This window comes from Eptesicus fuscus, chromosome 3, assembly GCF_027574615.1.
Source record: "Eptesicus fuscus isolate TK198812 chromosome 3, DD_ASM_mEF_20220401, whole genome shotgun sequence".
In the NCBI taxonomy this organism is placed as follows: domain Eukaryota; kingdom Metazoa; phylum Chordata; class Mammalia; order Chiroptera; family Vespertilionidae; genus Eptesicus; species Eptesicus fuscus.
The window spans coordinates 109,232,362-109,304,450 of record NC_072475.1 but is presented as its reverse complement, the minus strand read 5'-3'; the positions used below and the strand labels follow the sequence as shown (position 1 = coordinate 109,304,450).

The 72,089-nt window shown below is 39.9% G+C and overlaps 2 pseudogenes; both read left to right on the top strand.

Annotated features, from left to right (window-relative positions):
• The first annotated feature begins 12,018 nt into the window (after positions 1 to 12,018).
• Positions 12,019 to 18,147, top strand: LOC103303298 (nuclear prelamin A recognition factor-like; annotated as a pseudogene).
• A 5,928-nt stretch (positions 18,148 to 24,075) lies between these two features.
• Positions 24,076 to 25,615, top strand: LOC103303294 (methylmalonic aciduria and homocystinuria type D homolog, mitochondrial-like; annotated as a pseudogene).
• The last annotated feature ends 46,474 nt before the right edge of the window (positions 25,616 to 72,089 follow it).

Genomic DNA, 72,089 nt, shown 5'->3' with positions numbered 1-72,089 from the left:
TCTCTCTACTGAGCCAAACCGGCTAGGGCGCACACTCTCAATTTTCTGAAGGTGAGCTGCCTCTGTGCACTCTCCCAGATTCCCTGAAGGGGGGGGTGGAGTCCATCCTGTGCGCCAAAGTCCCCAAAGGGAAGCCCCTCTGTGCACGCTCTAAAACTCACCGAAGGGGAGCTGTGACCCGCAAGCCAAATTCCCCCAAATTTCCCGAAGGGGAGCCCTCTGTGCGCACTGACAGATTTCCCGGAATGGGAGCTGCTTCTGTCCCATGCGCCAAATTCCCTAAGGGGGAGCCCGTCCCTGCGCAAAGCTCTGCAGCTTGGGCGAGGGGTGGGTCTATCAGTTACTTTGGCGCCATTGCGAGGCTGAGGGCGCTCTGCAGCTTGGGCGAGGGGCGGGTCTATCAGTTACTATGGTGCTATCCGCGCACCTGCGGGAGGGGGATAGGCTCTTTGACTCACAGAAATCTGTAGTGAAGTCTGGATTCTTGTTGTTTGTTGGTCTGAAGCTGTGATAGCAGTTCTCTGTCCCCAGTGGCTGCAGGGTCCTGGTTTGTGTCAGAAGCCAGGATTCGAGTCTCAGGCAGCTCTGTTTCTCAAGATGGCATAGTCTCCGTGTCCGCACCAGCCCCAAGAAGTGTCTGCTTTGTGCGCGGGGCTCCGCCGTCTAGGACTGCCCAGTTAGGCAGCCCCTTGGAAGACCTGCAGAATCTAACTGACCCTAGCTCATACACACACACACACCACACCAATATTCACTTATTTCAATTACCCAATTTAAATTAATCTAAAATAAAGCTTATTTTTTATCTTTACTTGTCCTAGGTTATGGATAGTAAATTATATTAAATAAACTTCTGTAATTAGTCTTTGAGTAACTTAATATAAACTTTGTCAGGTGGGCAAAAACACAAATTATGTACTTTAGTTTATGAGGCCAAATATATTGACTTTCAATTACCGTTCTTCAGATATTTAAAGGAAACCTCTGTTTATTTCCTTCCAAAATAATTTTCAGGCTAAAGAGAGTTTCATTTAAAAATCTTTGTCTTTCTTTACACCAAACAACCTACAGGGCTGCTGCTTAATGATGGCTAGTACAGCCAAATAACTAGCTATATTACAAGTAACTTTACATTAAGGTTGACTATTGTTTTACTGGTAGAATTAATACTTTAACAACAATATTAGTTTACACTATAAATACCAATGAAATAGATTTAAAAATTTTTAAATTTCTCCTTTTTATTAAATTTAGAATTATATTTTTAAAGAATATCCACTTTGGCTAATTTGCATATACAGAGGGATCATGGGAAGTCTTAGTAACTTTCTTAGAAGACTTAATCAAATTGCTTACAAAGACATTGGCTTATTCAAAGAGAGGGGTTGGCCTTTGCTGTTTCAAGATGGCTGTCCCCAGGGGAGCAGCAAGCCATGTGGCCGACATGGTGGCTGCCAAGTCAGGCAGTCTAAAATAGTGGCTGTCTAAACTGTTCTTTGACAGAAAAGATGGTTTGTTTATTCTCACAATAAATAAGGGAAGAGCAAATCAAAATCCTTAAAAGACAGACAGTCTTTTCATATAACTTAATTTATATGAAACCTTGATTATAATTTAAAAAGCTAATTTATTAAGTAATTAAAGTAGGTATCTTTATTAAAAAAGCTAAGAAAAGCAAATTTAGTAAATGTTTACATCTGATTCACAAGGCACAAAAGTGACCCCACCTCTGGCCTATTTAAAAATGCAGGCGGCTAGAGGCTTTTTGTAATTTTAAATTTCCTCTATTGGATTTAAAGAAATATTGTTGTTATTTATTTTGCCCTTCTTAGAGGCCAAAACCTTCATAACATTTAAAAGTAAAATATAGTTATTAATTTTTATTTGATAAAGCCTTTTATGCGATTTCAAGTATATTAGATTGCCTAAATTCAAAATATTTCCTTTAAGAAGAAAGAACAAGTTCTTTGAATCACTCTGGGCCCTTGGAGTTTTCCAAGAATCATCTCTTGGTTAAAGCCTAGAAATTTTAACTTGGAAAAAACCATCAAATACATATATATATATATATATATATATATATATATATATATATATGATTTAAAAATTATAATACTTTTTATAATTATCTTAAGATATCAATTAAATTTAAACTGGTCTTTGTATTAAAAATTTTGGTTGGGATCACAGAATTAATCCTTCTTATTAAATTAGACCCATAAGTAACATATTTTGAATTCCTAATTATTTCAGAAGAAAACACAAAATTTTATTTTCTCAAAAATAAATTTCTATACTTTAGGCATTTAGTTACCACAATTATATTTTCTCCCAATTTGATTTGAACCTTGAACTTTTAGATCTGGCAAGTCAAATATTTAGCATTTCTTTGATTAATAACACTTTTAAGAGTAAATTTCAAAAATACAAGCCATAATCAATTAATAGATTCAATTCTGTCCTCTAGATTTTTTTCATAAGGCAAATTTAAACTTTACTTTTTATTTGCTACTGGCTCTGGAAAACCAGATTTGGTCTATCATGTAAATTACCACATTCCTTAAAGATGGCAGAAATTGGCCTACCTGCTGCTGGGGGAAGTGCGACTAGCCTTCTTCCTCCATTAACAAAGGGTGTAGCCAGCCTTTACCTGGGCTACTTAGATCTTTATAATTAATACATTATTTATCTATATTTCAACATTTTTTTTGAGATTCTAGAGTCAATTATAATTATTTTAAAGCATTTTCTTTGGAAAATTTTTGTAACAGACAATTTACTGATTTTCTTGAAGGCCTTAAATTTAACGTTTGACCAAGGTTCATTAGCATTTTAAAAACCACTCTTTATTATGGAAATGCCAATCTCTATGCTGGAACTAACCTTTGTCTTTTCCTGGGTCAAATTTGCCATTTTTCTTAGAGAAAACAAAAAACAGTTCTGGGTTTTATCATTTCTGTAGCTTTTGCAGAGAGTCAAGTTCAGCTTAAAACTTATCTAATATGTCCCAAAATTGGACAGTTGCGTGCATTTTGTTTCAAGCCAGCTTCTCTCATGAGGACAGAAATCCCAGACACATTTCTAAATTTTTATGGCGAGAAAGGAGACTTTAAATTAGCATAGTGGGAGAGTGGGTGTCTCCCTTCTCCCACATCCTGCTTGCTTTGGGGGAAAAAGTCAGTATCAGATCTGGCTGTGTATCTTTTCATGCTTAATAGATAAAGACAGATCTTAATTTTTTTTTCCTTTTTCGCTTTCCAAAGTAATTACTAGCACCCAAGCTTATCTTAGCCAAAATTTGGTTATCATAAGATCTTCTTTTATAATTTTTAAACAAAACTTTAAGTAATCTCATTGCAGAAGAGCCAATAGCTCTGCCTTCTCCTGACACCTTTGAATTTCTCCATACCAGAGGCAGTTTTGGCAGTGGGGTTTCATTTCTTATTACAGATTTTAGATTCCAAATACAAATTAAGATTTTAATTTAAACAAGAAACCACATTAAAGATGACCACGGCACTCTTTTTTCAGCTTGATTTAAAGAAGTACCTTATGATTTGCCAATTTCTTTATAATTTTGCCTTTTGATCAAATTTTTCCCAAACATTCAAGATCTAATGTACCTTTTCCAGGAAACCTGTAAGAGAATACCTTCTGAAACTTTAATTCCTTAAGCATGCAAACCACAAGTCTATAAAAAAGTTTACTTTATAACCTAATTCTGCCCCATTAGCCTGGCTGAAAAAGACGTTACCACCTTACTTACAGATCTCGACTTCTGCAGCTGATCGTGGGCTTTGCGTGCAGTGAATTTCCCTCACCTATACAGAGAATTCTTTCCCACCTTTTCGGTGAAATCTTCCTTTCTTCTCTCTAGGCGAAATCATCCCCTCCAGAGGTCCCACGTCGAAGGCGCCAGTTTAAAGTGTCCCCCCCCACACACACATCCTGTGTGGTTCAGGGTTCAAGTTCAGGGTTTGGGCTCTGGAGGAGGCCGCACACAAATTAAAGAGACAAGACAAGAAAATACTAATTTGGGAATTAGAGGCCAAGCGAAAGCCCAAGAGAGGACTCCACTTTGCTCTGGCCTTGCTATCCCTTTTATTCAGGTTTGGGACACACCCATAGCCCTTAGGCAGGCAATTTCCAGTAACAGGCAAACTATCTTATCAGTAAGGATTTACATGAGACTAAAAGGTGGAAGTTGCTTCAGCTCCCTTTGTCTCCATCAGACAGTGGGTATATGGCTCTGACCCCTGCCAGAGCCTCAAGGTTGACCAGCCTTCCGGACTCCTTGTCTACCTCTTTCTGCTAGTGAAGGCAATGGGCAGCTTCCAACACCTCTTCATGTGTATTCATCTGAAATTTATGTGCCCAGTTAACATAATTCCTTCCTGGGTGGGGGTAAATTAAGACTGGTTTTCAGTTATTACTATCAATGGATTTTCTACCATGAAGAAATACTTAGAAAGATACCCATTGAATGTTATTTACAGACAAAAACACCATTCATCCAATCAGCACATGTTCTTTGAACATCTACTGTCTGCTAGACACTGTTCTGAGCATTGGGAAAACAACAGTGAATAAGGCAGACCCAAATTTCCATCTTCATGGAAAGAAAGAAAAAAAAGAAGGAAAGAAAGAAATAAGAAAATAAATGTTTTATTTAAAGAGAAAAAGCAGTTTATTTTTTCACAGATCTTAGACTAAGTTTTCTTTCTTGCAAACTTTTCTGCTCCCCTCCCTACTTTCTCACTTTAAAACATTTTACACACATAACAGGAGAGGCAAAATTAAAATGTTTTCAAAAGGCTGGATTACAGGTCATGGCAAATGTTCTGAACAGAGTTTCCATTCATACTTTGTAGAAAGAGTGAGAAGAGGCAGACATTTTGTTAAGGGTAGTTGGGATACCAAGCACAGAAGATCAAGTATGTTCTACTATAAACATACATCTACCAACCTGTGTTTTGATCCAAGTAAGTTTTTTTTTTTTAATGTGTTTTGCCAAATTATTGTATCCTTGTCTCCTCAGTCAGAATGAACATATGTCAAAACTGATGTTGGTCTGATATTTATACTAAATGAGTGTGTGCTTCAGTAATTTTTCAGTTGAATGGACAGTAGGTAATATTCAGCCATCCCAGGGCAGTAGTGACTTATACTCTCACATATTTTATTATTCTTTCAAAGCCCTTTGATGAATATGTATGTCATCTGACTATAAGAACTATGTCTCCCCATTTTCCATCTTTTCAATTGGACATAGTTTAGTTGCTTAATACTAAAGAGTTTAGAGTGCATAACCATAATGGAGAATGGAAACAGAATTTTATTGGATGTTAAATGAGAAAATCAGTGTACACTTAGAGGAAAGAGCTCTACACTACCCTGGAGTAATAATAGTACCATTTCCATGAGTGTAAACCAACTCCTCCTTGACTGGAGGCAGTTTTTAATAGTGTATGTCAGGGACACAAAACTAGGTTTCCCATGTGCATTCACAGAGGAGTCTTACATTCCTGAAATAATGATTAATGAAGTTTACACAGAAGAATTTTAGTCATATGGATTTGATTTTCTCCTTCATTTAGTCATAGCTTTTCTTATTTCTCTTCATGGCTAGCTCTTGATTTTGGAAATTACCCATACACACTTAGGCAAAAGCACAAGAACAATAGTTCTGGAAAATATAAGACAGTGCTGCTGAGAGCCTTTGCCAGAAACTTTTAATTAAAGAAATCTGACTATGTTAAAGCTATTCACTTTTCACCCTTCCTACCAACCCTGAAGCACTACAGATGAAAGCAACTTATGGAGTTTGGAATTTAAGAGAGTTCTTTAAACTTTCTTTAATCATTTCACACCAAACCCAAAAGTTATGCTAGGTCAAGGGTTGGTGACCTTTGGCATGCACACAAAAGTGGACTGATATGAGGGGCAACATCTTGGGTACATTCCTTCTTTCTGACAAACACCCCTTTCCTTCCTCCACATACCCTTATCTCCAGGAGGGCTGCATATCCACTAAAACCCTTAACCAGTTTATCTTTCTGTTTTAGTTAAATTTCTAAGGTATTGACTGAAGATAAAATTAGTCAATTAAGGGCAACCCCTCCCTAAATGATTTGCATTTAAGAGGGGGAGTAAGAGAGAGGAGCTGAAGGTAATGTTAGTTCTGGAAGGAGAAACAAGGAGTGCTACTTTTAGACCTGGCAGCTGAGTACACTGTTCCCTGCACTTACAGCAATGATTATAAGTAGATGCTTCCAAATAGCTACTTTATGTCTAAACACTATTTTTAAAACAAATTTTTTTTCTGTTCATAGTTTCAAAAAAAATCTTAGGTATATTTAAAAGCCTTACTATGTCATTCCTCAGGCATCCTGTTTTATATTTTGAACAATTTTAATTTCAGGGTTTGTTTCTACAGTCACATAATTCTAATTCTTTGACCAGGGTCACTGCTGTCTTCCAAATTGTCTCCAAGTTATTTTTTTCTATTAATTACGCACTCAATAACCAAATATATTTCTACAGTAATATCTAACATGCAGAGAAATTTGAAATCAAAATTCCTACAGGGAATACTGCTGTTTTTTTATTTTTTTTCCAGTTTTAAATTTATTTTATTAATTTAAAGGGTGAAATTGTGTATAAATTTGAAACTATTCTTTGTATATGTCTAAGTTAGCCAGATTTAATGACTCTTTTAAGAGAAAAAGCTAGGTTGAAATATAATTGTCTCTTGTTCAATTTGCAGCCCCAGTCTGAACAACAGACCCTTAAAATTTGTTCACAAACACACAATACATTTTTGACGTTTAAATAATTTCATTTACTTTAAAATTGTATCATCCAATGTATATCTCTTGAGATTACTCAACATTTTCCTGGTTGCTTTTCCAAATTACTTAGGGATCCTTGAATTTTTATCAAATTTTCCAAAAGATAGGCAGTACCTCTTTCCAGGATGTTCTGCTTGAAATGAATAAATAGGATCCATTTTCATCATCCAAGTCATGGATAAAATGTGTAAAAGCCTTTACCTCAGTACTGCTTAGTGTGGAACACATCCAAGCAGTTATTTTTACTTAGTGTCTCAAAATGTATAAATAAGAAATAATATTTCTCTAATGCATGACCACAGTCACCACAGTCTGGGAAATGAACATAATTTCCAACCTGTTTATCCAACCTGAACATTTTAAACTACTGAGGCAGAGTTTGGTAAGCTGAGCACAAATGAATGCCCTTGGCAATGCTATAATGAAACATTAGGAAGAGTTTTTGGGTGGCAAGGTGGCCCAAGCACGGAATTGTGGAGGACACATCCCTGAAGGGCAAGAGCTCTGCTCAGTATAAAATTAATTTAGAATAGCAGTGCATTAGTGCATGGTGTATTTGAAGAATTATTCCACGTTAAATAGTAGATACTGTGTACCCTCTAGATATGAGGAGTGAGAGAGAACTTAAGATTCAGTCAGATGATTGATTGACACTTGGCTCAACTGATGTCTTTTGTTTTGTTTGTTTTAAACCTGTGAGGAAACACAAATAGCCCAGTGTCACAATTGGTTAAAGGTGATCTGGGGCTGGAACCCACATTCATCAAATCCTAGTCCAGTGTTCTTTCCAACACATCATTGCTCACATTATAAATTTCCTAATGACTAGCTATCAGTCTAGCAATTTCTTTCAGTATAATTGATTTTACAATACTTGAAATTTATCTTTCTCAATTGTATCTCTTCTTAATAAATTACCACTTTTGCTATGATCTGATAAAAGTTTTATTAAAATTAGCAGTTGCCCTAACTGGTTTGGCTCAGTGGATAGAGCTTCGGCCTGCAGACTGAAGGGTCCCAGGTTCCATTCCAGTCAAGGGCATGTATCTCGGTTGCGGGTACATCCCCAGTAGGGGGTGTGCAGGAGGCAGTTGATCGATGTTTCTCTCTCCTCGATGTTTCTAACTCTCTATCCTTCTCCCTTCCTCTCTGTAAAAATCAATAAAATATATTTAAAAAATAAAATAAAATTAGCAATCAACTTCTATTGATTTTGTTAAAACTTTATTACCTAACTTTAATATTTTACTTTTATCTGACTTTTCTGTTTTCTTACAAAATAAATTTAAAGAAGGTCACCCTCATATATACCTAAATGAGATAATTACTATTTTTAGTTGTTTTATTGAAATGTTTTAAAACATTTTCAAATTGCAGTTAAATATTGAACTCTAGCTTTATCAGAAATGCCATTTCCATCAAGAAAGGAAAGGAAAGTAGGCTGAAGAGGTCTTCCTATACAGCACCTCCCACCTCATTTAAACCGTTATTTTCTAAATTAAATACCTATTCTTTTAAAAAGTATGAAGTGTTATTTTAACCTTGAAAAATATTTGACCTGAACATAAATATCTTGACAATGAAAAAAATAAATAAAATAAAGTATGAAGTGTTTATAATTGTAAACTCTCAAATATCATGTATGTTCTTGACTGGAAAGAATCCTACATTTTACTAGGTGTCAAGGATATCCTAATTCTATGCTAATAATATCCATGGCTTGTAACTGGAGAAATTTTCCACAGACTAACTTCTGGCTCTTGTTTCATGACTGCAACCCAAGTACTCTCTGTGCCTGGCACTATGGGGTATGTTCAGATCACAATATAATATCTGGCCTGCACTTTTATGTCATTGTATTAAGTCAGCACGTGGAAAATTTAAATGTTTATAGAAGCCTCTCCTTCATGTGTATGGCTGACAATAACCTAGCTATACATGTAAGTAACTGAAACTTCATGAATACATCTCCCTGAGTCAAAGTAAATGTATTTCCAACCAGTTTCCCCTGTGCTGGATCTCAAAGATGTCCGTATGTCCTCAGTGTGTGCCAAATATTTAACTACTAGTTTTCTGGGACAAAATGTATGAATACACACACACACACACACACACACACACACACACACACATACATTTATTGCATATTTTACTAATATAGAGCATGTGTATCACCCAATTTACAAATAATAATAAAATATACACTAATCTATTGTAAATTCCTTATATAACCAATTGATTCTGACAGAAATGTCTCTTAATTTTTGCTGAATTCTGTTACTGATGACCAACATGTGGTTTCAACTCAACTATAATGTGACAAATGCAATTGCATCTTTTATTGTAAAGGATTAGAAGAAAATAAAAATGAAAACCAAAGCAAAAATAAAAAATATTTTAGTAGAAAAGAGTGATAGTCATGAAAGTGTTTATATTCTCCTTTCCCATTTCTAGTACCAGAAGTAGTCCCTGTCATCAGTTTCCTTCCAGGAATTAAACATTTATTTTACAATTTTACTTCTCAATTATGTGTTAATTAAAAAGTAAAATAAAATTGTTACCTCTTCCACTCCCTTTCTGCTTTCTTTTCTTTTTCATTTTTTAAATTAAATTTATTGGGGTGACAATGGTTAACAAGATTATATAGGTTTCAAGTGTACATTCTTGATATATAATCTGTACTTATGACATATTATTGTCTGCCCACCACTTAAAGTCAAATCATCTTCTGTCACCATACATTTGACACCCTTTACCCTTTACTACCATCATACTGTTGTCTGTGTCTATGAGTTCTTGTTTGTTTTTCTTTCTTGTTCATTTGTTGCTTTCAGTTTTATATCCCACATATGAGTAAAATCATATGGTTCTTGACTTTTTCTGTCTGACTTATTTGACTTAGCATGATATTCTCAAGATTCATCTGTGTTGCAAATTATATTATTTCATCTTTTCTTATGGCTGACTAGTATTCCATAGTATATATGTACCACATCTTCTTTATCCAATCATCTAGTGAAGGACACTTTGGTTGTTTCGATGTATTGGCCAACATGAATAATGCTGCAATGAACACAGGGTTGCATATATCTTTGTGAATAAATGTCTTCAATTTTCCTGGGGAGATACCCAGAAAAGTGGTTTCTGGGTCATATGGTAATTCTATTCTTAATTTTTGAGGAGCATCATACTATTTTCCATAGTGGCTGTACCAGTTTATATTCCTACCAGCAGTGAATGAGGCTTCCTCTTTCTCCACAATCTTTCCAACATTTGTTATTACTGGAACTTATATATATATTCATGATATTTATTATATAGCCATTTGACAATAGCCATTCTAACAGGTGTGAGGTGATATCTCACTGTAATTTTAATTTGCATTTCCCTAATAGCTAGTGAGGTTGAACATCCTTTCATATATCTGTTGGCCATTTGTATGTCTTCTTGGAAGAAGTGTCTGTTCAGGTCCTATGCCCATTTTTTACCCCATCACCCTTTATTCCCTCTATGCCCTCTTTCACCTGCACCTACCCACTTTCCCCACCCTCTACCCCCCGCAATCACCACACAGTTGTCCATGAGTTCTCTTTATTTTATTTCTCAATACTCCTCAATACCCCTTCCCTACCAGAGCTGTATGCATGCTCTCTATGAATCTGTCTCTATTTTACTTGGTAGTTCAGTTTGGTTCTCTACCCCTTTTTAAATTGATTGTTTGTTTGGTGTTGAGTTGTATGAGTTCTTTATATATTATGGATATTATCCTCTTATCAGAGCTGTTGTTTTTAATAGAATCAGCATGATATGGTGAAGAGGCCATTGCCTATGTCCAATTCTGATTCTGTCACCTATTCTCTGTGTGACTATAGGCAAGTTTCTTTAACTCTCGGTTTCTTCACTTGAAATCAGGGGTAATAATAGCCTCTGCATCATAAGCTTTGTGTGATGATTAAGTTAGTTATTATGTAGAATTTATGGCACTTAACAGTTCATTAAGATTAAAATAATTAATCAATACATGTTAATACTTAGTACATGGAAGAAAGAGAGGGAGGGATACAAAGAAAAACAGACATAAGTTGTGTATATAAATAAATTTAAGAATTAAAAAAGAAAAGAGTACAACTAATTTGGACTTTGGAAATATACTTCTAGTATTATGCTGGCTGTTATTTGAGGTCCATCCCCTCCCTCAGCTTACATTCATTGACATTTAGCAAGTATTTATTTAGCAGATAATTGTGAGATATAATAAATATCATGTATATATATAAGAATTAATAATTGTACTCTTTTCTCAAGAAGCTTGGTTTAGTAGTGAAAAGTGCAAATATACACACACATACAAAAAATTAAAGAAATAAGACATCTGTTAAAAGTATGAAGTGTGTCTATGACTTCTGAGATGGGAGAGACAACTTCTAACCAGTATGGTTTAAATAAAAGATAACTGTGGATTTGGCCTAATCCATTGAAGCAGAAGGGACAAACTGATAATTCAAAGGTTGAATTTGCCACCAGGCTAAAAAAAACATGCACATTATTGCAAAGGATTTTTTTGATTATCCTAATATATAAAAACCCAGGGTCCATAACGACTGAACAGATGACCAGCACATCCCCTGGCCCTCAGGCTTCATTGATTAGGGAATGGCTAATGGGGGAACCGGGGTCCCTCAGGCTCCAATGAATCTGTGGCAGCAGCGACTGGTGAGCGGGCAGAAGGCAGGCCGCTTGGTCCTCCCCCAGCCCGCAGGCTCCCATTGATCAGGGGATGGTTAACAGGAAAGTGCAGTGAGTGGTGCAGGGACTGGTGAGCAGCTGGAAGGCAGGCCTCTTGGTCCCTCATCCTGGCCCTGAGACTCCAATCAATCAGTGGCAGAGGTGGGGTGGAACTGGGGACTAGCTTCCTTAGTAGTCCTGTAGGTTCAATCTCCAGAGGACAGGCCAGACACCAAAAGACCAGCACCTCTGGCATGATCACGACAGTGCTGTCAGCCTGCTGGAACTCGGCCTTGGGCACTGTAGTTGTTTCCCCTCCCTAGATGCTCCACAAAGAAGAAAGGGTACAGCCAGCAGCACCAGGGGTGACCAGCGGTAACTGACTGCTCTCCCCATGCTTCCTCCAGGTCACTTGAGCTGGCCCTTGCCCACCTCACTCCAGATGAAGTATGATCACTGCACATGGAAGGAATGTAGTAAAAAAATAAAAAACGATGACCAAGAGAATGCCGCAATCAACATCCGGAGTCTGGCTCAGGAGAATGGAGAGAAGGGAGAATTCCATAAGTTGGCCGATGCCAAGATATTTCTGAGTGACTGTCTGGCATGTGACAGTTGTGTGACCACAAAGGAAGGAGTCCAGATTTCTCAACAGAACACCAAGGACTTCTTCCGTGTTCTGAACCTTAATAAGAAATGTGATACTTTACAGCACAAGGTGCTGGCAGTGTCCACGTGTCCTCAGTCTCTGCCTTATTTTGCTGCTAAATTCAGCCTCAGTGTCACTTATGCATCCAGAAGACTCCGCGGCTTTCTCAAAAGCCTTGGGGTGCATTGTCTTTGACATGAAGATAGCTGCGGACTTCAGCATCCTGGAGAGTCAGAAGGAATTTGTGCTCATTGGTACCACCAGCACCATGAGGAAGAGCCCTGGCTACACATGCTGACCTCCGCCTGCCCCTGCTGGGACTGATATGCAGAACGTGTGCTGGGTCACCCCATCACCCCCCACCTCTGCACGGCCAAGTCTCCCTAGCAGATTATGGGCTCTCTGGTGAAGGATTACTTCGCCAGATGGCAGAACCTGTCCCCAGACAAGATTTTCCATGTCATTGTGGCCCTGTGTTATGACAAGAAACTGGAGGCCCTTTGATAAGATGTTCCCACAGCTTTACTTAGTTCCCGGGATGCTGACTACATGTTAACCTCAGGTGAAATTGTCCAGATAATGGAGCAAAGTGACTTCTCCTCGAATGAAGCCACCGTGGACACTCTGTTTGGAGACATGAAGGAGGAGGAGGTGAGGCTCCACGAGGGTGCCAGCTCCGACGGGTACCTGGCGCACATCTTCAGGCACATAGCCAAGGAGCTGTTCAATGAGGACGTGGGGGTTCTCACCTACCGCACCCTGAGGAACAAAGACTTCCAGGAAGTCACCCTTGAAAGGGACGGAGAGGTTCTGCTATGCTTTGAGGCTGCTTACAGCTTTCAGAACATCCAGAAGTGGTCCTGAAGCTGTAGAGGGGCAAGTTCCCCTGCCACTTCGTGGAGGTCCTGGCCTACGCAGGGCATGCCTAAGCAGCAGGGGCCAGGCCCAGGCGGACAATGGGTGTGCAGACAGGGCACTGCTGCAACAGATGGAAGACATCTATGCTGCCATCTTGGTGTGGCCCCCGGAGACCAGTGCCCATGTGCAGGAGCTGTACCAGGAGTGGCTGGAGTGGGGGGGGGCGACTCCCCCCAGGCCCTGGTGGCCAGTCACACCACCTAGCAGGGCCCAGGGCAGCCTGCCAGGACATCAAGTGGTAAAGGTCCAGCAGACGCCCGGCCTGCAGGCTGCCTGAGGAAGGGTGTCAGATGCATGAAGGAAAGGCTTAGCATCTGTGTCGTCACTTTGGTTTTCAGAATTCCCTGCTCCCCATCTGTTGGCTCCCTCCCTCTGAGGAGCACTGTTGTCATCACATGGGTGCGATTGGAATATTGTATCTCGAGACGATTGCCCCAATGTACATATCCTTTTATCCGATGATGAAAAATATTCCAAAGAACAAGAATGGAGACAGACTACTGTCCTTTAGGCTTAAAAAAAAACAAAACCCAGGAAGTGTCCTGCGAAGAGTTGAGACTTGGTTCTGTCCATGTGCCTCAGAGAGATTGGATGAGGAAATGGCCCAGTTTGGCCCTGACTTTAACCACTTATGTTACTCTTGAAAGTGTCTTTGCCACAATGTGAATAAACTGCCACCTTTTGGAATAGGGGCTCATACGAAAGTCTGCATTCCCAACGTGTCTCAAAACAGATCTATGTTCTGCAGCTGTGGCCACCGTCCTGAGACCAGGTTCTGTCGATCAGGTCCTGGTGCTGGGAATCAGGGGGCACTGGAGTGGAGGCCCACTCCTTCCCCGTGCCCTTTTACATTCATGGATTGAGCTGAATTCACTTTGGTGGAGGCCTGGCAAGGGTGACAGGTGTCACAGATGGAAGGATGGAGAATGAAGAGGCGGACACCCTGCTCAGTCCCTCCCTGGGTGGGGTCAGGCAGATGAAGGCCAGCCAGTCTGTCCCACAATTGGGTGAGATAGTGTCCTCTGTGTCCACCTCTCACCCCGTGTGCCTGGCTACTCCCCTCAGCTCTGGGCAGCTCTCTGCATTCCACTACAGTGTACTCTGCCCTCACATGCTGCTTTCCCTAAGTGAGAAAGAAGAGAGCAGTTTGCCCACAGACAACTACACAGAAAGATAGGGCTCACGGTTAGTGAGCCCAGTGGCAGTGGCAGGAGCCTCTCTTGCCTCCATGGCAGTGCTAAGGTACAATGCGCTGAGTGGTAAGGAGCAGTGAGCAGGCAGGCAGTAAAGAGCGAGGGATCCTGGACTATGAGAGGGATTTCCAAAAGCCAGCAGGCAGATATCCCCTGAGGGGTCCTGGACTGCGAGAGGGTGCAGGCCAGGCTGAAGTAACCCCTCCTCCCCAGTGCATGAATTTCATACACCGGGCCTCTAGTCTTATAATATTTAGACATTAAAACTGTATTTTTGGGTTTTTATTAAAAAAATTAGAAGATCTGACGACAACACAACCTTTATTTCACAGTGCTAAATCATTTGGAGGAGAGTTGTCTTGATGCATTCATACTGCTGTAACAAAATACTGTAGATTGGATGGCTTATAAACAACAGACTTTGTTTCTCTGTACCAGAGGCTGGGAAGTCCAAGATCAAGGCATGAACAGATCATGTCTGGTGTGAGCTCACTTCCTGGCTCATAGTGACTGTCTTCTTACCCTGCCCTCACATGGCCAAAGCTAACTCTCTTATGACTTCCTTAAGGAGTTCCAATCATGAGGGCTCCATCTTTTTGACCTCATGTAATTCTAATTACCTCATAAACGTCCCACCTCTTAATACCATCACACTAGGTATAAGATTTCAAAATATTGATGAATTTTGGGAAGACACTAACATTTCAGTCCAGAGTACAAGTAATGATTGCCCCTCTAGAGGGACATTCACTCATTCCCTTGCTGTGGTAGCAGTAAATATTTGTAAACTGGAGTTCAAACCTGCAGCCACTGGAACACAGTGATACACATAAATATTAATGATGATATTTAAGATTCTTCTACTCTAGCATTTTTAGAACCCTTACATTGTGCAAGTATTGTTTCAGCTTCCGTTATAGTTGTTATATGTATTGTTCTACTACAACTGGACTATGATGGCTCAGTGACTTATCTCTGTGTTGTTTCTATTTATTTACTCCAGTTAAATCTTTTCATATCCTATCAGGTTTTTGTTCAATATGAGGTTTTAATACAAGTTCATTTTCATAAAACATGATCAATTTAGTACTGCTTTATTTCACCACTTTCATTTGTCTGTTGTACTCTCTTTTTAGTAAGTATTATCCATCTAGTTTATTATAAAAGTTGAAAGTACCCTTGCTCAAAAGTGACAATTAATTTAGTGAGCCTTCATAATACCTATTATTTAACCAGAGAATGTAACATTTGGAACAAAATGTATTTTCCTCTTCAATCAGCAATTCTATGTAGTGTTTCCACTCCATAAATGCACTGTGTTTAAAAGCAGACTAGAATTGACAACAATGAGTCACATGTCTGAATTTTTGACATGAAAATAAAAATGAGTTCCTGTGCATAGAAAGTCCAAAATTCATCTCTCTTTCGCCTAAGGTTTTGTTTTCTCAATATAAGTTACCAGTTTAATATAATATTGTTGACTTAACCATGATGAATTTCAAGCTAAAGGCAGAAATGAATTTTGCATTAATAAATTGTTTTGAGATGAATTCAGAGTATTTCATTATATAAGAAGGGCAGCTATAAAGCATGATGGTGGTCTTTCATCATTACTACCTGTGGCCCATTTGTGAATCTGACATTTATCAGTGTGACAGAGAATATTAAGCAAGTGATGGACAGTTATTAGCTGAAGTCCTGATATATTTACATCATGGGAAAATGCATTTGGTATTTTCTTGCTGGCAACCAGTCTGCTGTTCATAATTTGATGGAAAATTGATTAATCACACATTTAACTCAATGCAAGATCTTCTGCACTATAATAAATTATGGCCATTAATCAATAAGTACAAAGTAATTCCAAGAGTCTGGAGACATGCTGGTTTCTAATAGAAAAACTTGCACTTAGGCCTTTTTGCCAGTGACCACTTCATCTGAGGTATTTTGCACCTGCCTCAATCCAATTAGATGACATAATTAATGAACCTCAATGCTCTTGATAATTTGTTATACGAAAAAAAAAAAAAAAAGAATGTTTTGGCACATCCATTAAAACCTAATGTACAACACTTTGCAGAAAAAGGGAAAAATGGTGAATCAAAGCAACAGCAAGCTTATGCTGGGAATCTTGCCATTCAAGTATAAGTGTGGGAAGCCACATTCTTATTTCATGTTGGGTGAAGATTCAGCTGCATTTATTTTTAAAAATCTAATGGATTTCTTTTTTCCTTTAGAAAAGTGAACTTGGCCTTTGCAAAGTTTCATGCCATCTTGTTTCTTTTATGACAAATTAAATGTCATAAAAGAAAACATTAGAATAAGTATTCAGGAAGTATTGTTTCAGAGTCAATCTAATAAATATTTCCTTGGTTAAGTATCAGTTACAGTTTTACATATCACAGTCACTTTGCACCTGTTTTATGCAGCTAACAATAGGCCTCTCAATAGATTTTAGTGAGAGAAAGCCTGGGAAGATAAAAAGAAAATCAGTTTGTAGCTAATTCTGTCACTAAGAAATGCCAGGAGTTGAATGTGCTTAGAGACTTTGAAAAACAATTAGTTGTGGATTACAGGTCTAAAAGGCCTTACCTAACAGTACCTGGAAAATACTTTGCCCATTTAATGCCTTCTAAGCTGTCACTGAGCTTGAACTTTAGTCCCAGTGATTAATGAAAAGCTGCAGGGCACAGCTAGAAGCTAAAGTCTCAATTATGAAAAAGCAGTAACTAGTTTAATGTGCTGCTGCTTTTATACTTAAAGTGACAGCTATGAGAAATGACAATATTTCCAATCATGCTTTAATAATTTATCACTCATTTATTGGCATGTCCAATGTACTTTACTACTACTATTCTTTTTCTGGGCTCCTGGGGTTGTCACACTGAAGAACACAATATGGTCTGTTCCTTAAAAAGCAGACCTTTCTTTTTGGAAGCTGGGGTCTGTTACCATAAAGTTTCATATCTGTCTGTATCTATCATCTATCTATATATCATCATCTATCTATCTTCTGATTAGTGTCATATTATAGCAATAGAGTTTTTGAAAAGAGCATAACCCAGTGCCCTCTATCTACTTAAAGTTTACAAACTGCCATCTTAAATCCTGGTAGACACCTTGAATTATATGCTTTTGATCATAAGAAACTAGACAAGGGTGAGTGGAGAAATCAGTGTAACTCTACCTGTGCCAAGAGGAATCAATCTAGATGTGCAGACAGCAGACAAGTATAAGCAAACTAGAGGCTCAGTGCACGAAATTCATGCACTGGAGTGGGGGGTCCCTTAGCCTGGCCTGCGAGACCCCTTAGGGGATGTCCACCTGCTGGCTTAGGCCCAATCCCCCTGTTAGTCAGACATCCCTCTCGCAGTCTGGAACCCCTTGCTCCTTAACTACCTGCCTCCTCTCTGCTCCTTATCTCTCAGCTCGCTGTTCCTTAGCGCTGCTGCGGAGGTGGGACAGGCTCCCGCCACCACCACTGCGCTCACCAGCGTGAGCCTGGCTTCTGGCTGAGTGGCGCTCCCCCTGTGGGAGCACACTGACCACCAGGGGCAGCTCCTGCATTGAGCATCTGCCCCATGGTGGTCAGTACGCATAATAGGGACTTGTCATTCCGCTGGTCATTCCCCCGTTCGGTTGATTTGCATCTTAGAGTTTTATGATATAGGATTATAGAACATTAAATGAGTTAGATGGAAGACAGATAAGATTTTTTTCAAGTAGTGGTACCAAATATTTTACAAATTTATTTAAGGTCTAATTTTATATTTTTAATTTCAGAAGTAAATTGTTTGATCAACAGCTGTAGCCATTCCCTTGATGTAGATTTTTAGATGATATTAGGCTGTTTCCTGTAGTGTGTGTAGGGCTTAACATGGTACCTGACATAGCACTTGATGAGTGGATGAGAAAACAAGTGAATAGAGTCAAAAATCTGGGCTATTTGCTAATTTTAATTAATTAATCTTCTCAAGTATTGTTTAAGTATCCAATGTAAACTAAAACTTGAATGAAAATAAGTGAAATTTTAAGGGACTTGCAAATCACAATTATATTTATGAATATTTTAAATTGATATTATAACACAATATCATAAAGTTTTACATAATATCTGCATTGATTGTGGCATAATATTTTCCAGTCTCCTTAAGTGAAACAAAGGCACAAATAAATATGTTTAGTAGTTCTTAAATTGTGACTGTGTAGGCTTTTTCTGAAGTTGACTTTAAAAAATAGAATAGGATATTAGTGCTTATGATATACTAGTAAATAATATAGGTGATATGTTTAAGTTGTCTTAGGTTAATTTGTTGTCTAGAGGTTTTCTTTTACTTCTTAATTTTTAAATCTGTATTTATAAAATACATCTCTCAACTTCATAGTGAAAACCATTTATGCATCATAAGAGTACAAATAACTTCTCAAGAAACAAACTGCAGGAACTATTTTGGGTGCATAGAAAGAAAACATATAACTAAAAAGTATCTTTCTTATAATCTGACTAGGGGCCCGGTGCACGAAATTCGTGCACTGGGGGTAGGGGTCCCTAAACCCAACCTGCCCCCTCTCACATACTGGGAGCCCTCAGAGGATGTTCTACTGATGGCTTAGGCCCGTGGGGCGTGGGCCTAAGCTGCAGTCTGGCCTCCCTTTGTGGGAGGCAATCGGGCTGGTCAGGGAAAGGCACCAGCCCCATCACCCCACTGCTGCAGTCACTGTCAGTCACCGCAGCCACCAAGGTGTTTTCATCAACACAGACTCCAGTCCCTTCACCAAGAAAAAATGACAACTTTCTTTAGGCATTTTCAAGATGTGACTTTCATAGGATATGCATTTCTTTCTTTATTTTTTATCCTCACCTGAGGATATGTTTCCATTGACTTTTAGAGAATGTGGAAGAGAAAGGGAAAGACAGAGAGAAACATCAAAGTGAGAGGAACACTTTGATTGGTTGCCTCCTGCATGAGCCCTGATCTGGGCCCCAGCCAGGGAGGAGCCTGCAACCTAGGTATGTGCCCTTGATCAGAATGAGCCCAGACCCTGCTGTCTGCAGGCCGAGGTATTATCCACTGAGTCAAACCAGCTAGGGCAGGATATGACATTTCTTAGCCTTCCAGCAGCGGACCTTCATTTTTTTCTCCAGAAGTGTGGTGGAAAAACCCTACATCACCTTTTTGGATTCTTATTAGCCAAGTTACTAAGAATATTACCAGTGGTATACAGGAAGCTTAGCCAATGTGCGGTCAGAAAAAGGTGTTTCCTCTATAGTTCACACCAATGGAGGGCTGGGCCCTGCCCAGGCATAAAGCTTCTGGCCAAAGCTTTAGGCCTGGGCAGGCCTCTCCAGCTCCTTCTGATCACCGGCTCAGCCCTTGCCCAGGCCTGCCCAGACCGAAAGCCTCTTGGGCAGGGGTGGACCAAGCTCCCTGAGATCAATCGCAGGGGGTCTGCTCCTGCCCAGGCCAAAAGCAGACCACCAGCTCCCTGCCTAGGTGATTGATCACAGGGGGTCCGCTCTTGCACCAGGCCGAAGCAACCCCCAGCTCCCTGCCATCGATTGCAGGGTTCTGCTTTGGGACCAGACTAAAAGCTTCCGCCAAAGGCTTTTGGCCTGGTGCCGGAGCAGACACCCAGCTCCCTGAGATGGATTACAGGGGGTCCGCTCTTTCACCAGGCCGAAAGCCTCCAGTGGAAGCTTTCGGCCTGGTGCTGGAGGGGACACCCAGCTCCCAGCGATCGATTGTAGGGGTCTGCTCCGGCACCAGGCCAAAAGTGGACACCCAGCTCCCTGAGATCGATTGCAGGGGGTCCGCTCATGCACCAGGCCAAAGCAACCCCCAGCTCCAGGGGGTCTGCTTCAGGACCAGGCCGAAAGCCTCCCCATAGGCTTTCGGCCTGGTGCCGGAGTGGACACCCAGCTCCCTGTGATTGATTGCAGGGCGTCCGCTCATTCACCAGGCCGAAAGCCTCCAGTGGAAGCTTTTGGCCTGGTGCTGGAGCAGACCGTCGCGGGGGGTCCGCTCAGGGTGCCTATGTATTCTAATTAACCGCCATCTTGGTTGGGTTAATTTGCATACTCACCCTGATTGGTTGATGGGCATGGCTTGGGCGTAGCGAAGGTGCGGTCAATTTGCATATTATCCTTTTATTAGGTAGGATAGTGAGGAACGTATTTTGTTTTCTTTAATTACCATCATCAATGGCACTAGGTACCAGCCTTCAAGTCTTCAGACCACAAATCGGCAAATAAATGTAAGTGAGGTTGTAATGCTCAAGTCTCAAAGCAGATGGCAGTTTGCTAGTAAAATATTAAAGGAACCAATTTGAACTAAAATTGGCTTAAAGTCCTTCCTACTTGTCTGTCCCAGTGAAAGTTCAATTTTGATTCAGATGGCAGTGGCCCTACACACCAGAGCACATGGATCTTCATGTTCGATGAGCTTTTTGGAAGTTATTTGAGCCCAGTGACAGGAGTGATACACCTTGCTATTTCTTTGGTAAATAAAGAAGTGTGTTTGATCTGCTACTATAATCAAAACAGACAGATGACAAGTTGTTCACAGAACTGAACTAATCAAAACTATAAAATAAAACTGCAGATTGGGTTGAAGATTTAGTTTTAAATCCAACAAGCTATATATATATATATATATATATATATATATATATATATACACACACACACACACACACACACACATACACACACACATATACATATATATATCCTACCTTATAATAGAGAAACATGCAAATTGACCGCACCTCTGCTACACCCACGATTGGGCCGGCGGGAGGCTGGGGGGCGGGACTCCAGGTGGCCTATCCTGCCGTTGAGAAGATCAAGATGGCGGCGCCCAGTCCTCTTAGTTCCGGGGGTCCCTGGGGAGATTGGCAACCTGGGGGGGCGTGGCCGGGCCCAGCCAGGCGCTTCCCCCCGGGGGTCCCGAGGCCGATTGCCACCCTGGGGGGGCGTGGCCGGGCCCAGCCAGGCGCTTCCCGGGGGTCCCGGGGGCCATCGCCACCCTTGGGGGGGCGTGGCCGGGCCGAGCCAGCCGCTCCCCGAGGGTCCTGCGGGCGATCGCCACCCTGGGGGGGCGTGGCCGGGCTGAGCCAGCCGCTCCCGGGGGTCCCTGGGGAGATCGCCAACCTGGGGGGGGGGCGTGTCCGGGCCCAGCCAGCCGATCAGGGGGTCTCTGGGGAGATCGGCACCCTGGGGAGGTGAGGCGGGACTTGCCCAGCTGCTCCCAGGGTCCCTGGGAACATTGCAGGCATGTGGTTGCTGAGACCCAGACCAGGCCTCTGGCCACAGATTCATAGCTTTGTGGAGACCTAGGGCAGGGATCTGCCTCATCTGCAGAGAGACAGAGGTTCTGCAGTGCCCCCAAGACGTGGTTGGGCCCAGCCAGGGATCAAGGGGCATGGAAGGACTCCTGGCAGAGGGGCAAGGACCCTCACCCCTGAGGCAGGGGTTGAGGGGTGGTGCCACCTCAGTGAAGGGGTGCTGCACTGCAGGGTACTGGACTTACTGATGTGATTCAGAGAAGCTCCCTGTGCTAATGGGCCTCGCTCAGGCAGCCTTCACACTTCAGAGGCAGTGACTCCTGCTCCTGCCTTGACCCAAAAGTAAGCTCGCGACACCCTGCCCCATGGCAGAGCATGCCTAGGCAGTGAGTGGGAAGCCTTCCACCTGCTTCGGAGAAGGGGGGGGCAGTAAAGAATGGGGGGAGAGGAAAGAATGTGGAGCATCCGCAATGAAGAGGTGCTTGAGAAAGAGGCTCGGAAGCCTGACTGGAAGGTTTGTTCTGTTTGCTGGGCCGCTGCCCCTTAGGAAGCGCAAAGAGCATGGCTCTGAGGGCTTCCTGTGTGCTGAGTCAAGTTCCACAGCCAACTAGAATTGGCCTCAGTTTCCTGGTCTGTAAAATGGGTGAAGCGTGTCCCAGTGCCTTCACTGAGCTTTGATGGCCAATTGAGATACTATATAAAGAAAATGAGGGAAGAAGTGAGAAAGAAAAGGAAGGACAAGCAACACAAAAGAAAGACTGAAAGGAACCTGTAAACCCATTGTCACTTAAATAGGGAATATAGTCAATAGTGTTGTAATGATGGTATGATGCCAGGTGGGTACTAGAAATATCGGGGAACACTTTGTAAAGTATATGATTGTCTAACCACTATTCTGTAACTAATATAAAACCTGAAACCAATACAAAATAATGTTGAATGTAAAGAAATTAAAATTGGAGTGAAATTTTTATACATTTCAAAGTTTAAATAAAAGCTGTAAAGGAAGGAAGGGGAGAATAAAAAGTGTTTTTCATTTTGCCACTTCATTAAAAAGACAGTTGTCTTTATATGGTGCTTTTATACTTTTCTAAGTCATTATCTCATTTTAATTTCCGGGCAACTTAAAGACAAGATAAGTATTCCCTCCACTATTCAAAGAAAGGAAATCTTGGTGTCTGGTCCTAATGATTCAATCGTCAAGCCCTTATTGTAAAGCAGGGTTAGTAAAATTTTCTGTGCAGGGTCATATCTATACTAATAAAAGCCTTGGGGGTGATCAGGCCAGCAGGGGAGGGTATTTTGGGGCAATCAGGCCTGCAGAGGAGCAGTTAGGGAGCAATCAGGCCAGCAAGGAAGCAGTTAGGGGGCAATCAGGCAGGGATTGGGCCTAAACCTGCAGTTGGACATCCCCCGAGGGGTCCCATTTTAGAGAGGGTGCAAGCTGGGCTGAGGGACACCCTCCCCAGTGCATGAATTTCATGCACTGGGTCTCTAGTATATATATATATATATATATATATATATATATATATATATATATATATATATTTCTTTAGATAAAATACCAAAAGCAGAATTTATATTTGGGGCAAGGGCATTTAATACATTTTGAAAAAATAATGCAATGATGTAATTATAAGAAAAAACAATGCCTTTTTTGAACACTTATATTTAGTCATATTAAGTAGTACGGGTCATTTTTAAATTTTATGTGGCATTGGTATGTGATTATTTTTCTCTGTGAAAGTTTAAGTAAAAAATATAAGCACACATTTATTCCATTGACTGCTACTCTAAGTCTATCTAAATAGCTTATTAGTAAGGCTGTCTTGACTCTTACCCTGCTTTGAACAGTACACTATCACCCTCAGTTCAGCTTTTCATGTCTAGGCATGTTTTTTGTGGATTTTTCTTTTTTAATGGAATAATTTTCTTCTCATGCTATTTAACTTATTTAATAACTTTCTTTTCAAAATGCTTCAAATTACTTTCCAGAATTATTCTCAAGTTTGAAGCTGACCATACCGTTTATTATTATGGTTCAGATACATTCCTTCAGCAAAATTTTTCTGTGAACTTTGATAAATCATAGTCCCCAACCTTACACTCCAAACATCTGAATTGGCTAGTACCTGTTGGAAGGTGTCATGGGTGCTGCCCTGTTACTCTCTGTGGACATTGATCCAGGCATCTGTCCACAGACATTTTCTTACATACGTGGGTACACACACACACAAACACACACACCATTCAACAAATAGATATACATACAAAATTTGCACACATATATACACAAAATCCATAAAACCTATATTTTGGATGTGAATATAATTTCAGTTCTTTAACCTAGGCTTTCAAACTTTTTCCTTTCAGTGTTGTCTTCCCATACAGAATTTAATTTAAAAGTTAAAAAGTGGTCGTGGCCGCCGTCATCTTCGCAGTGGGAAGAGTTGGGGTCTGGGACAGCTGGAGGCAGTGGTGGTGACTGGAGTAACTTCACGGAAGGGAAGATATTTTGTGTCTGCCCTCTCCGCCAGAAATGGCCAATGTGCTCTGTAACAGTGACTGGTTTTTTATCTCTCAGGATTTTACTCTTTAGTTAAAAGGGTTGTCAATCCCAAAACCTTTTCAACTGCAGGATTTTCAGGTTCTGATGAATCTCATGTGGCCACTGCACCTCCCTATATTTAGAAAGAGAGAGAAACATCCATCAGCTGCCTCTTGTAAGCTCCCTAACCTGGGACTGAACCCACAACCAAGGCTCTCAAACAATATGGCCGGTGAAATAATGGGATCATTTGGGCCTCAGGATCAGAGATTCCAGCTTCCTGGGAACATGGGTTTTGATTGTCATCTCAACGGGACCATGTCACAAAAGAAAAGCCAGGTTCATAAAACTTTACCTGATGTTTTAGCAGAACCTTTATCAAGTGAAAGACATGAGTTTGTGATGGCACAATATGTGAATGAATTTCAGGGTGATGATGCACCTGTTGAACAAGAAATTAACAATGCAGAAACGTACTTTGAAAGTGCCAAAGTGTGCCAAAACTGGTTTGGCTCAGTGGATAGAGCATCTGCCTGCGGATTGAAAGGTCCCAGGTTCAATTCCGGTTTAGGGCATGTACCTTGGTTGCGGACATGTAACTTGGTTGCAGGCACATCCCCCGTGGGGGGTGTGCAGGAGGCAGCTGATTGATGTTTCTCTCTCATCGATGTTTCTAATTCTCTATCCTTCTCCCTTCCTCTCTGTAAAAAATCAATAAAATATCTATTTTTTTAAAAAGAAAGTGCCAAAGTGCAGTGTGTAATCCAAACATGTCTAGAATTGCTACGAAAAGATTTTCTTTTTCTTTTTTCTTTTTTTTTTTTTAATATATTTTATTGATTTTTTGCAGAGAGGAAGAGAGAGGGATAGAGAGTTGGAAACATCGATGAGAGAGAAACATCGATCAGCTGCCTCCTGCACACCTCCCACTGGGGATGTGCCAGCAACTAAGGTACATGCCCTTGACCGGAATTGAACCTGCGACCTTTCAGTCCACAGGCCGACGCTCTATCCACTGAGCCAAACCGGTTAGGGCACGAAAAGATTTTCAATCACTGTTTCCAGAAATGGCCACCAACAAACTAATGATTTTGACTGTAACACAGAAAACTAAGAATTTTATGACTATGTGGAGTGCAGAGGTAGAAAATGAAAGAGAAATGCTCTTCGACAATTTTATCAGTGGTGCTAAGGAAATATGCTACGCTCTTCAAGCTGAATGCTATTGGGCTGACTTTACTGACCCATCATCTGGTTTGGCGTTTTTTGGACCATATACAAACAACACTCTTTGAAACAGATGAACGCTATCGTCATTTAGGATTCTCTGTTGATGACTTTGGCTGCTCATAATCTCTGGGGTACCCATGTAGTTGTAGGAAGTATCTTCACGAATGCAACACCAGATAGCCATATTATGAAGAAATTAAATGGAAACTAGTAGTAATGTCAATTTATTTACTACTAGAGGCCTGATGCATGAAATTCCTGCAAGAGTAGGCCTTCCTTCCCCTGGTGCCAGCACCAGCTTCCCTCTGGCACCTGGGACCCAGGCTTCCCTCGCAGCCCTGTCCAGAATGATATCCAGTCTAATTAGCATATTACCTTTTTATTATTATAGATACTATTTCAACTTAACATATGAGTTGATCTATAAACACTGTCAAAGATTTCAGTTTTTAAAATTTACTTATTTCTAGGTATTTATTTCAACATTAGTAAATTTACAGCATTGACAAGGGATTTGTAATTTTTTAAATAACAAAAGTTCATATTGTCTATGAACACATGTTAAGCACATCCACATTGTATAGAATGTGGTAATTAACATGTAACAATGGTATAATATTCTATTTTTAACTTAAAAAATTAAAAAGTGGCCATTTTTCCCCTTTATTGGAAAAATCTTAGTTTTAATTATTTTCTCAAAAAATAAATTATACATTTGCTTATGGTATTTTTTTTCATTGCAATATGTTTTTAAATGTGGTTCTTAAGACTCCTAAGAAATTGTATTAATCTTTATAAAGTAGTTTTTTTAATGAATGTGATTGAAAAGTCTAGATTTAACTTTTCCTAATTTTCTTTTTTCTTGAACAAGTCTTGAGTATTGCTGTGAAATAATGTACATATAGAAAAAGAAGAATACAAATAATACTACATGTCTATGTATAAAGGAATATGAATCTCATCCTTATATATACTAAAGGAATAATTCTTAACTCCTTGGTTGTAATAAATAAATGTGGATTATTTTGAGACAAAAATATGCCTCAAGCTGTTAAATCATATCTCTCCAATTTTAGTAAAAGATGCAAACTGTGATACATTACAGCAATACCTCATTTGTGACAGAGTTAGCTTTTACACCATTGTGAACTTTTTAGAAAATCATACCTTTTCATTGGTGAGACTTTGCCAGTAGGAATAGAGACAAATCTCAGGGGAACAAGTAACTTCTTCCCAATGAATGATTTCATTTTTATCACATTTGCAATTTTACTTCAGTGTACTTACATTAAATGCCTTAGTCATTAAATATGCTTCCTTAAAATGAAAACAGGCTAGAAAGATGAGGTTGCGATGTTATAATCTGCTTTGATCTTGTATATAAAAATAGATGCTCTAATTGCTTTAATTTTATTTTGTATAAGATTATATTTAACTTATGACATCTTGCATATTCTGGCAAAAACAGGCAATATTCCTATATTTAAAACGAGTGGCAATTTAATGATACAAAAATAGGCATTTTTTTTGTAAATTATAACACAATTAATCAAAATTTTAAAAAAATTAAAAAGTGACAGTTCTTAAATAGCTCATTTCTTCTCCTTTGAGAAAAGAGAAGAAAACACAGTACAATATAAATATCCCTTGGGTAGCAGAAAATAGCTCTAGGTCTTTGGACAAGGATATAATGATCCCATCATAGAATTTTAAGGTTTGGAATTTTCAATTAAACTGTTCTATTTAGGGATAGTTTCCCCAAAGCTATGGGAGCAGCTTGCCCAGATTGGTTTCCTACCAGGTCAGACAAGGTTAAGATATAGAAGCAATGTCAGCAGCTTGGGCTATTAGATCTTCTGCATCTGTCTTATAGGGGTCACTCCACCAATTCTTTATTTTGATAGATACTTCCTAACATAGAAGTTTTCCTCTGGGGACTATCTGAACAATCATCATAAGTTTCAATTTTAGAACATTTTTAGCTGACATCCTCTCAACATTTTATGTGGCCTATATATGTGAACTTATGGTCTTTTTACAATAATACTACCATAGTAATGATAATAATTATGATCATGATGAGCACTGACATTTATTAAGGACTGTTCCAATATATGTGAATATATATGCTGGAAGCAAATTCCAGCAGGTTACAATAAAACTAGTGGCCCAGTGCACGAAATTCTTGCATGGGAGGGGAGTGTACCTCAACCCGGCCTGCACCCTCTCAGACCCCTCAAAGGATGTCCTACTGCCGGTTTACAGGGATCAGGCCTAAACCAGCAGTCAGACATCCCTCTTACAATCTGGGACTGCTGGCTCCTAACCGCTTACCTGCCTGCCTGCCTGATTGCCCCTAACCACTATGCCTGCTGGCCTGCTTGTCCCCAACTTCCCCCCCTGCTGGCCTGCTCACCCCCAACTGCCCCCGCTGCTGGCCTGCTCCCCCCCACTTTCCCTCCCCACTTGACTGCTCACCCCCAACTGCCCCCAAGCTGGCCTGCTCACTCCAAACTGCCCCGCCCGCTGTCCTAATCACCCCCAACTGACTCTTACTGACAGCCTGCTTGCCTCCAACTGGCCCCCCTGCTGGTCTGCTCGCCCCAACTGCTCCCCCTGCTGGCCTGATCACCCCTAATGGCACCCCCACCGGCCTGATCACCCACAACTGCCCTCCCCTCTTGGTCTCTAACTGCCTCTACCTAGACCCTGCCACCATGACTTTGTCCAGAAGAATGTCCGGAAGGTCTCCTGGAAGGTCTCCCAGTCTAATTAGCATATTACCCTTTTATTAGTATAGATAGAGGCCTGGTACATGAGTGGGGGCTGGCTGGTTTGCCCTTAAGGGTGTCCAGGATCAGGGTGGGGGTTCCCTTGGGGTGTGGGGCAGCCTGGGTGAGGGGCCTGTGGTGGTTTGCAGGCTGGCCACATCCCCATGGTGTGAGGGACCCTGCTGGGGGGGCGTGGCCAGCCTGGGTGAGGGGCTGATGGCTGGTTGCAAGCTGGCCATGTCCCCAGTGGGGACCCTTACCCTATGGGGGCATGGCCAGCCTGGGTGAGGGGCTGATGGCTGTTTGCAGGCTGGCCACGTCCCCCAGCGGGGACTCTTATTCCATGGGGGTGTGGCCAGCCTGGGTAAGGGGCTGAGGGCCATTTTCAGGCTGGCGATGCTTCCCGGCAACCCAGGCTCCCAGCCCCTCCTTTTTTTTTTCCAGCCACTCCTTCAGCGGCGGCCAGGGTAGGCTGGAAGCCCCTCCTTGAACAGAGGCCAGGGCGGGCTGGAAGCTTTGCTTCCTCCATCACCGGGGGCAACCCAAGCCTCCTGCTTGCTCCAGCTCTGTGGCTGCCTCCATCTTTGTTTGTTAATTTGCATACTCACTCCTGATTGGCTAGTGGGCTTAGCGGAGGGATGGTCAATTTGCATGTTTCTTTTTTATTAGTATAGATGCAAGAAGTTAATCAGAAGACTGATGGATCTTGGGGTTTCAGCAGGGCTGAAGATCTGCATGTTATTCCCTGTTGCCAGACAGCTGAGGGCAGTTCCCCCAACCTGATAATCCTTTACTGTTCATTAAACCTTACCTTTGATATGTATATCTGCTTTGCTAAAGGGAAAAATGTTTGAATAAAAAGCCCTGGGGCCAGAGTTTCAGAGAGTCCACTTCACTAGAAAATAGAGCCTCCCCTGGTTTCCCCATGTCTCCCAAGTTTATATTTCCTGTCTAGTCTCTTCATTCAATTTACGTGCAGCCCTTCTCCAGATTCCTGAACACTTGTAGAGGCGGAAAAGACCCCAACATATATAAATTTGTTAAAAGGTATATTTGCTTAATAAATCTTGACCTCAATCCTATGAGTTAGTTATTATCCTCTTTATATAGATGGGAAAACTGATGTATTTACAGTTTAAATATCTTGCTGAGTTTATACAACTGGTAAATAACAGAGCTGGGATGGTGCATAGGCAGTCTTCCCCAGATTTCTCACTCTTAATTGCTACTCAAACTATATACTAGTATATATACTAGAGGCCTGATGCACGAAATTGTGCAAGAGTAGGCCTTCCTTGCCCCAGCTGCCAGGAAGCTTCCCTCTGGCACCTGGGACCCCGGCTTCCCTCGCTTTGTCTAGAAGGTCATCTGGAAGGATGTCCGGTCTAATTAGCATATTATGCTTTTATTATTATAGATATTTTCAAACTAGTATGAATAACTTTATATTTTATAACATGGGTGAAATACAAGAGGAATGATATCATTACAAAGTAGTTGTTGTGATGAGGTCTAATGACCTACTATGTGAGAGGCATACTAATGACCTACTATATGAGAGGCATAAAGTGCCAGAAATACAACAAGGGTCTAAATGCCCACACTGACTTATGCTTTTTATCCCCACAGTTACAGCTCAAGGTTTCTATAATTCTTACCATGCACAACTGCTAAATTTTCTTAGTGTGTGTATTTTTTCATCTTTCACTTCTCCTAGAAATGGCTTCTATTTTAGTTCATTTTTTAACAACCTATTGTCTGTGTGTGTGTGTTTTTTTTTGTTTTTTTTTGTTTTTAAGAGGGCTTACCAAATATAGACCAATGATGGTACCATTTCAGCGACAACTACTTCCTGATAACTTTGCAGAAGGGGTCAGGTGGAATCCCAACTATAAGAGTAACCACTAGTGAAATGCAAGTGTTCAAGAAAATTCTGTTTGAATGCTCATGTTAGGATGAAGAAAGTCTTTTCAGGCAGAAAGTTAATATAATGCTAAGGGAATAGTAAAGACCAGAAGTGTTTTACATGACTTAAGGATCTGAACAAGGCAATCAGAGAAATAATTGGCCCAAAGAACAAGCCAATCATTCAGAATATAGGAGGTAAATGGAAAATTTAAAATTTTGAAGCAGAATATAAATGTACAGACATACTAAAGAGAAATGTAAATACCTAAACTAAGAAAAAATGACTGCAACTTCAAGAAAATTTACACAAATATACTTCTCTCTCTCTTCCTCTCACTATATCTATCTATATATACTAGGGAGGTAGTCTTATGCAGTTGTGGGAATGAACAACAAATAAGGTTGAGAAAGAAATGAAGGCAGAGAGCAAGAGTAAGGAATATGAGAAAACAAAACTCTCTTAGGCAAATGTAAAGATAAAGATAAAAATTCTTATTGAAAAAAAGAAGTTAACACATTCAGAGAGTACAGCAGATAAGTTATTTGACCTACCTAAAAAAGGCTTTCTTTTTCTTTTTAGAACTCACACACACACACAAGCTTATTTTAAAAACCTATTCTATGTTTTGATTTTAAATGAATAAGTAATAATTTAATCTTTTAAATGTTAGATTTAATAAGCATATAAAATTTTAGAAATGTCTTAAAATACGTTATAAAGTCTAATCTGAAATATTTATTTATTTATTTGGGGTGACATTGGTCAATAAAATTATGTAGTTTTTATTTTTTTAAATATATTTTTATTGATTTCAGAGAGAAAGGGAGAGGGAGAGAGAGAGATAGAAACATCAATGATGAGAGAGAATCATTGATCGGCTGCCTCCTGCACACACCCTACTGGGAATTGAGCCCACAACCCAGGCATGTGCCCTTGACAGGAATTGAACCCTTGACCCTTCAGTCCGCAGGCCGACACTCTAACCACTGAGCAAAATGGTCTAGGGCAATTATGTAGTTTTTAGGTATATGATTCTACAATACATCATCTGTATATTGTATTGTATGTTCACCATACTAAGTCAAGTCTTCCATCACCATCACCATTTATCTCCTCCTTTACCTTCTTCTACCTCCCCCCAAACCTCCTCCCTTCTGGCAATCATCATACTGTTATCTGCTTTCATGAGTCTTTTTTTTCTCCTTTGCTTAATCCCTTCACCCTTCTCACCCAGACCCTCAGCCCTTCCCCTCTGACAGCTGTCAGTCTATTCTCTGTATCCATGAGTCTGTCTCCACTTTAATAGTTTATTTTGTTCATTAGATTCCACATATAAGTGACATTTAACAAACAAACTGTGGCACATTCACACAGTGGAATACTACTCAGCCATAAAAAGAAAGAAATCTTACCTTTTGTGACAACATGGATAGACCTGGAGAGTATTATGCTAAGTGAATTAAGCCAGTCAGAGAAAGACAAGTGCCATAAGATTTCTAATCTGTAATATTCAAAATTGTGAAAAAAAAGAGAAAATAATTACTTATGGTTTTAACCTGCTAATTTAATAAAAATGGCATTAATATGTTAACGTAAATTCATTTATTTCTAATATTATTGACACATTATTTATTTTGTGTCAATTAAATGTCAGAGACCTCACTCATATAATTTCTAGGAATAACCAATGATGTCATTATTCTATCACTTATATGTTGACATATACTAGAATAATCCATGTCACAAAAGTTAAAGATACATTTATGCTTTGATTTCCTGTGGCAGTAATCATGCATAGAAGATTCAATTTAGGTTTTAAAGCATTGATTTGTTCAATGTATTTGATAGGTTAAAAAAAGAACAGTAGAATGTTAAAAAATTCAGCACTTGCTACATACTACATAGTACTCTGTTTCACAGAGATGGTTCTTGCTAGCATTCTTTCTTTTATATTCTTTTTTTCAATGAATGCACATATATGCTAAAAACAACCCCACATTATACAGTGGGTGCTGTTTGGTAATTTATTTTTCTATAAAGTATGTCATGGACATCTTTCAACAGCAAATAAAAGAATGGCTGGTTCTCTTTTATATTTTTTTAATGTATCATAATTACCACAGTATTGATGAGCATTCTGTTGTTGCCATCTTTCTTCTCTCTGACCTCCATCTTCTATATGTATGTATACACATCCTCAGACATTTTGGTTATATATCATGTGTGTTTAAAATTTTGTTACATATTGCTAAAAGTTGCTCAAAAGATTGTATTATTTTATGTACTTACAAATAATATAGGAGAGTTTCATTTTTCTTAAACTCTGGACAATAGCAGATATTTCCATTATTTTTAATCTTTGTCAATTTAATTTGAGGAAAAATGTCATTTTTCATTAAAATTTCAAATTTTAATTTTTAACTAGTAGAAAGGGTGAGCATTTTTCATATATTTATTGGTCCATTATATTCTTTGTTTTTTATGGACTCTCGATTCTAACTCCTTTTTTTTTCTTCTTTTTACTGAGGTGCCTTTTCAGATTTTGTTGATCTGCCACAAACTTTATATATTAGCAGTTTTGTCTCTCAAATATTTCAAATATTTTTCCACAGAAAAAAAATAAAATTTTTGTTTTTCAGTGAACAAAAATAATCTAACCACAAGACAACAGGAAAGATATTTTTCACTTTAAATTCATCTGGAAAAGAAAATGTTGGGGCAGCTGTTCTATGTTCTCTTTAAAATAGATTTCTGTAGCAATTTGAGTTAATTTATTATTTCTAAGATGCATTATTATTTGAGGATAGTTGAAGCCCATTATTAATTTATTATGGCATTGATAAATAATACAGAATCTAAAATATTGGACATTTTAGAAAAAATTAGAAACAAAGGATATAACCAAAAGAGCTTAATTTTCAGTCTCATGTTATGACTTATATGAGTTTGGACACAGAATGAAAACCTTGCTCCTTAGCAATCAAGGGCTGATGGCATACGTAGAAATGCCCTCCAGTTTTCCTTTTTCTAGAACACTGACAATCCATAGCAATCATATCAATGACATCTGTGTGGATCCTTTGCAAAATTTTAGTTTACTTCTTTCCGTGAATGGAGTATTTCCATTTTGTTTTTATTTGCTGACAGCAGAAAACATGACTCTAGTTTATTCACATAACAAATGGGGTGGGAAATTAATTCTCTTGGAACTAAGATTGTTTAGTTTGTTATGAGACATCATTGACATTTACAGCTTTTTCCCTTTTGTGCTATTCCAGTACACTGTTAAAAGATTGTGCCATAAATCCAAAAGCATGTTTTGCAAAGTTCATATCTGCATTTGCTACCTTTAATATTAATAGGAGTGTATCTTTGAAGTGAGTAAATTGAGAAAGTGGCTGAAACTATAGTTTATAAAAGAAGATTAGTGGGTTTAATATGCACTGGAGAGTAAAAGAAAAATCTTATTACTGTATGGAGAAATTACCTCATAAAGAAGCTAATACAGCAGGCTAGGGAGTAATTTTTAACAAGGTTTTTATGATGCTCAAGTGTCGGCGAGTTAATGAACTTATCTTTCTAGTTATTTTCAGACTGTAAAGATGCTCTCCTTTTCTAGTTCTTGTGCTTTAAAAAGTAAAATGCATTTAATCACTTATAATAAAACTAATTCATTACTTTAATAAATCAAATACAATCTTATACTGTACACTTAACTGGTGCTGCAATAATGCTAGCGACCAGTCAGGTGCTAATGTTTAGCACGGAACACAGAAAAGGTAACCATGGAGCTTATTTATTATTTAAATTAAAATATCTCATTTTGACAGCACACAGTCATTTTGAGATTTGACTCCCTTTTCAGCTATTGTATCCAGGAAGTGGAGACAAAAGAATGAGAAATATTTTGTTTTAATAATTGCATACCTTTTTCCAGTATGATCATTTAGTGTTTGAACTAAATACCACACAAACAACTCTGAATTGTTCATTCAATAGCAAAGTAACTTGGGTTGGACGTCAATAAATCCAGGATGTCTGTTTGTCAAAACCTTGCAGGGAACAGTTAAGAATTACTTAGGAAGAACATGTCTACATTGTTTTTCTCAAAGACAAAAGACTACCTGCTAAATCCTCACACTACTTGCTAAGAACCATTCTATACCAAGACTGTGATGAATTTATAGAAATAAAGTAAAGGGCAAGATAAAATAATAAAAATATGGTGGGAAAATAAATTCCTTTGTAATATCTAACCAAAATCAGATTTATGATAACAGGTTTACCATCTATTACTTCAAATAATAGTAGATAAAACACAAACACACTCACAGAATAATATCTTATTTTAATTTTAACTTTTCTTCAACATTGGAATACTAGTGAAAATAATTTGAATTAGAAGGTCAGTATAAAATCCTAAATACATTCCATTTTCAAAATATTATTAGACTTAGATAAAATACTCTCTCCTAGACAGACTAGGTGCCCACTGTCTCCTACTTTTATCAACTTGATAATAAAATCTTCATGGCATCATTTAAGATTCTGGTACCCTGCAGTCAAATACTGGTAGCTAGGGTCCTTTTCATAATAACAGTGCAGAATGCCACTCTACTGGACATTTATTTTCTCCTTTACTAGCCCTCTCCCTTTCAACACTTTCTGTTTCATACTACTCCCTTGGCACTTTCTCTGCTAAATCACAGTAGGTCATATTGAGTTTAAGTAATTCATGCTAAATTTCTAGCCAACTGGTAGATTAACAATTACAAATGGTAAAATGTCAACTTTTTTCTATCACTCTTGTATTGTGCTGACCACAATAAATTTAGACATAGTAGCAGGCTGAGAGTAAAGGTACCATTAAATTATTCTATACAAGTAGCTGCCTATTCTGAGTTTTTTTGAAGTTGGCTTTATCTGGTAATAAAAGCTTAACAATAATAAAATATACTCAGGTTTTTAAAAAGTTATTTGTTTCACACAAAGTAATTTACAAAATACTTTGAATAATTAAATATATATTGCTAATATGCATTCTATGTACCTGTGTTTACTTTAAACATAGGCAGGCCAAGAATGCACACATTCATTGCACCTAAGGATCCACTGTAGTGTTCTGCCTAGGAACTGGTTTTTGAGCTGCATAAGTTAGATCTCTTAAATGATATCCAAATGGTGTCAATCCAACCAACCCAATTTTCAAAGGTTATAAACTGGCATAGGGGTACAATTTCTTAATGCCAAACTATTTTTGTTTTGATGGAATAAGTATTCACTTATGTGTTCTTCCATATTGAGGGTTTTACTCCAAATTAATTCTTGGTTGTTGTAGAGAATTTGATAGATTATATGGGTCTTTCCCCAAGGTTTGGGTAGATGAATTTCTGGTGTGGAGAATGTCACAACAATCCACAGGGAAGTCTGGAATACTTGATATCACTCTGGAGATTTAGTTGGATTGTTGAATAGAATCCCACAATCAGCATGAGACTGAGCTCTTCATATATTATAAACCATCCATATATTATAAACCATTTATCTTGTCTCTTTGTCTCCCCAGATCACTCCTCTCAAAATCTTTAAGATCATTGTCCTTGTCATTATTCTTGTGTTTTAAAAGGAATGAATACTTGTGGGATGTTCTTTCCTCCTAAGTCAAACCCAGAAAACCGATCATAAGAGAGGATGTGTACAGTGGTAGAGTCAGAAAAAAAACAGATGGGACATTGAAGAGTTAGTATGTATGTGCTCCACACCTGACCATCAGTGGAGTGGAAATGGAGTTCATACTGTGGTTTTGGCTGTGAGGATTGGGCTAAAATAGATCTTAGCCAAAATACATAAGGGCACTGAGTGGTGAAATTTGATAGGGGGAGCAGTCATCTTGGCAAAGAGGCACTGTTCAAAGCCTCCAAAAATCAGAGAGGTGACCAGTTGGCAGATCTCCAAATGCCTGGTGCAACTGTGGGACTTGGTCAGTAAAGAGCATAATTTTTACATTAACTTATAACTTTCATTGTTTTATCTTAATTCAGAAGCAATTAATTTACTAATTTGTGGTGTTTAGGCTTTAACATTTATTTTTTCCTTTCTTTTTCCCCTTCTCTTCTCTGCTTTTTCAAATTTTCACCTTCTCTATGTTCCTCAGCTCCTCCTTCCCCCTCCCTCCCCTTCCCTTCCATTTCCTTCCTTCCTTCCTTCCTTCCTTCCTTCCTTCCTTCCTTCCTCCCTTCCTTCCTTCCATCCTTTCTTCCCTACTTTTCTTTTTTTCTTTCTTTATTTCTTTTTTCCCTATTATAAGTGGTACCATAATTGCTGCTTAGCAATATAATTGCTGAATCAAATTATATTTAGAAAACCAAAGACTTTTAAGAATATTTTTAAAGAAGGCCTTCACAAATACTCTACCAATTATATATGAGTTCTTATTCCTCTGTTCCCTCACCTACAGTGGATATTATCACCTAACAGTACTTTGGGCAATTTGAAAGATACAAGATTAATATGAGGAAAAGTACTCATCAAAACTCAATATTTCACACTGGGGCAGTGGGGGCTTGCTAGGGGTGGGAATGGCTGGAGGGGGGATTATTTGGGGGAAAAGGAGACATATGTAAAACTTTAGACAATAAATAAATAGGAAAAAACCAAGATGGTGGCATAAGGTATACACCTGTACATGCTGCCTCTCACAACCACACAAAAACTACAACTAAAAGACAAAACGAATATCATCCAGAACCATGGGAAAGCTGGCTGAGTAGAAGTTCTACAACTAGAAGGAAAGAAAAAAGTACATTGAGACTGGGTAGGAGGTGCAGAGGCACGGAAGAGCAGAGGTACGGAGGCGCGTGAATCTGGCTGGCAACTGGGTGCTCTGTTGTTGTTTTTTCAATCGGAAGGGAGATACAAGCTCCCTACTGCTCTGAACTCCAATTTCAGGCAAGACTCTGGGGACACAGACTCCTATGGGGAGAAACTGGACTATCTGGCATCGGGTCGGAAAGCGAGGGTAGCTTTCTCACAGAGGTGCTTGCAGGAATCATTACTGTGCGGGGGCTCGGGACATGGGGACGCAGAGGTGCAGAAATGGCTGACTGGCAGCCATCACTGTTTGCTATGCCCTGGTGATTTCCTGAGACCCCTCCCCACCCAATTTACAACCCCATCCAAGCTGTGCACAGTGGCTTTTGCATATGAATGGCCTGGCTTTTCGCAACCTAACCTAACAAACTGCAGCTGGGTTAGAGAGCTCCAAAACTTCCAAACCCCAAACAAAGAGGAGAAATCTGGAGATCTCGCTGTAGCTCCTGCTGGGTGGCCTCAGGCATAGCTGACTTTGCACCTCCTTGGAGATCCAGGAGCCAGTGTACCTGGTGGTCAGTGTGAAATGATACCAGATTTTAACTCCTCACATCCATAAGTGACACACTCAACAGGCAGACTCTGTGAGCACCAAACCCCACTGAAGCAAGTCCTGCCCAATAAGGGTGTCTCCAGCATAGCGGTTCTTCCATTATAGACATGGCGGGTCCTCACAGACAATTGGCCTGGAGATCAATTCCTCCCAGTGATACCAACAGCAATCAAGGCTTAACTACAACAAGACTGTGCACCCAACCCACAAAGGGGTACACCAAGAGTTTCTACCTCAGGTGATTGGGGAGGCTGAGCCACTGGGCCCTATAGGACACCTACCACACAAAGCCACACCATCAACACGGAAGCAACCAAAATGTGGAGACAAAGAAACATGTCACAAATGAAAGAAATGGAGGAAAGCAAACTACTGAATATAGAGTTCAAAACCAGTTATAAGGTTACTCAAGAATCTTCTAGAAACCTCCAAGAAACTAAGTGAGACATCCGAAGAACTTAATGAGACCTTCAGTGATCTTAATGAGAATGCCAAAAAAAATGGAAAAGGACCAGTCAGAAATTAAGCATACACTGTCTGAAATAAAGAATAATATACAGAAATTCAACAGTAGACTAGAGGATCCCAAGAATCAAAGCAAAGATTTGAAATATGAAGAAGCAAAAAACACCCAACCAGGAAAACACAAAGAAAAAAGAATCCAAAAATATGAAGATAGTGTAAGGGGCCTCTGGGACAACTTCAAGCATACCAACATCAGAATTATGGGGGTGCCAGAAGAAGAAAGATCAAGACATTGAAATATTGACAGAAAACTTTCCCTACTTGGTGAAAGAAATAGACTTACAAGTCCAGGAAGCGCAGAGAAGCCCAAAAAGAGGAATAAAGAGGACCACACCAAGACACATCATAATTAAAATCCCAAGGGAAAAAGACAAAGAGAGAATCTTGAAAGCAGCAAGAGAAAAACAGTTAGTTACTTACAAGGGAGTACCCATACGACTGTCAGCTGATTTCTCAACAAAAACTATGCAGGTCAGAAGGAAGTGGCAAGAAATATTCAAAGTAATGAACAACAAGAACCTACAACCAAGATTACTTTACCCAGCAAAGCTATCATTTAGAATTAAAGGTTAGATAAAGAGCTTCACAGATAAGAGAAAGCTAAAGTTCATCACCACCAAACCAGGATTATATGAAATGCTGGAGAGTATTCTTTAAGAAGAGGAAGAAGAAGAAAAAGCTAGAGATAAAAATTATGAACAACAAAGTGACAACAAATACATATCTATCAACAAGTGAATCTAAAAATCAAGTCAATAAAAAATCTGATGAACAGAATAAACTGGTGCATATAATAGAATCAGTGTCATAGAAAGGGAGTGGTCTGACAATTCTCGGGGGGGAAGGGGTGTGAGGGATGGGGAAAAGATTGGACAAAAATCTTATACCTATGGATGAGGACAGTGGCAGGAGTAAGGGCATGGGGTTTTGGGGGGTTGGAATTGGGTGCAGGGGAGCTATTGGGGAGAGAAAAGAGGAACATCTGTAGTAATCTGAACAATAAAGATTTATTTATAAAAATAAAATAAATAAATTCTATCTAATAAAATAGTAATATACAAATTGACCGTACCTCTGCTACACCAACAAGTGATGCCCACCAGCCAATGAGGAGCGAGTATGAAAATTCACCCAAACAAGATGGCTGTGACCACAGAGAAAGCAGGAGGCTTGGGTTTCCCTGGCAATGGAGGAACCCAAGCTTTCTGCCTGCCCTGGCCTGCCTTGGCCTCTGCTTAAGGCTACAAAGTTTCAATTATAGAAGATAAATAAATCCCAACAAAAATGGCTGCGGTCACGGAGCGAGCAGGAAGCTTGGCTCCGCTGAAGGCTACAAAGTTTCAATTATAGAAAATAAATAAATCCCAGATACCAGGGCCTGTGCTTGGGTTGCCGAGGGGTGTGGCCAGCCTGCAAACCACCATAGGCCCCTCGCCCAGGAGGCTCCACACCCCTAGGGAACCCCCACCCTGATCTGGGACACCCTTCAGGGCAAACAGCCAGCCCCCACGCATGCACCAGGCCTCTATCCTATCTAATAAAAGAATAATATGCAAATTGATAGTCACTCCAACACACAAGATGGCTGCCCCCATGTGGTCAAAGATGGCTGCCCCATGTGGACACAAGATGGCCGCCACAAGATGGCCAGCAGGAGAGGGCAGTTGGAAGGGACCAGGCCTACAAGAGAGGGCAGTTGGGGGCGATCAAGCCTGCAGGGGAGGGCAGTTAGGGGTGACCAGGCCAGCAGAGGAGGGCAGTTGGGGGGGACCCAGGCCTGCAGGGGAGAGCAGTTGAGGGGGACCAGGCCTGCAGGGGAGGGTAGTTAGGGGCAAACAGGCTGGCAGGGGAGCAGTTAGGCATCAATCAGCCTGGCAGGGGAGTGGTTAGGGGATGATCAAGATGGCAGGCAGAAGTGGTTAGGGGCAATCAGGAAGGCAAGCAGGCGAGCAGTTGGAAGCCAGCAGTCCTGGATTGTGAGAGGGATGTCCGACTGCTCTTTTAGGCCCGATCCTACCAGGATTGGACATAAACAGGCAGTCAGACATCCCTTGAGGGGTCCCATATTGGAGAGCTTGCAGGCTGGGCTGAGGGACACACTCCCCTGTGCACGAATTTTGTGCACTGGGCCTCTAATAAATAAATAAATAAGAATAAAAGTCACATCTCCTAAAGGCATTTATATAGGAGTGGTCACATAAATAAAGCTAAGGTCTTGCCCCCCCCCCCAAATAAAAAAAAACCTCAATATTTCTCAGAAAATGTACTATAAATTTCTATAATGAGTTGCAAGAGGGACAGTAATCTTTGTAAGGAATATTTTTACATCCTATTCCCTTGAGTTATCCTAGAATAGTTCAGCAAGATCTCCTATATCTTTGTGACCAAAAAAATCTCCATATGATAATTTTTTTCCTTTTTATTTGCCACATTTATCTTGTATTTTTTTAATTATTAAAAAAAATTATAAGGGACCAAGATGGCGGCATAGGTAAACACCTGTACTTGCTTCCTCCCACAACCACATCAAAATGACAACTAAAATACAGAACAACCATCATCCAGAACCATGGGAAAGCTGTTTGAGTGGTGGTACTACAACTAGAGAGGTAAATAAGAAAGCACACTGAGACTGATAGGCGGTGCAGAGGTGCGGAACAGGCTGGTCTGGCACCTGGGTGTGCTGCTTTATTAATTGGGAGGGAGATTGCCTCTATGGAAGCCACCTGGAGGAGCAAGGAGTTCCAACCCCACACCAGATCCCAAACCAGGGTTTCAGAGCTGTGGAAAGAAGTCCCTATGGGCAGTAAGAACTACAGACTATAAAAACAAGTGCAGATTGGGGCTGAGTGACACACAGGCTGCTAGAGACTCAGCTGCTCTTCTTAAAAGGCCAGCACTGTGAACTGAATTTACAAGCTCCAGCTTGCTCTGAGCTCCAGAGCCTGGCGAGGCTCTGGGGGACCCAGACAGATATGGGTAGAAACTGGACTGTCTGGCATGAGGCAAGAATGTGGGGGCAGTGTTTTTCCAGATGGAGGTGCTCACAACGGTCATTATTCCCATGTTGGGACCTCCCAGGTGCAGGGCTGACTGGCAGACATTTCTGTTTTCTCCGCCCTGGAGATTCCCTGAGACCCTGCCCCACCCAATTTACAACCCCACCCAAGCTGTGTGCAATGGCTTTTGCATATGAATGGCCTGTCCTTTCTCAGCCTAAAACCTGTCAAACAAGCTGCAGCTGGGTCAGGGATCCCCAAAGCTATCAATAAAAGGCCCAAGTCAGGCACCAGCACCAGTCTGCCTTGCTTCACAACTGGGCCTCATCTAAGCACTTCCAAAGCTGATATAAAGAGGAGGAATATGCATATCTCTCTGTAGCTCATGCTGGGTGGCCCCAGGCAGTGGCTGACTTTGCACCTCCATGGAGATCCAAGAGCCAGAATACCCAGTGGTCAGTGTGAGACCATACCAGGTTACAACTCTTCACATCCATAAGTGACACACTCAGGGGCAGACTCAGTGAGCACCAAAGCCCCACTGAAGCAAGTCCTACCCCATAAGGGTGTCTCCTGAAGAGCAGCTCTCCCACTATAGTCACAGTTAGTCCTCATAAACAATTGGCCTGGAGATCAATATCTCCCAGTGACACCAACAACAAACAAAGCTCAACTACAACAAGACTGTGAACACAGTGCACAAAGGGGTGCACAAAGGCTGTTCACCTCCGGTGACTGGGGAGGCTGAGCCACTAGGCCCTATAGGACACCTACTACACAAGGTCACTCTATCAACTCAAGGAGACTTAGCAACTACCCAATACATAGAAACAAACGCAGAGAAGCAGCCAAAATATGGAGACAAAAAAGCATGTCACAAATTAAAGAAATGGAAGAAAGCAAACTACTGGATATAAAGTTAAAAACCACAGTTATAAGGTTACTCAAGAATCTTCTAGAAACCTCTGAGGAACTTAGTAAGGCTTTCAAGGATCTTAGTGAGAATTCCAAAAAAAAAAAAAACGGAAAAGTACCACTCAGAAATTAAGCTTACACTGACTGAAATAAAGAATAATATACAGAGATTCAACAGCAGACTAGAAGATCCCAAGAATCAAGTCAATGATTTAAAATATGAAGAATCATAAAACACGCAAACAGAAGAGCAAAAATAAAAAGGAATTCAAAAATATGAAGATAGTGTAAGGAGCCTCTGGGACAACTTCAAGCATACCAATATCCGAATTATGGGGGTGCCAGAAGAAGAAAGAGATCAAGATATTGAAATATTGACAGAAAACTTTCCCTACTTAGTGCAAGAAATAGACTTACAAGTCCAGGAAGTACAGAGAACCCCAAACAAGAGAAATCCAAAGAGGACCACACCAAGACACATCATAATTAAAATCCCAAGGGTAAAAGACAAAGAGAGAATCTTAAAAGCAGCAAATCGAACAAACAAACAAAGACCAAAAAAAAAAACAAAAAAAAAAAACAACCAGTTACCTACAAGGGAGTACCCATGTCAGCTGATTTCTCAACAGAAACTATGCAGGCCAGAAGGGAGTGGCAATAAATATTCAAAGTGATGAATAGCAAGAACCTACAACCAAGAATATTCTACCCAGCAAAGCTATCATTGAGAATTGAAGGTCAGATAAAGGACTTCACAGACAAGAAAAAAGCTAAATGAGTTCATCACAACCAAACCAGTATTATATGAAATACTGAAGGGTATTCTTTAAGAATACCAAAAATAAGAAAAGGATAAAGATAAAAAATTATGAACAAGCAAGTGACAATAAATACATATCTATCAACAAGTGGATCTAAAATTCAAATGAATAAAAAATCTGACAAATAGAATAAACTGATGAATGGAATAGAATCAGGGATATGGAAATGGAACAGACTGATGATTCTCAGAGAGAAGGGAGTGTGGGGGGCGGTGCAGGGAGAGATTAGACAAAGATCTAATATGCATGCATGCATTACCTATGGACACAGACAATAGGGTGGCGAGGGCCTGCGTTGGGGCGGGAACTCCGTGGAGGGGAGCTATGGGGGAAAAAAGTAGGACATCTGTAATAATTTATTTATCAATAATAACATTAAATGTAAATGGAGTAAATGCTCCAATTAAAATACATAGGGTAGCTGAATGAATAAGAAAACATAACCCACATATTTGCTGCCTGCAAGAGACCCATCTCAGAACAAAGGATTCAAACAGACTGATAGTGAAGAGATGGAAAAATTTTTTCAGGCAAATGGAAATTAGAAAAAAGCTGGGGTTGCAATATTATATCTGACAAAATAGACCTCAAAGTAAAGGCCATAACAAGAGATAAGGAGGGCCACTTCATAATACTAAAGGGAGCAATTCAACAAGAGGATACAACTCTGGTAAACATATATGCACCCAATAGAGAATATAAAACAATTTCTGGAAGACATCAAGGGAGAGATCAACATCAATACAATCATTGTAGGGAACTTTAATACCTCACTGACAACACTGGATAAATACTCTAAACAAAAAATCAGCAAAGAAACATCAATCCTAAAGTGACTCACTGGATCAGATGGACTTAATTGACAGCTTCAGAACACTTAACCCCAAAGATACAGAATATATATTCTTCTCAGGTGTACATGGAACATTTCCAAAGATAAACCACATATTAGGACACAGGAAAAGTCTCTTCAAATTCAAGAAGATGGAAATCATAACAAGCATCTTCTCCGATCACAATGGCATAAAATTAGAAATCAACTACAATAAAAACAATGAAAAAGAATCAAACAATTAGAGGCTAAAAAGCATGCTATTAAGCAACAAGAGGCCTGTTGCATGAAGTTCGTGCACGAATAGGCCTTACTTCCCCTGGCTGCTGGCACTGGTTTTCCTCTGGCACAGGGACCCAGGCCTTCACTCTAGCCTCCGCCTTTGGCCTTCACTCTGGCCAGAGCCTTCAGTGTTTGCTTCAGCCAGAGCACCACTCCTGTAGTTCCCTCTGCCCCCCTCCCACCCTCCCCTTGATAGCAGGTGTCCTGCCCCGCCCGGCCGCTCTGTGCTTGCATATGCAAATTAACTGCTATCTTTGTTGGGTTAATTTGCATACTCAGTCCTGATTGGCTGGTGGGCATTGTGGAGGTACAGTCAATTTGCATATTTCTCTTTTATTAGTATAGATGATTTAGTTACTAAAGAGATCAAAGGAGAAATGAAAAACATCCAGGAAACAAATAATAATGAACACACAACAATCCAAAATCTATAGGACACAATGAAAGTAGTCCTGAAAGGGAAGTTCATAGCTCTACAGGCCTATCTCAAAAAACAAGAAAAAATGCTAATAAATTCTCTAACCTTAAAAGTTAAAGAATTAGAAAGAGAGCAACAAGAAAAGTCCACAGATACCAGAAGAAAGGAAATAAGAAAGATCAGAGCAGAAATAAACAACATAGAGAAAAAAAAAAAAAAACAATACAAAAGATCAATAGATCAGTGAAACCAAGAACTGGTTCTTTGAAAGACAAACAAGATTGATGAGCCTCTAGACAGGCTCACCAAGAAATAATTGGGATAACCCAAATAAACATAGTCAGAAATGAAAGAGGTGAAACAACAACTGACCCCACAGATAAACAAAGGATTGTAAAAAAAATACTATGAAAAACTCTACTCCAATAAACTGGAAAACCTTGATGAAATGGACATATTCCAAGAAAAATACAAGCTTTCAAAACTCAATCAGGAAGAATAAAAAAACCTAAATAGTCCAATAATTACTGATGAAATTGAAACAGTAATCAAAAAGCTTCCAGCAAACAAAAGCCCTGTACTGGATAGCTTCAGGGAGTTTTATCAAACATTCAAAGAAGAACTAAAACCAATCAATCTCAGATTATTCCAAAAAATTCAAGAGGAAGGTACATTTCCAAGCTCTTTCTATGAAGCCAGCATTACCTTAATCCCAAAACCAGATAAAGACATTACAAAGAAAGAGAATTACAGGCCAATATCCCTCGTGAACATAATAACTCAACAAAATTCTAGCAAGCCAGATCTAGCATTACATTAGAAAGATCATACACCATGACCAAGTGGGATTTATTCCAGGGATGCAAGGCTGGTACAATATCTGCAAATCAATAAACTTGATACATCGCATAAATAAACTGAGAGGCAAAAATCACATAATCATATCAACTCATACAGAAAAGGCATTTGACAAAGTCCACCACACTTTTCTGATAAAAACGCTCAGCAAAGTGAGAATAGATGGATCATACCTCAACATAAAAGCCTTATATGAAAAACCTACAGCCAACATCAAACTCAATGAGAAAAAACTAAAACCATTTCCCCTAAGAACAGGAATAAGACAGGGATGCCCACTTTCACCACTCCTGTTCCACACAGTACTGGCTGTGCAAGCCACAGTGATCAGACAAGAAGAAGAAATAAAAGGCTTCCAAGTTGGAAAAGAAGAAGTAAAACTGTCCTTATTCGCAGATGACAGAATACTGTACAAAGAAAACCCTAAAGATGCCATCAAAAAATTATTAGACTTAGCCGAAACCGGTTTGGCTCAGTGGATAGAGCGTCAGCCTGCGGACTCAAGGGTCCCAGGTTCGATTCCGGTCAAGGGCATGTACCTTGGTTGCGGGCACATCCCCAGTAGGGGGTGTGCAGGAGGCAGCTGATCGATGTTTCTCTCTCATCGATGTTTCTAGCTCTCTATCCCTCTCTCTTCCTCTCTCTAAAAAATCAATAAAATATATTTAAAAAAATTATTAGACTTAATAAATGAATTCTGAAATGTAACAGAATAAAAAATTAATGCCAAGAAATCTATGGCATTTTTATACACCACTAGTGAACTTACAGAAAGAGAGATTTAAAAAACAATCCAAGGAGTGAAGATGGCTGCCAATGGGAAGGAAGACTTCAAGATAGTGTGGGAGTGAGAGAACATAGGGAGAATGTGTGATCTCATGGGGAGTGTTTGTTGGTGAGTTGAGGGACAGCTATACTCTAGGAGACTGTGAGGGTCTGCCAGACGGGGTTCCCCTGACTGGGCAGCCCCCACTGCTGCTGGGTTCCCTCCCAGAGCAACCGGCTCTGATGCGGAGACTGCACCATCTTGAAGGGGAAAGTGGATGTTATCAGAAGCCTGAAAAACCTGGGAATCTACAACTACGGCACCTAGCGAACACCTGCAATCCCGAGAACACCCATCTGCAAGTGGCGTGAGCACGCGGATTCATAGGAGCTCTGCAGCCCCTCATGGAAATTTCAGATTTTGCCTGGGATAAGGTGAGGTCTGTGGTCCGGGCAGGAGAGAGAAACGCGCACAGTGGGAGCTGGAGGACATGTGGCAGTCTGCACCCAGAAAAGTCCGTGGCCTTTGGGGCTGGCATGATCCGCGAATGTGGAAGGGGATCCGCAGAGCTGCTAACAGAAGGGAACTTTAAAAAGCATCCCATAGCTGAACTGGGCGCAAAAGGACAGCCTAAAAAATTTAAAAGTGTGCCTGGCTGCTTTGACCCAAGGGGAAAATAAGACTGCACAGACTTACGCGCAGCCCCGGAATTCGCACACTTACTCTGGCTCTTTCTTCTTTTTTTTTTTTTCTCTTTAAACCCTGGCTTTTGATTACTAAACCCAATTCAGAGTATCACCCAATTGGGGACACTCTAAGAGACTGCAGGGGAAAGTTGTTTTTGTGGAACCTGGGGATCAGAGCAGGGAATAATGATCAGAGAACCAGCTCTGGGGCAACCCATTCCCCCAAACCGGTATTAAGTGCCACAGGGAAATCAAAATCTAAACACTAGCTAGAGAGGACCTATAGACCTGGAGGTCAATCCAGAAACACTGCCACCCAGGGGTTGAATCACAAATTGACTCTTGCGTAAAAACAAATAAAGGAGCATAAGAAATAAAGAAGTACTGCCTGCTTGAAAATCAGGACTGTGGCCTACAACATTGAGGAGCAGTGGAATGCGGGGAACTTCAATACTGTCCTGACTAGGATATAGGCATGCCAAACAGAACAGTAGAGGAAGTGAATGACCTTCAATACTGCACATTTTATTTTCATCGTTTACTTAAGAAACTAATTTTTTTTTCTTTTTTCCTCACTTGATTTTACCTTTTTAATTATTACATTTTTATTTTCAATCAGTATCATTACTAATATTATTTTACCTTTTTTTAAAAAGTGTAATTTTATTTTCTCTTTATTTTACTTTTGGATTAGTGTTCTACATTCTATTTTCATCTTTCCTTTAGCATCATTTTACTCTGTCTCAACTTTACCTTTATGCCAACACTCTCTTCCTCACTTTTCCCCTTTTGTTGTCCAGTTTCTCTTACCCTATTCCTGCTTTAGATTTTCCCTATGCCTTCTTTTTACCCCCTGTTAAAATTTCACCCTACTTATATATCAAATTTCCAATCCCCTAATCCAAGTTCATAGATACCTCTCTCTTCTCTTTCTTCACTATCCAAAACAATTTTTTTCTCTCTGTCCTTTTGTTGTTATTTGCTTGATCGTTGATTATAGCATTTTTTATGCTTGTTTGTGAGATTGTTTCACTTTTACTTTTTGTTGTTTTGTTCTGTTTTTATTTGTTTTTGATTCTGTTTTCCCTTGCCTCACTTGATATTATTAGTTGTTTGTAGTTTTCATTAATCTCCAGGTATTTGTTGCTGGCATTTGTTGGGATTGCTGGCTATTCTATTGGAGTTTTCTTCACATGTAAAGAGTTTTTCCCCTCTTCTTTCCTATTCTTTCTTTTCTCTCTTACTTTTTTTTCCTTTTCCCAATTTTATTTTTTCACTCCTTTTTTTTTCTCTTCTTATTTCTTTCTTATCCTCTAATTCACCTTTCTCTGGTAGTCACCTTTATTTGGGGTTATTAGTATCATGAATACATTTGTGTTAAGTGCCTTGTATGTTGTGCCTTGTTGTGTTGTATTTTTGTGCATTTAAATCAACGCAGGAGAGAGAGAACTATATAACCAAACACCCGGAGAAGAGAGATCATGGGGAGACAAAGAAACAGCCCGCATATGAAAGAAAAGCAGGCATCACCAGAAAAGAAAGTAAATGCAATGGAGGCAAGCAACTTATCAGAGAAAGAATTCAGAGAAATGGTCATAAGGTGAAAAAAAAGAATGGAAGACAAATTCAACAATATGTGTAAGAACCAAGAGGAAATGAAGAAAAACCAAGAAGAAATGAAAAATGGCATCGCTGCTATAAAGAACTCAATAGAAAGCATCAACAGTAGAATAGAAGAGGCAGAGGACCGCATCAGTGAGGTAGAAGACATGGTAGGAAAAAATACCCAAGCAGAGCAGCTTCTAGAAAAAAAAATTAATAAGCAGGAGGAGAGCGTAAGGGAACTTTGGGACAACACAAAACGAAACAACATCCACACAATAGAGGTGCCAGAAGGAGAGGAAACTGAGCAAAGAATAGAAAACTAGTTTGAAGAAATAATGACAGAAAACTTCCCTGATATAGGGAAGAAAAAACCCCACACAAATCCAAGATCACAGAGTCCCAAACAAATTGAACCCCAAAAGACCGACACCAAGGCACATTATAATTAAATTCTCAAACACCAAGGACGAAGAAAGGATCTTAAAAGAGGCCAGAGAGAGACAGTAAGTTACCTACAAAGGATCCCTCATCAGACTACCGGCTGCTTTCTCAACAGAAACACATCAGGCAAGAAGGAAATGGAATGAAATATACAAAGTCATGCAAAGGAAGGGTCTGAGTCCAAGAATACTGTACCCAGCAAGGCTATCAATCAAAATGGAGGGTGAAACCAGGAGCTTCACAGACAAAAAAGGACTAAGGGAGTTTATTACCACCAAACCAGCAATGCAAGAAATGCTAAAGGGTCTGCTGTAAAAATAAGAAATAGGAAGCGAAGAAGGAACACAGGGGTAATAGAATAAAAATGGCGACAAACAAGTACCTACCAATAATAACTTTAAATGTAAATGAATTAAATGCCCCTATCAAAAGACATAGAGTAACAGATTGGATAAAAATCATGACCCATATATCTGCTGTCTACAGGAAACCCACCTCATAAAAAAAGATGCACACAGACTGAGGGTGAAGGGATGGAAAAAGGTTTTTCAGGCAAATGGAAATGAAAAAAAAACTGGGGTAGAAACAGTTATATCTGACAAATTAGATCTGAAAGTGAAGGATGTAACAAGAGATAACGAAGGCCACTTCATAATACTAAAGGGAGCAATCCAACAAGAAAAAATATCTCTGGTAAACATATACACATCCAATACAGGAGCACCCAAATACAAAAACAAACTCCTGGAGGATAACAAGGGACAGATTGACAGCAATACAATCATAGTAGGGGACTTTAAAACCCCACTATCACCATTGGACAAATTCTCTAAACAAACAAAAAAAAATGAGCAAAGAAACATCAATCCTAAATGACCAACTAGACCAGATGAAATTAATTGACATCTTCAGAACATTTCACCCCAAAGCCACAGAAGATACATTCTTCTCAAGTGCATATGGGTCATTTTCAAAGATAGACCATATATTGGGTCACAGGCAAAGTCTCTTCAAATTCAAGAAGATAGAAATCATATCAAACATCTCAGATCACTGTGGCATAAAACTGGAAATCAACTACAATAAAAACAATCCAAAAAAGTCAAACACATGGAGACTAAATAGCATGCTATTAAACAATGACTGGGTTACCTGAGAGATCAAAGAGTAATAAAAAACATCATGGAAACAAACTACAATGAAAACACAGCAATCCAAAATCTATGGGACACAGGGAAAGCAATCCTGAGAGGGAAGTTCATAGCTCTACAAGCCTACTGCAAAAAAACAAGAAACAATGGTAATAAATTACCTAATCCTACAACTCAAAGAGGAAGAAAGAGAGCAATAACAAAAGCCCAGTATAAGCAGAAGAAAGGAAATAAAGATCAGAGTGGAGATAAACAACACAGAGAACAAAAAACAACAACAACAAAAACAATACAAAAGATCAACAAAACCAAGACCTGGTTCTTTGAAAGGATAAACAAGATTGATGAACCTCTAGCCAGGCTCACCAAAAAGCAAAGAGAGAAGACTCAAATAAACAAAATCAGAAATGAAAGAGGTGAAATAACAACAAACACCACAGAAATACAAAGGATTGTTAAAAAAAATACTATGAACAACTCTATTTCAACAAACTAGACAAGCTGGAAAAAATGGACATATTGCTAGAAAAATAAAACTTTCCAAAACTAAATCAGGAAGGATCTAAACATTTCAATAGGCCAATAACTATGGAAGAAATTGATGCAGTCATCAAAAAGCTTCCAGCAAACAAAAGCCCGGGACCAGATGGCTTTACAGGGGAGTTTTACAAAACATTCAAGGAAGAACTAAAACCTATCCTCCTCAGACTATTCCAAAAAATTCAAGAGGAAGGAACACTTCCAAGCTCATTCTATGAAGCCAGCATCACCCTAATACCAAAACCAGATAAAGACAACACAATTAAAGAGAATTACAGGCCAATATTCCTCATGAACATAGATGGCAAAATTCTCAACAAAATTCTAGCAAATCGGATGAAGCAGTACATCAGAAAGATCATACACCATGACCAAGTAGGATTTATCTCAGGGATGCAAGAATTGTAAAATATCCGCAAATCAATAAACATGATACATCACATAAACAAATTGAGAGATAAAAATCACATAGTCATATCAATTGATGTAGAAAAAGCATTTGACAAAATCCAACACCCTTTCTTGATAAAAACTCTCAGCAAGGTGGGAATAGAAGAATCATACCTCAACATAATAAAAGCTATATATGATAAATCCACAGCCAACATCATAGTCAATGGGCAAAAACTAAAATCATTTCCCCTAAGAACAGGAACAAGACAGGGATGCCCACTATCACCGCTCCTGTTTGACATAGTACTGGAAGTACTAGCCATTGTGATTAGAAAAGAAGAAGAAACAAAAGGCATCCAGATTGGAAAAGAAAATGTAAAACTGTCCTTATTTGCAGATGACATGATATTGTACATAAAAAACCCTAAAGACTCCATCAAAAAACTATTAGACTTAATAAATGAATTTGGCAATGTAGCAGGATACAAATTAACGCCAAGAAATCTATGGCATTTGTATACACCAATAGTGAACTTAAAGAAAGAGAGACTAAAAAAGCAATCCCATTTACCATCGCACCAGAAAAATTAAGATACCTAAGAATAAAGTTAACTAAGGAGGTAAAACACCTATACGCGGAAAACTACAGGACACTGACAAAAGAGATAGAGAAAGACATAAACAGATGGAAGAGCATACCATGTTCATGAATTGGTAGAATCAGCATCATTAAAATGTCCTTACTTCCCAAAGCATTCTATAGATGCAATGCAATCCCCATTAAAATACCAACAACATGTTTCACAGAACTTTCCAAAATTTTACCTGGAATAAAAAAAGACCCTGAATAGCCACAGCAATCCTGAGAAAGAAGAAGTAGGTGTGATCTCAATACCAGATTTCAAGCTGTATTACAAAGGCACTGTTCTCAAAGCAGCTAGTTACTGGCAAAAGAACAGACATATAGACCAATGGAATAGAATAGAGAACCCAGATATCAATCCAAAACACTATGCTCAATTAATATTTTACAAAGAAGGCATGAACATACAATGGAGTCAAGACAGTGTCTTCAATAAATGGTGTTGGGAAAATTGGACAGATACATGCAAAAAAATGAAACTAGACCATCAACTTACACCATACACAGAAATAAACTCAAAATGGATAAAGGACTTTTAAACATAAGACAGGAAACCATAGAAATACTAGAGGAATCCACAGGCAGAGAAATCTCAGACATATGCAGAAGCAATTTCTTCACAGATACCACTCCTAGGGCAATAGAAACTAAAGAGAAAATAAACAAATGGGACTACAACAAAATTAAAAACTTTTGCACAGCAAAAGAAACCATCAACAAAACAACAAGAAAGCTCACTATATGGGAGAACATATTTGCAAATGTTATCACTGATAAAGGTTTAATCTCCAACATTTACAGGGAACTCATACAACTTAATAAAAGCAAGATAAATGATCCAATAAAAAAATGGGCAATGGACCTATATAGAAACTTTTCTAAGAAGACAGAGGGAAGACCAAGAGACATCTGAAATCATGCTCAAAGTCACTAATTATCAGAGAGATGCAAATAAAAACGATAATGCGGTACCATCTGACACCTGTCAGAATGGCTATCATCAACAAATGACAAGTGCTGGCGAGGATGCGGAGAAAAAGGAACCCTTGTGCACTGCTGGTGGGAATGCAGACTGGTGCATCCATTGTGGAGAACAGTATGGAGTTTCCTCAAAAAACTAATAATGGAACTTCCATTTAACCCAGTAATCTCACTTTTAGGAACATATCCCAAGAAACAAGAAATACCAATCAGAAAGGATATATGCACCTCTATGTTCATAGCAGCACAATTCACCATAGCTAAGATTTGGAAACAGCCTAAATGCCCATCAGCAGATGAGTGTATTAGAAAACTATGGTACATCTACACAATGGAATATTACACTGCTATAAAAAAGAAGGAATTCTTACCATTTGCAGCAGCATGGATGGACCTGGAGGGCATTATGTTAAGTGAAGTAAGCCAGGCAATGAAAGAAAAATACCACATGATCTCATTCATTTATGAAAAATAAAGAACATTATAACCTGATGAATAAAAAGATAGATACAGAGGCAGTAAAGCATCAAGCAGACTGTCAAATTACAGCGGGACGGCTGGGGAGTGTTGGGGAGGTGGGGAGCGAGATCAATCGAAGGAGTTGTATGCATGCATATAAGCACAACCAATGGGCACGAGACACTGAGTGGGGGTGGGTGGGTTGGGATGAGAACATGTGACAGGGGATAGGGAAGGCTGGGCGAAAGTCAATGGAGAAAAAAAAGATATATGTACTACTATATGTCATATTTTAAACAATAAAAAAATAAAAATAAAAATAAATAAATAAAAATAAAAAAAAAAAAAACAATCCCATCGCACCAAAAAAATTAAGATATCCAGGAATAAACTTAACTAAGGAGGTAAAAGACCTGTACTCAGAAAACTACAAGACACTGATAAAGAGATAGAGGAAGACATAAAAAAATGGAAGGACATACTGTGTTCATGGATTGGTAGAATCAACATCATTAAAATGTCCATGCTACCCAAAGCAATCTATAGATTCAATGCACTCCCCATTAAAATACCAACAGCATATTTCATAGACCTAGAACGAACTCTCCAAAAATTTATCTAGAATAAAAAAAGACCCTGAATAGCTGCAGCAATCCTGAGAAAGAAGTACAAAGTAGGAGGATCTCAATAGCAGATATCAAGCATTATGCTAAGTGAAATAAGCCCGTCAGAGAAAGATAAATATCACATGATCTCACTCATATCTGGAATATAGTGAACAACATAAACTGATGAACAAAAACATATCCAGAGACAGAAAAGCATTGATCAGATGTTCAAACCTCAGAGGGAAGGTAGTGGAGGGTGGGGGCAAGGGAGAGAGATCAATCAAATAACTTGTATACATGCATATAAGCATAACCAATAGACACAGACACCAGGGAGTGAGGGTATGAATGGGGGTTGGGGGAGTAATTGGAGGATATGGACACATATGTAATACCTTAATCAATAAAAATAAATAAATAAGTTATATTTTTTAATTAAATATTATCTTGTATTAGTTTCAGATATGCAGATAGTGATTACACAATCATTCACTTTACAAAGTGTTCCCCCTGATATTTCTAGTACCCAACTATCACCCTTTATTGTTATTAAAATATTATTGAATACTAGAGGCCCAGAAAAATTGAAAAAAGATGGCGGCTGGCAGGACGGAGCAGGGAGAGAGGAAGTGAGTGAGGGTATGAAAGGAGAGTGTGTAGCTGTGTGTGGGGTGTGTGTGAGTGAGTGAGGGAAAGTTAAATCTCCCAGGAACAGCAGGGACTGGCAGACAACCTCTCCTTGACAAGGAGAGACTACCACGGCTGCGGGCACTCCCTGGAAGGCAGAATTCCAGCATGGAGCCCACCCCATCTTGAACGGCCTTTTTTAGAAACCTATTAACACCACCAACAAGACAGGCCTTGGAACTGCCCCGCGACCCAGCACCGACCGCAGCCAATATCCTGCTACCCCAGCTGCAGACCCACGGATCTCCACATCCAAAGATAAACCATTCGCAGCAGCTATAAGTGCAGGTTCGCCTCCCCAACAGCAAAACCCAGGAGTTGCGGAGTCGCGGAGTCGTGCTTGGGCGTGTTCACGCTCACAATCCCAACCCCATAGACAAGCTAGGACACTTCACTCCAGGGTTGCCTGTCTCTCCTTGGGCAGCACGCAGGAGATGCTGAGAGAGAGCGTGCACGTTCCCCAACAGCAAAAACCCAGAGTCGCACTTGGGGCATTTGCGCTCAGGATCCCAAACCCATAGACAAGCTAGGACACTTCACTCCAGGGTTCCCTGTCTCTCCTTGGGCAGCACACAGGAGACACTGAGAGAGAGCACGCACGTTCCCAACCCCATAGACAAGCTAGGACACTTCACTCCAGAGTTGCGTGCCTCTCCTTGGGCAGCGCAGGGGAGATGTCAAGAGCACCCGAGGGTGTGATTCTGTACAGACGGGGGCGTGCAGCCCTGCAGTGGAAAATCTGAATTCCCTCTTCCTGGAGGCTAGCCCAGCTGCTCAGCTGAGGTGCTGGGACCTCTCGGAGTGCATCTGAGCTCTGTGCCCTGAGAGCGCGCATCTACAGATAAGCCATCGCAGGTGCGAGGTTCCGGCAGCTGGACACACTGAGCCCAACTAACCACAGGACTCTAGTGGGAAACACTGTGAGCTCTCCTTGGGTGCGATCTTGTACAAGCAGGAGGTGCACACCCCTTCAGCAGTAGAAGCCTCAAATTTACTTAGCCTAGATACTGGCCCACAGGTACCTCAACTGTGCAGCTACTCTGCCAAGACCCTTCAGAGTCCTTCAGTGTGACTCACTGGCAAACTAACTAGGGTGCTCCTGTGAACCGCCGCTGGGAGTAAGTGCCTACCCACCACAGGTGCAACAGCAGAAGCTGGGTCTGCCCACCCCACAACTGCAGATCTCTGGGCACCTCAGTCACGCCCCACCAAATTTCCAGTCCTCTGAGCCCCAACCACCCAACAGACAGTTCCTGGGGAACACTAGGAGTCCCTGCTGGGCACACGTGACTACAATTAAGGGTGCAAGACAGCAAAAATTGGGACACTCCCCTCCACAGCGGCTGAGTTCTAGACTCCGCAGTTGTGCCTCCCAAGCTCACAGGCCTACATCAAGAGAACCCAAATAGCTTGAGAAGGGAGCTAGAGTAGATTAACAAGCCCAGGAGAACTGAGAGATTACGCCAGTGGCACCATCCCCAAAAGAACCTGGGCAGCAAAGCAATTGGATCTACAATTAAAACATTACAGGAAAACATGGGAAGACATAAAAGCAATCCCCAAAGGAAAGAAAAAGAGGAATATTCAGAAAGGGAGTTAAATGAATCTGAGGCTAGCAGCTTATCAGAGATAGAATTCAGAGTAATGGTTATAAGGATGTTTAAATGGCTGGAGGACAAATGCACACAACTCAACGAGACCTATAAGGAGCTGAATGAGAATGTCACCAACATAAAAAGAAACTAAGAGGAGATGAAGAACGACATAACTGCAATAAAAAACACAATGGAAGGCTTAAAAAGTAGACTAGAAGAGGCCGAGGACCACATCAGTGAATTAGAAGACAAGGTAGAAAAAAACACACAAACACAGCAGCTACTGGAAAGAAGACTTAAAAAGCAAGAGGAGAGCCTAAGGGAGCTTTGGGACAACAAAAAATGAAATAACATTCACTTAAGAGGTATACCAGAAGGAGAGGAAGAGAAGCAAGGAATAGAAAATCTGTTTGAAGAAAGAGTGACAGAAAACTTCCCTGATATCGGCAAGAAAAAAACTATCCAAGTCCAAGAAGTGCACAGAGTCCCAAACAAGTTGAACCCCAAAAGACCGACACCAAGACACATCATAATTTAATTGACGAACACCAACAACAAAACAAGAATCTTAAAGGCTGCCAGAGGGAGACAGAAAGTTACCTACAAGGGATCTCCTATTAGAATATCAACTGATTTCTCAACAGAAACACGCCAGGCCAGAAGGGAATGGAATGAAATATACAAAGTGATGCAAAGCAAGGGTCTGAATCCAAGAATACTATACCCAGCAAGGATATCATTCAAAATTGAAGGTGGAATCAGGAGCTTCACAGACAAAAAAGGGCTAAGAGAGTTCATCACTACCAAGCCAGCAATGCAAGAAATGCTAAAGTGACTGCTATAAAAAGAAGAAAGAGAAAGGCAAGAAGAAACACAAACACTAAGGAAAAATATGACAACAAACAGGTACTTATCAATAATAACATTGAATGTAAATGGATTAAATGCACCAATCAAAAGACATAGAGTAGCTGAATGGATAAGAAAACATGACCCATATATTTGCTGTCTACAAGAGACCCTCCTTAGAGCAAAGGATTCACACAGACTGAGAGTGAAGGGATGGAAAAACATTTTTCAGGCAAATGGAAATGAGAAAAAAGCTGGGGTTGCGATACTTACATCATATAAAATAGACCTCAAAGTTAAGGCCATAATAAGAGATAAGAAGGCCACTACATAATACTAAAGGGACCAATTCAGCAAGAAGATATAACCCTGGTAAACATATATGCAGCCAACGCAGGAGCACCCAAATACATAAAAAAATCTCCTGGAAGATATCAAGGGAGAGATCGACATCAATACAATCATCTTAGGGGACTTCAATACACCACTGACATCAATGGATAAATCCTCTGGACAAAAAATCAGCAAAGAAACAGCAGTTCTAAATGACACACTAGATCAGATGGAACTAATTGACATTTTCAGAGTATTTCACCCCAAAGCCATGGAATATACGTTCTTCTCAAGTGCACATGGGACATTCTCAAAAATAGATCACATATTGGGTAACAAGCAAAGTCTCCCCAAATTCAAAAAGATTGAAATCATATCAAGCATTTTCTCAGACCACAATGGCATAATATTAGAAATAAACTACAATAAAAACATTCCAAAAAATTCAAACACTTGGAAACTAAATAGCATGCTACTAAACAATGATTGGGTTATCAATGAGATCAAAGAAGAAATTAAAAACATCCTGGAGACTAATGACAATAGAAACACAACATTGCAAATCCTATGGGACACAATGAAAGCAGTCCTGAGAGGGAAGTGTATAGCTCTACAGGCCTACCTCAAAAAACAAGAAAAAATGGTAATAGATCATCTAACTCAACAACTCAAAGAATTAAAAAGGGAGCAACAAGAATGGCCACAGTGAGCAGAAGAAAGGAAATAATAAAGATCAGAGCAGAAATGAATGACATAGACACCAAAAAAACAATACACAAGATCAACAAAACCAAGAGCTGGTTCTTTGAAAGGATAAACAAATTTGATGAACTTCTAGCAAGGCTCACCAAGAAGCAAAGAGAGAGGACCAAAATAAACAAAATCAGCAATGAAAGAGGTGAAATAACCAAAGACCCCACAGAAATACAAAGGATTGTCAAAAAAATACTATGAACAACTCTATTCCAACAAACTAGACAACCTGGAGGAAATGGACACATTCCTAGAAAAACACAATCTTCCAAAACTTACTCAGGAAGAGACTAAAAATCTCAATAGGCTGATAACTATGGAAGAAATTGAAGCAGTTATCAAAAAGCTTCCAGCAAACAAAAGCCCAACGCCAGATGGCTTTACAGGGGAGTTTTACAAAACATTCAAGGAAGAGCTAAAACCTATCCTCCTCAGACTATTCCAGAAAATTCAAGAAGAAGGAACACTTCCAAGCTCCTTCTATGAAGCCAGCATTACCCTAATACCAAAACCAGATAAAGATAGCACAATGAAAGAGAATTACAGGCCAATAACCCTCATGAACATAGATGCCAAAATCCTCAACAAAATTCTAGCAAATCGAATACAGCAGTACATCAGAAAGATCATACACCACGACCAAGTAGGATTTATCCCTGGGATGCGAGGATGGTACAATATTCACAAATCAATAAACGTGATACATCACATGAACAAATTGAGAGATAAAAACCATATAGTCATATCAGTTGATGCATAAAAGGCATTTGACAAAATCCAACACCCTTTCTTGATAAAAACTCTCAGCAAGGTGGGAATAGAAGGATCATACCTCAACATAATAAAAGCCATATATGACAAACCCACAGCCAACATCATACTCAATGGGCAAAAACTAAAACCATTTCCCCTAAGAACAGGAACAAGACAGGAATGCCCACTCTCACCACTCCTGTTCAACATAGTGTTGGAAATACTAACCATTGCAATCAGACAAGAAGAAGAAATAAAAGGCATCCAAATTGGAAAAGAAGAAGTAAAACTGTCCTTATTTGCAGATGAAATGATACTGTACATAGAAAACCCTAAAGACTCCATCAAAAAATTATTTGACTTAATAAATGAATTGGGCAGAGTAGCAGGATACAAAATAAATGCTGAGAAATCTATGGCATTTCTATACACCAATAATGAACTTACGGAAATATAGACTAAAAAAGCAATCCCATTTACCATCACACCAAAAAAATTAAGATACTTAGGAATAAACTTAACTAAGGAGGTAAAAGATCTATATGTGGAAAACTACAGGACACTGATAAAAGAGATAGAGGAAGACATAAACAGATGGAAAAACATATCATGTTCATGGATTGGTAGAATCAACATCATCAAAATGTCCATACTACCCAAAGCAATCTATAGATTTAATGCACTCCCCATTAAAATACCAATGGCATACTTCACAGACCTAGAACGAACTTTCCAAAAATTCATCTGGAATAAAAAAAGACCCCGAATAGCTACAGCAATCCTGAGAAAGAAGAACAAAATAGGAGGTATCTCAATACCAGATTTCAAGCTATATTACAAGGCCACTGTTCTCAAAACCGCCTGGTATTGGCACAAGAACTGACATATAGATCAATGGAATAGAATAGAGAACCCAGAAATAGATCCAAATCACTATGCTCAATTAATATTTGACAAAGGAGGCATGAACATACAATGGAGTCAAGACAGTCTCTTCAATAAATGGTGTTGGAAAAATTGGACAGATACATGCAAAAAAATGAAACTAGACCACCAACTTACACCATACACAAAAATAAACTCAAAATGGATCAAGGACTTAAACATAAGACAGGAAACCATAAAAATACTAGAGGAATCCACAGACAGAAAAATCTCTGACACATGCCAAAAGAACTTCTTCGCTGATACTGCTCCTAGGGCAATGGAAGCTAAAGAGAAAATAAACAAATATGATTACATCAAAATAAAAGGCTTTTGTACAGCAACGAAAACCATTAATAAAACAACAAGAAAGCCCACTGCATGGGAGAACATATTTGCCAATGATGTCAACGATAAGGGTTTAATCTCCAACATTTACAGGGAACTCATACAGCTTAACAAAAAGAAGATAAACAACCCAATCAAAAAATGGGCAACTGATCTAAATAGACAATTTTCAAAAGAAGATATAAGGAAGGCCAAGAGACATATGAAAACCTGCTCTAAATCACTAATCATTAGAGAGTTGCAAATCAAAACAACAATGTGGTACCATCTCACACCTGTCAGAATGGCCATTATCAACAAGTCAACAAATGACAAGTGCTGGCGAGGATGTGGCGAAAAAGGAACCCTCGTGCACTGCTGGTGGGAATGCAGACTGGTGCAGCCACTGTGGAGAACAGTATGGAGTTTCCTTAAAAAACTAAAAATAGAACTCCCATTTGACCCAGTGATCCCACTCCTAGGAATATATCCCAAGAGACTGGAAACATCAATTAGAAAGGATATATGCACCCCTATGTTCATAGCAGCACAATTCACCATAGCTAAGATTTGGAAAGAGCCTAAGTGCCCATCAGCAGATGAGTGGATTAAAAAACTGTGGTACATCTCCACAATGGAATACTACGCTGCAGTAAAAAAGAAGGAGCTCTTGCCATTTCCAACAATATGGATGGAGATGGAGAACATTATGCTTAGTGAAATAAGCCAGTCAGAGAAAGATAAATATCACATGATCTCACTCATTTATGGAATATAATGAACAACATAAACGTATTGGGGGGGGAAATAGATCCAGAAACAGAGAAACTTCAATCAGAACATCAAACCTCAGGGAAGAAATTGTGAGGTAACCAGAAACCCAAGAATGCCTGAGAATGCCTTTCTAGCCATGCTAGCAATCATCAGATGTACGGTAATTTTACCTGGGACAAAAGGGTAAGTATTTTGGACTTATGCTCCCGAACCTTCATGGGTAAGACCCCTTACGTGGGCTGATCCCCTGACTAATGTAGTTACCAATAATACCAAACACCTTGGTCATCCAGGAGGTCCATGGGTGGGGCAAGAAAGTATAAATACACAGGGGTCTCCACCCAGCTTCCCTTTTGTATGACACAAAGTCAAACAATGCCCCTTTGTGTGTACAATTAAGAAGAGGTTTCTGGCTTGTGTGGACACCAAAGAAAGGGTGTCACTACTATCACTACTTGCCTGCGGTAGAGGTGCAGAAAATGTAACTAAGACCTTGTCTATACAAAAAGAAATGGACAGCCAGTTTGAAAGGGAATTGCCATGGACTAGAACAAAGACTATCCTTACATGATATTATTCTACACTGTCATTAAAATTTTTCCCAGATTTGGATCACCCCCAGTACTTATAATAGTTCCTCGCACCCTTGGGGATAAAAAAAAAATCATATGTTTGGTGCTTGGAGACAAACGTAACACATCTCTTGATACTTTAGAATTACAACAGCATAATATACAATTATACCAAGCAAACTTACAAACTAATTCTTTGAATGTCTGGCAGGAATTTAAAAAAGACATGTAAGGATTTAATCCCTTTCATTGTGTAGAGGGCCTCCTGGGAAGGCATCTGAGCATTCTATATTGGTCCCTCTTGCCCTTTAGGCCAAGGGGGACCCACTTCTCACAATTCAATTGCTCACAGCTGTTGCATTGAGCTCTCCGTTCATGTCGAGGTTGAAGTCTCATGATGACTGGTGCCATGGATCTGTCTCTTGCCCAGTGGGGCGAACTGAGCCCTCCCTGGAGAAGACGCCCGGGTTCCCCAAGATATGTGATAAGTGCTGGAGCCCCGCCAGCAGGCGAGGGGATCCCAAGGCACGTGCTGGGAATGGAGGCCACGGGGGCATAGGCTACCAAGGAGACAAAACTGAACCTCACGTCACCCTGCTTGGCCCCAGAGGATGGCTGGATAGCCAGAGATGGGTAAGATTCCTCAAGGAAGGAACTACCTAAGACAGGCACAGTCGCAGAGGGGCTATCAGGAGAGAATTTGGGGATCAACAGAGGTGGGGCACAGACCCTCACCCCCCCAACTTTGCAGGGGCCTGAACCCTCACCCCTTCTGAGGGAGGTCTCCTGCCCCCATGGCTGCTTCGTGCTTCCTATGCCCAGCTCAGATCAAGACCCAGGTGACTGACAGAGACTTGGCCTACAGCAGCTGTCCTCTCACTCCAACAAGAATTGTTTGAGTTGTATTGTACCCATGGTGTGGGGCAGTGTATTTATGATATCTAAATCCAGCCTACCACCAGGAATGCTCAGGACCTACTCAAGAAGGCAAATAATCCTTTCCACTAATATTTAAAGGGTAAAATAAGATTGTTGTTAGATTAATAAATTTGACAGTAAAATAGTAGTCAAGTTTTCAGGCAAATTTAAATTGGCTAGTTGAAACAAGCGAATATCCTAGAAAAATTAATTGTACTGGACAAAAAGGTGTTCCTAAAGTGTTAACTAAAATTTTTATTGGTACTTCATCTCATGATAAAATTGTGCACCATGTAATGAACCTAAAACAGTAATATTATAGTGCAAAAAATTAAAATTTAAAAGCCATCAAGACTACATTATAAAATTTTCAAAAGCCTCCTAACATTTAAATCAAAAAAGGGGGGATAGTAGAAGAATATTATGTAAGGAAAAATATCCTGTAAGTAAATTACATATAGAAAATTAATACTTGAGAAAATTAATTGTAAGGCTAAAAGTAAGACACCCATGAAAAACACACAAAGTGTCAAAACAAGCCAGAGGAAAATCATTTGGGCCAAAAATATAATAGAATCCCAAATCAAATTTATAGAAAATATTCCTTTATTAACTTTTGGTCGAGAATATGATTGTATATTTTCAGAAAACAACTCTGAGACTATGTGGATTCCAGCAACAGAGAGGAATCGACAGGACTACTCCAGTCATGAAGACAGAAGAGAAGCAGTCCAGAGATGGAAGATGCTGACGTCGCCTTGCCATACTAGCAGTTAGCAGCTGTGCGTCACTGCAGGTTGCCCAGGACCAAACCAGAGAGAGTCGGACCTGCATTACCACCATTTGTCCACCATCCAGAACTGAAATGTCAGTGCTGACATGTACACCTAAGGAACTGTTGGACATTGAAATTGGGTCTCAAAAGAACTGTTGGCCCAGAAAGAAACTCACTACAGACTGATTCATTTGCCTGTAAGCATAACCATTATTGCTTTTCTCATTTTCGGTTCTTATAAGTGTATTTCTGATAGCACATGATCTCACTCATCTAGGGGAAATAATGAACAACATAGACTGATGAACAAGAACAGACCCAGAAACAAGGAGGCATGGATCAGACTGTCGGGCCTCAGAGGGAGGGGAGGGGAGGGTGGGGGTAAAGGGGAGAGATCAATCAAAGGACTTGTGTGCATGCATATGAGCCTAACCAGTGGTTAAGGACAACAGGGGGGGTGGGGGCATGCGTGGGGAGGGATGTGGGATGGGAATGGGGGGATGAGGACAAATATGTGATACCTTAATCAATAAAGAAATTAAAAAAAAATACTAGAGGCACAGGGTATGAAAATTCATGCACTGGATAGTTAGGTCCCTCAGCCTGGCCTGCCTCCTCTCACAGTCTGCGAGCCCTCAGGAGCGGGAGGTGACCCGGCGATCAGGGGAAGGTGACACCTCCATCACACCTCTTCTGCTGCCACTGCCAGCAGCACAAGCCTCAGCTGGCCCTGGTTACCTGAGCCTCGGGCGGCCCTGGGCAGCTGGGGTGCTGAGGGGACTGGGGGACTCTGGAGGCAGGCACGTGAAGCAGCTGGACCCACCTGGGGTTGGCCCAGCTGTGCCGCGCACCTGCGGCCTCAGCAGGGCTGAGGATACTGGGCGCCTCCATCTTTGTGAGGGCATTAGGGTCAATTAGCATATTCCCTCTTTATTAGAGAGGAGATTTCCTATGCTGTTCTTTATATCCCCATGATTATTTTGTTTACTTAGTAGCATTTTTCTCTCTCTCTTTTTTTTTAGTTTTATGATATTTATTTTTTTAATCTTTAATGTGCTTGTCTTCAAGTCATTAAAAATTTCTAATCTATGGCCTCATTTTGGCCTTAAAACGAACTAAGTGGTTTTAGAAATTCCCTTTTCTTTTATGCTTTGTTTTGTCAACTGTGTCATCAGAGGCCTCTGATTTTTTATTGTCTTGACTTCTCTACTAGTAAATGGTGGTCCATGAATAGTCAATTTAAAAGTTAGTGACAAGTGCAACTGGGTATAAGGACAATGGTCAGCTGATGTGTTCGTTGGTACTATCCACAAGAACAATAAATATCTCAGAGGCGTTGGCGTCAAAATGCATGCATGTATATATGTAAGTATGTGTGTGTGTTTGGTAAAAGTAGGGTTGAAGGAATCTATGTATATAAAAGCCAAGAGACTGGAATGGCGGAACGACTGGAAAGATCGGCACAACTGGAATGACCAGTCGCTATGACATGCACTGCGGTGGCCAACCGGCCCAATGGGGGCACCAATTGGTCCCTCCAACCTCTCGCAGCTCCTCTCCCAGAAGCCCTGCCCCTGATCACTCCCCCCACCCCAATTGTGGGTGGGGCTGGCTGGCCAACCTCCCACAGCCCCTCCCCCAGGCCGGCCCAGCCCCAATAGGCCCCTCCACCCTGATTGGGGGTGGGGCTGCCAGCCAACCTCCTGCATTCCTTACCCCCCCCACTCCCTGCCCCAGCCCTGATCAGCCCCTATCAGGGCTGGCCAGCCAGACCCCATCCATGCACAAATTCGTGCACCGGGCCTCTAGTAGTAAATAAACAATATAAATAAGATTCGATGTGAAGTATTTTCTCTTGAAAAATAGAATGTGTTTTTACTTTGTCAGAAATATTTTTTAAAAATTAAAAAAAACAAACTTCATCTGTGACATTTTTCCACTCACTGGAAATGTGATTTTCAGATTCCATAGCTTCATTAGCTAGTCCTGCTTAACCAATATGTCATTTCAGGCCCTGTCTTTCCAACTCTGCAAAGTTCATGCTGTTTTCTAGTCCTTCTTTGTCCAAAAGCTCAGTGAGGAGCCTGCTGAACATATCAACTCATGAACATGTGGTACGTGTTACCTATCTTGTTTTTGTTAATATATTCCATATGCTCTTGGCCCATTTTATGAAATAGTTTCCTTTATCTAGTCTATTTGTCTCTATTTCCTACTGTTCTGAATATAGTCATTCTCTTTTATGTTATTTGCCACTGAGAATACTTAATATAAATGTTTTCCATTCATAAATTTACATTACATATGAATAATGATGCTTTCAATAAAGTTCAAGACCACAGAGGGACAATTCTTCCTAAACCATATGGTATAAATATCTTAACTGTAAATATAGGTTTTCAAGACAGATATTTAATCAGCAGGGAAACGGTCTATTGTAAATCTGTTATTCATATAGACACCAAATAAAATCATGCATTATCATTTGCTATTAGCTGTTTGTGTGAAAACCTTTTACATGGATAACCAACCATGTATGAATTGCAAAGCACTTTGCAAAATCATTTATTAAAGCAGATTTGCCTACAGTGTCTCTGGACAGAAGACAAATAGGATGGATGTATTTATACACAAACACGGAGACACTGGCCCTTGACTATAATACAAACTAGAGATGAAAATTGAACATCTTTCATCTGATAAATGAATGTCATGCTAATTTTGATGCACTCCTGATTTATTACCTGGTCTGCCAAATAATACACCCTGTTAAGATGTAAAAAAGAGAGGAGGAAGGATTAAATACTCTCCCTCTATACCCTTCTTGAACTCAAACATTTATGTCTAATTAGGGCTCAGACTCCCTCAGCCAGAGCTGTCAGGCTCCGTGGTCACTGACTGGAGCAGCTTCCCAAGCAGCTTTCAATGCCGCTGAGATATTTGTCATTGAAGATGCAGCTGGAGAAAATCCACACATGGGCCTGCTGGCCTTAACAAGCTCATGACTGGTCATGAAAGTGTGTTTGTATTTCTGGGGAATACCTGTTCCCTTTCAATATCTTCCCACCCCCACCCCATGGCCTACAGTATGTCAGAGAAAGAGTTCTGGCCTGGGAATTTGATGAAGGTAATCTTGGAGCTGCCATGATCTAAAGGAAATTCATTTCATTCTTTCATTTTCTACAACAGCTATGTGGACAATAATTCTTATCTTGCCTTATTCACAAGGATAATGTAGAGATAATAATGGGCATAAAATATTTTGAAAGTGTTCTTCAACTTTGTGTTTTTTTCTGTTTACATTTTCTGCAATATAGATAATAATAAAAGAGTAATATGCTAATTAGACCAGAAGACCTTCTGGAGACCTTCCAGATGTCCTTCTGGACAAAGCCATGGTGGCGGGACTGAGACAGAGGTGGTTAGGGACGATCAGGCCGGCAGGGGAGAGAAGTTGTGGGGAGTCAGGCCATCAGGGGAGGCAGTTGGGGGTGATCAGGCTGGCAGGCAGAGTTGGTTAGGGGCAATCAGGAAGGCAGGCAGAGTGATTAGAGGCAATCAAGCAGGCAGGTGAGAGGTTAGGAGCCAGTGGTCCCGGATTGTGAGAGGGATGTCTGACTGCAGGATCGGGCCTAAACCAGCAGTCAAAAAGCCCCCAAGGGGTCCCAGATTGGAGAGCATGCAGGCCAGGCTGAGGGAACCCCCTCACTGTGCATGGATTTCGTGCACCAAGTCTCTAGTATATACTGTGTGTGTGTGTGTGTGTGTGTATATATATATATTAGTGGGATCCCTGTGGGATCAGGCCTAAACTGGCAGTAAGACATCCCACTTGCAATCTGGGACTACTGGCTCCTAACCGCTCACTTGCCTGCCTGCCTTCCTGATCACCCCTAACTGTCCTCCCCTGCCGACCTGATCTCTCCCCCAACTGCCCTGCTCTCTTGGCCAATTTGGTTCTAATTGGTCGGTTTCTATGCCAGTCATCATCCAAAGCTCTGCCTCCTAGGCAGCCATTGGCTCCTCACCCTTCACCCAGATTTGGTTCTGATTGGTCGGTTTTTATGCCAGTCAGTGTCTCTGGGCCTATCAATGGGGCCTGATCAGAAAGGCAGGGATAATCAGCAGCTCCAGTGGAGGCCTGGAGATAAATGGAGGCAGAGCTGCTGGCCCGCCCAGAGAGAAGAAGAGAGGCCAAGTGCTGATCAACAGCTGCCACATAGGCTACGGATCAGACCCTGCTTCTCTCTTCAGGCCTCTCTCTGGGCCTGATCTGGAGCCCCCTCATTAGTCAGTGCTGGGTCACCATGCCTGCAGCTGCAGCAATCAGTCCTGAGTTGCCAACCCAGCTCGGACTGCAGGACTGACTTCCGATTGGTTGAGCCTCTGGTCATGACGGACCCAGGGTTTTTATATATTAGGATTATTTTTTAGTATAAAGGAATCAATACATCCTATTTTTAAATTGTTTTTAATCCCCACCTGAAAAAAATGTTTTTATTGATTATAGAGAGAGGAAGAGGAAGAGGGAGAGAGATTCAATTGGTTGACTTTTACACATTGATGCACAGAACAATTGAGCTACACTGGCCAAGGCAATGAGACAATTAGGAACTTAAGAGCCTAAGGAGGAGTTTTACTAGGTCCTCCTTTGTGATTTTTAGAGTAGTCCAGAAGGAAGAACATTTAGGTATTTTCTATGTTCATTATGATAAATGTTTGAGATCAATTTGGCTTAATTTGGACAAATCCTGTATAGTTTTGGGTATTCAACACACATTATTTGTTGTAAATTACTAATAAAACAAATTGTGCTAATTGGGGAGCTTATGCTTCAGTTTCAGTTATACCATCATCTTTTTATCCTGCCTTAGTACTGTCATTTTACCACCAGAATCAAGTGTCAAATGTGTGCATACTTTTTAAGGAAGTATAATATTTAAGTTTTAGTTGTTGTTGTTGTTGAAAGTTTTAGCAGAAGGTAAAGTGGAAAGAAGATGAAGAAATAAAAACCAAAAGTAAGTTGAGATGTTAGGTGAATTCCTATGAAATGGGGTTTTGGCTTTATAACTAAAATTAGGGAGATCATTTGAAAAATTTTCTTTTTCTTTTTCCACTCTAGTGGAAAATATAAGGATTCACTCTAGTCAGTTATGCATCCATCTTCCTGAAACATGTATGTACAGAGATTAGGTATTTGATGACACTCAAATAAAAGAACAAATACAAAATGGGAATATGCATCAAGGCAGTTGCTTCATAAGCTATTGCCTTGTGAGAAGATTTTCTAGGTACCTTGTTCACCCATTTAGCATATCAAAATCTAAGCACTGCCCTGGCTGGTTTGGCTCAGTGGATGGAGCATTGGCCTGCAGACTGAAGGGTCCCAGGTTCGATTCCAGTCAAGGGCACATGCCCGGGTTGCGGGCTCAGTTCGCAATAGGGGGTGTGCAGGAGGCAGCCGATAAGTGATTCTCTCTCATCACTGATGTTTCTATCTCTCTTTTTCTCTCCATTTCCTCTCTGAAATCAATAAAAATATATTTTAAAAAACTATAACAAAACACACACCTCAGCACCTAATATGCAAATCAACTGAACAGCAGAACAACCGGTGGAATGACCGGTCACTATGATGCGCACTGACCACCAGGGGCAGATGCTCAATGCAGGAGCTGCCCTCAGCCCGCAGGCCCCAGGCCAGCCAAGGTGGGTGTCAACAGGAGCCCCCCAATCACCCTGCCAGTTGCCCCACAAATGGAGAATACTGGTGGTGATGGTCAGGGGTGGAGCTGGCCAGCAAGTGGGTAGCAACAGGGGGTGGGGCTGACCAGCGAGCAGGCTGGCACTGCCCCTTGATTGCCCCACCGGTCACTTCCAAGTCAGGTGTCAGCAGGGGCCCCCTGATTGCCCCACTGTTCACACTGCAGATCAGCCCTGATTGCCAGCCAGGCCTAGGGACCCTACCTGTGCACGAAGTTCATGCACTGGGCCTCTAATGTTGAATAAGAGTGATGAAAGTGTACATCTTTATCTTGTTCCTGTTCTTAAGGGAAACACTTTTAGTTGTTGACCATTGAGTATTTTGTTGGCTGTAGATTTGTCATATATGGCCTTTATTATGTTAAGATATGGTCCCTCTATTCCCACTTTCCTGAGAACTTTTATCAAATAAGGGTGCTGGATTTTGTCAAATCCTTTGTCTGCATCGATAGATATGATCATGTGATTTTTATCTTTCAATTTGTTTATGTTATGTATCACCTTTATTTATTTGTGAATATTGTACCAGCCTTGTATCCCTGGAATAAATCCCACTTGATTATGGTGTATTATCTTTTTAATATATTGTTGGATCTGATTTGCTAAAATTTTGTTGAGGATTTTAGCATCTATGTTCATCAGGAATATTGGTCTATTATTTACCTTCTTTGTAGTGTCTTTATCTGGTTTTGGAATTAGGATAATGTCGGTTTTGTCAAAAAAGCTTGGAAGTGTTCCTTCTTCTTGAATTTTTTGGAATAGTTTGAGGAGGATGGTTGTTAGTTACTTTTTGAATGTTTGGTAAAATTCCCCTGTAAATCCATCCAATCCAGGACTTTTGTTTGCTGGGAGTTTTTTTAATTACTGCTCCAATTTTATCAGTTGTTATTGGCCTGCTCTGGTTTTCTGATTCTTCCTGATTAAGTTTTGGAAGATTGTATGTTTCTAAGAATGTGTCTTTCACTCAGGTTGCCCAGTTTGTTGGCATAAAGTTGTTCATAGTATTTATTAATGCATTTTTATTTCTGTGGTGTCCATTGTTATATCACCACTTTTGTTTCTGGTTTTATTTATTTGAGTCCTTTTTTTTTTGTTTGTTTGTTTGTTTCTTGATGAGCCTGCCTAGGGGATCATTAGTCTTATAGCAATCAGACAAGAATAAGCGATAAAAGGCATCCAAATTGGAAAGGAGGAAGTAATATTGTATATGGGACACTTGAATGACTCAACCAGGAAACTACTGACTTAGTAAATGAATTTGGCAAGGTAGCAGGATACAAAATCTACATCCACAAGTCAATGGCGTTTTTATATACCAATAATGAACTCTCTGAAAGAGAAAATTTAAAAAAAATCCCATTTACCATTGCAACAAAAAATAAATAAAATACCTAGGAATAAACTTAAACAAGGAGGTAAAATACCTGTACTTTGAAAATTATAAGACATTGAAGAAAGAGATAGAGGAAGATACAAACAAATAAATAAAAAGGTATACCATGTTCATGGATTGGAAGAGTTAACATCATTAAAATATCTATACTATTCAGAGCAATCTATAGATTCAAAGAAATTCCTATTAAAATAACAATGGCATACTTCACAGAACTAGAACAAATACTCCAAAAATTTATATGGAAGCATAAAGGAACCTGAATAGCTGCAGAAATCTTGAGAAAGAAGAACAAAATTGGAGGGATCACATTACCTGATATCAAACTATACTACAAACACATTATAACCAAAATGGCCTGGGACTGGCACATAGACCAATGAATCAGAACAGAGACCCCAGAAATTGACCTACACCATTACAGTCAATTAATATTTGACAAAGGTGGCAAAGACATACAATGGAGTAAATACAGCCTCTTCAGCAAATGGTGTTGGGAAAACTGGACAGACAGACACATGCAAAAAGATGAAACTAGAACACTAACTTACACCATACAAAAGAATAAACTCAAAATGGATAAAGGGCTTAAATTTAAGGCATGAAACCATAAAAATCTTAGAAGAAAACATAGGCAGTAAAATTTCAGACATCTTATGTAGCAGAAATTTTGCTGATACATCTTATAAGTCAAAGCAAACTAAGAAGAAAATAATGGGACTACATCAAAATAAAAAGCTTCTGCACAGAAAAAAATAAAAACATAAAATTTAAAAGGTAACCCACTGTATGGGAGAACATATTTGCCAATGATACATCTGATAAGGGGTTAATATCCAAGCTGTATAAAGCATTAATACAACTCCACAAATCCTATTTAAAAACAGGCAGAAGACTCAAATAGACACTTCTCTAAAGAGGACATACAAATGGCCAAGAGACACATGAAAAAATGCTCAAAGTCACTAGTCATCAGAGAAATGCAAGTTGAAACCACAATGTGATATCACCTCACACTGGTCAGAATGGCTATCATCAACAAATCAACAAACAACATGTGCTGTCAAGTATGCAGGGGGAAAGTGAACACTAGTTCACTGCTGGTGGAAATGCAGATTGGTGCAGCCACTCTAATAAACAGTATGGAGTTTCCTAAAAAAACTAAAAATGGAACTCCCATTTGACCCAGAGATTCCAGTTCTGGGAATATATCTTAAACACCCCAAAATACCATTCAGAAAGAATATATGCATCTCTATGTTATTTACAATAGTGTTATTTACAATAGCTAAGATTTGGAAACAGCCCAAGTGCCCATTAGTAGATAAGTAGATAAAAAAGCTGTGGAACATTTACACAATGGAATACTATGCAGGCGTAAAAATGAGGGATCTTTTACCCTTTGGACAGCATGGATGGAGCTGGAGAATATTATGCTAAGTGAAATAAGCCAATCTGAGAAATACAAATATCATATGATCTCACTTATTTGTGGTATCTAATGAACAAAATGAATTGACCAATAAAATATGAACCGAAGCATGGAGGCATGGAACAGACTGGCATACCTTGATGGGACGAGAAGAGATAAACCAAATAAATTATATACTTACATGCATTTCCCATGGACAGGGGCGATAGGGTGGTGAAGACTTAGGGGGTGGGATAGGGGTTGAAAGAAGGGAGGTAAAGGTGGGGTGCTGGGAACAGGAGACATCTGTAATACTATCAACTATATATATATATATATTTATATATATATTATATTTTTTTTTTTTTTTTTAAAGCTCAGCATTGAGCTGCTGGAATTTTTGGTACAGAAATGTTTCTCTTTAGGCTGCAGATAGAAAATCCAGGGAGCTTACTGCTGCTGATGAATGAAGGCTAAGGTTGGGACAATTTAAAGAACTTGATTACCTTGGAGGAAATAAGAATGAGAAGAGAGAGAAGAAAAGAGAGTCAAGCAGTCAAAAATCTGGGGCTGGGGCCCAGAGAGCAGAATTGGCAAAATAAGACAGGATAAACTCAATGACAGAAGTATGCTAGGAAGATGATCTGAAGAAATATCAATTATATATATGAATATATCTCCACAATTTTATGTCAATAGTACTGTTGATTGTGCATATATAATTGTATATATAGAATTTAGTACCTAGCACAGTCCCTAGTATATGATAGGTACTAAAAAATTTATGATAAAATTAAGAAATAATTAGATAATGTCACATTGGAGCACAACT